This window comes from Peromyscus eremicus, chromosome 1 (assembly GCF_949786415.1).
Source record: "Peromyscus eremicus chromosome 1, PerEre_H2_v1, whole genome shotgun sequence".
Taxonomy (NCBI): Eukaryota; Metazoa; Chordata; class Mammalia; order Rodentia; family Cricetidae; genus Peromyscus; species Peromyscus eremicus.
Window position 1 is genome coordinate 194,181,608 of NC_081416.1, and position 60,948 is coordinate 194,242,555.

Sequence of the window (60,948 nt, forward strand, 5' to 3'; positions counted from 1 at the left end):
CTTCAAATTGTTCTGCACCATAGAAACAGAAAAGACATTTCCAAAATTTTTTTATGAGGCTATATTTAATCTGATTCCCGAACCACACAACGATGCAACAAAGAAAGAGAATTACATACCAATCTCCCTCATGAACATTGATGCAAAAATACTCAAGAAAATACTGGCTAACCAAATCCGGGAACACATCAAAAAAAATTATCCACCATGATCAAGTAAGCTTCATCCCAGGGATGCAAGGATGGTTCAGCATACAACAATCTGTCAATGTAATACACCATATAAACAAACTGAAAGAAAAAAACCACATGATCATCTCATTAGATGCTGAAAAAACCTTTGACAAAATCCAACACCCTTTCACGATAAAGGTCTTAGAGAGATCAGGAATACAAGGAACATACCTAAACAAGGCAATTTACAGCAAGCCAACAGCTAACATCAAAGTAAATGGAGAGAAACTCAAAGCAATTCCACTAAAATCAGGAACAAGACAAGGCTGTCCACTCTCCCCATACTTATTCAATATAGTACTTGAAGTTCTAGCTAGAGCAATAAGACAACATAAGGAGATCAAGGGGATACAAATTGGAAAGGAAGAAGTCAAACTTTCATTATTAGCAGACGATATGATAGCATACATAAGTGACCCAAAAAATTCTACAAGGGAACTCCTACAGCTGATAAACTCCTTCAGGAAGGTGGCAGGATACAAGATTAACTCAAAAAAATAAGTAGCCCTCCTATATACAAATTAAAAAAGAGCTGAGAAAGAAATCAGAGAAACATCACCATTAACAATAGCCACAAATAATATAAAATACCTTGGGGTAACTCTAACTAAGCAAGTAAAAGATCTGTATGATAAGAACTTTAAGTCTCTGAAGAAAGAAATTGATGAAGATATCAGAAAATGAAAAGATCTCCCATGCTCATAGATAGGTAGAATCAACATAGTAAAAATGGCAATCTTACCAAAAGCAATATACAGATTCAATGCAATCCCCATCAAAATCCAAACACAGTTCCTCACAGACTTGGAAAGAACAATACTTAACTTTATATAGAAAAACAAAAAACCTAGGATAGCTAAAAGAATCCTGTAGAATAAAACAACATCTGGAGGTATCATGATCCCTGACCTCAAGCTCTACTATAGAGCTATAGTAATAAAAACAGCTTGGTACTGGCATAAAAACCGACATGTGGACCAATGGAATTGAATTGATGACCCTGGCATTAATCTGCACACCTATGAACATATGATTTTCGACAAAGAAGGCAAAACTGTACCATGGAAAAAAGAAAGCATCTTCAACAAATGCTGGGGGCATAACTGGATATCAACATGCAGAAGACTGCAAATAGATCCATATCTGTTGCCATGCACAAAACTCAAGTTCAAATGGATCAAGGACCTCAACATAAATCAAGTTACACTGAACTTGATAGAAGAGAAAGTAGGAAGTAGTCTTGAATGCATTGGCAAAGGAGACCACTTCCTAAATATAACACCAGTAGCACAGACACTGAGAGCAACAATTAATAAATGGGACCTCCTGAAACTGAGAAGCTTCTCTAAGGCAAAGGACATGGTCAATAAGACGAAACGACAGCCTACAGAATGGGAAAAGATCTTCACCAACCCCACACATGACAAAATATATAAAGAACTCAAAAAGCTAGACATCAAAATACTGAACAATCCAATTAAAAAATGGGCTACAGAGCTTAACAAAGAATTCTCAACAGAAGAATCTCAAATGGCTGAAAGGCATTTAAGGAACTGCTCAACATCCTTAGTCATCAGGGAAATGCAAATCAAAACAACTCTGAGATACCACCTTACACCTGTCAGAATGGCTAAGATCAAAATCACTGAAGACAGCTTATGTTGGAGAGGATGTGGAGCAATGAGAACACTCCTCCACTGTTGGTGGGAATGCAAACTTGTACAGCCACTCTGGAAATCAGTATGACAGTTTCTAAGAAAATTGGGAATAAGTCTTCCTCAAGACCCCAGTTATACCGCTCTTGGGCATATACCAAAGGAATGCTCAATCTTACCACAAGGACACATGCTCAACTATGTTCATATCAGCATTATTCGTAACAGCAAGAACCTGGAAACAACCTAGATGCCCCTCAACTGAAGAATGAATAAAGAAAATATGGCACATATACACAATGGAGTACTAGTTAGCAGTAAAAAAAACAATGATCTCATGAAATTTGCAGGCAAATGGATGGAACTAGAAAATATCATCTTGAGTGAAGTAACCCAGACTCAGAAGGACAAACATAGTATGTACTCACTCATAAGTGGATACTAAATGTGAAGGAAGGGATGGCCAGACTGCAACCAACAACTCCAGAGAGGCTAGCTAACAGGGAAGGACCCTAGGAGGGACACATGAATGACCCTGTGAAGGAGAAGTGGATGAGATCTATATGATTGGATTGGGTGTTGGGGGTGTCAGAGAGCAAGCAGTGGGGGATGAGAACATAGAGAAATGAGAGGGTCAAGCTGGAACAGGGACAGAGTGGGAGGGCAGGGAGGAAGATACCATGATAGATGAGGACATCATGGGAATAGGAAGAGGCAGAGTGCCGGGGAGGCTCTCAGGAATCCATAAGGTTGACCCCACCTTGGTCTGTGCTGGCAGTGGTCCAGAGGGTGCCTGGATTGGACTCTGGTGACCAGCCTAACAAATAACCTAGCTGTTATCATAGAGCCATTGTCCAGTGACTGATGGAGGCAGATACAGTGATCCACGGCCAGGCACCAGACTGAGTTCCGGGAATCCAATTGATGAGAGAGAGGAGAGATACTGCAGGCAAGGGACATCGAGATCATGATGGGAGGACGTGCAGAGATGACTGGCCACACTAGTGGAAGCCTATGAACTGTGTGTGGACTGGTGGCTGTGGAGCCCCCATGGGACTGGACTAGGCCCTCTGGATATGGAAGATGGTTGTTTGGCTCGAACTGTTTGGGGGGCACCCAGGCAGGGGGATCGGGATCTGTCCCTGGTCTATGGGTAGGCTTCTGGAATCCGGTGCCTGTTGTGTGACACCTTGTACAGCTTTGGTGCAGTGGAAAGGGGCTTGGACCTGCCACACACTCAGTGTGCTGGGCTCTGGTGACTCCCCATGGGAGACCTCGATTTGTGGAATGTAAGTATGTGGGGTGGCTTGAGAAAAAGGGCTGAGGGTGGGAGAAAGGAGGAGGGGGGATCTATGGATAGTATGTAGAGTGAGTAGAAAATTTCTTAATAAAGAAAAATGAAAAAAAAGTTTCCATTTCCCCTACATGGTTAAACAGTTTACTTATTACAGGTGAAAAACAAGTTGTTCCAAGAACCTACATAAATTATCCAAGCAACTTGTTACAGATTAAGAGAGTGTAAGCAAAAGTATTTTTCAAGCCAGTTCTACTGGCAGGCTGCTTACTGTAGTTACAAAGAAAGGACCAACCATTTTATTATTTATCTCAAAAGATAATCTTAGAAGAATCACATATCTAAACTTTTATATATGAAAAAGAATCAGTCAGCTCTATTTTAAATCCTCAGGGTGCATAACTATTCATCAACAGTTCTTTATATCAGGAAGCAGAGGGCAGAAATGGGGACAAGGATTTAAACATTGCCTTTGTTCACCAAACCATCCAAGGCACATCAGCTAACAATAATCGGGCTGCTTTGTTCTTCTCTGACCTTAAAGAGTTCCTCACTCAACTATATGCCTTTCTAAAACTTCAGATTGTCTTCTTGGGTTTTTCACCTCAAAGCTATTAACAAAACATCTTAGTCTAACTTTAAATTATTTTCAAAGCTTTGTTTTTAGCTATGATGCACTCGAAAACCTGTGAACACATCTCCCAACATTAAGAGTAAAGGAATTTAAACTAGCTGGGCTACTGGGACTCAGTTGTTTTCCTTAATCATTAACCTAAGCCACAGTCTATATGGCTGCTCAAAAGAAACTCATATGGTCTAGCTGTGTGACACTTTCTTGTTCCATTTTTTATCCTCTGCATCCTACAGAGGCAATGTTTTATCCTATCTTTACCTATGTTAAATTTCTACCTAACTAACCTCTATCATAATGCCTTACTATATTTATTAAAAACCCTCAATCATCAAAATCCTATCTAAACTAACACTATTATTGTATAAAATCATTGCTTCAGTTAAACAGTACAGCTTAGGAGGAAGTCATCTTCATAATAATCCACAGGTAAAAATGCCCAGTAAAACAGGACATTTCCAAGAGATGATCATACTACATTAAGGGCAGTGGGGATCTCTCCACACCCATTCACACCATACCAGATACCAGAGAAAAATGGCAGTGACAGACATGTAAAGACACAGCAGTAGCAAGAAACATTCTGGGAGCCGAGGCTCTTGGAGCCTTGCCTATCCAAGATTCGTCCATCAGTGCCTTGCAAGCTGGTGGGCCGATCCCCTGAAGTCAATTGCCATCTGCTACTCCTCTGACATGGCCACCGATAGATACACCTTTAATCTGGGCCACACCTTCTGCCAGAAGCCTATATAAGGACAATGGAAAAAGGAAAGTTTGCTTCTTTGCCTGCCTGCCCTCACCTTGCCAGCACATCCATTCCTTCACTGGCATTGGAGTCTACTTCTTCAGGATTCCAGCATATACAGAAGACCAGCTGAGACAACCAGACTCATGGGACTGAGCAGCTACTAGATTCTTGGACTTTCCATTCACCACTAGTCATTGTTAGATTAGCAAGACTACAGCTTGGAAGTCATTCCAATAAATTCCCTTTATATATATGGGGAGAGATTCATTGCAAAAATTCTATGACTATAGAAAACCCTGACTAATATACCACGTAAATGCCAGGCAAGTGAGAAGCCTGCCTGTAATTCTGCTCTCAGAAGGTGGAGACAGGAGATCTCCAGAGCATGCTGGTTACCAAGATAAGTCATGCCAGTGAACTATGTTTGATTAAGAGACCCTGCCTCAAAAAGAATGAGGTGGGAACGGGTGAGGTTGTTCACTGGGTAGAGGCACTTGCCACCAAGCCTGATGAGCTGGGCTAAATTTCTGGGACCCACACAGTGGAAAATGATCCATGCACCCACTCCACCCTTCACACCCTCCCCCACAGAGAGAGAGAACAAAGATTTCAAAAGAATAAGGTAGAGGAGTGATTGAAAATGATTCTAGACATCAACCTTGGGCCTCCACACACACCCATCCACAAGTGCCTGTGCACCTCCATATTCCCGTGCCCAAACAGATGCACACCACTTATACACACATGGAAAAGGAAAAGGAAAAACTCGAAATTGAAAGCTAACTTCTGAGTTAACAAGTATTCGTAACATTAATCATTCATTAACCAGTTAATGAAGCACTGTGGGTTCAGCTGTTTCCAAACATTCGAGTATTAGGAAGACTGGCACACAGGCCATGACTTTGGACACACCCATGAGTGTGCCAGTTTATGAAAGAGAGTCCTCCTAAGATTTCATCACAGATAGAAGCAGATGCAGAGATCCATAGCCAAACACCAGGCCGAGCTCAAGGAATCCAGTCGAAGAGAGAGAAGAGGAATTCTATGAGCAAGTGCATCAAGATCATGATGGGGAGACCTACAGAGAAAACCAAACCAAACTAGTGGGACCTCATGAAATTTAGATCAACAGCTGTGGAGCCTCCATGGGACTGGGCTAGGCCCTCTGCATAGCAAGACAGTTGTGTAGCTTGATCCACTTAGGGGGCCCCCTGGCAGTAGGATCAGAATCCATCCCTGGTGCATGAGCAGGCTTTTTGGAGCCCACTACCTATGGTGGGACACCTTGCACAGCCTTGAGGCAAGGAGAGGGACTTGGACCTGCCTCAACTGAATGCACCCCCCAAAGGAGGCCTTACCTTCTTGTAGGAGGGAATGAGGTATGGGTTGGGAGGGGGAGACTGGAGGGGTGGGAGGAGGGAAGAGGGGGATCTGTGATTGGTATGTAAAATGAATTAATTTTTTTCTTAATAAAAAAAAATAATAATAAAATAACAAAATAATTTTATCACAGAGACCAGCATCCATTCACCTTAGCATTGGATGTGAAGTAAGACTTGGGAAACAGTTGTATGGGAAAATGTGTACTCATGAGACGTGGTCCATCCTGGTCCAGCAATAGTTTCTGCCAATCTTTAGACTCAATCCCTGGACATCTGGTGGAATTTTCAACAGTTTGGACCCAAGTAGGGTCACCTTTGGAGACAATCAGACTGACCATCTCAATCATCCAGTGTGTTCCTGGTTGTGGGAAAAATGAGAACAATCAAATTACATTACATTATCATAGTAAAGAAAACGTTTCATATGTTGAATGATAAAGGTATTTTTATTTGGTTTTATTCTTAGGTTTCACTTTTGTGTTTTCTGCTTGGATACAAGGCAGCTGACTTCCAAGTGGCTTCATTGTACTTTTTAATCCTGGTTAATCCTTCCTCCATTCCTGCACTCCCATCTCCCCTTATATCTCTAATTCTCACATCATCCCTATTTAAAACTTTTCACCCACAATATCACCCCTCTCTACTTTCCTTTTGCCTGTGTTCTATTATGCCCTCCACCTTTAACCCACCACCACCACTGATAGTTATTTGTTTGTTTGTTTGTTTGTGTCAATGTGACATAAACTAGAGTCATCTGGGAAAAGGGAACCTCTACTGAGAAAACGCCACCACCAAATTGGCCTGTAGGGAGCCTGTGGAGCACAGTCTTGATTAATGATTGATTTGGAGGAACCAGCCCACTGTGGGCAGTACCACCCTGGGCCAGTGGTCCTAGAATATAAGAAAGGAAGCAGGCTGAGTAGGAGAAAGCCAGTAAGCAGCACCCCCTCGATGGCCTCTGCTTCAGTTCCTGTCTCCAGGTTCCTACCCTGTTTGAGCCTTGGCTCCCAAAGTCAAGGACTTACATCAGAGTTACAAATGGTTGTGAGCCACCATATGTAGATGCTGAGCCCAGGTCTCTGCAAGAGCAGAAAGTGCTCTTAACAGTGTAGCCATCTCTCCAGCCCTGCCCCTCATTAGCTCGTATTTTCTCCACTCATATTAAATTTAACAGAAATATTAAAGGATGTATAAATACTGTGACAGAATGTAATATTGATATTGCACAATTTCATATCATTTTAAACATATCTACCTCTTCAAATGGATATCATATCTACATGTTGACATTTGTGAATATGACTTTTTCTAGTTTTGAAACAACAAATCATACCACATCATATCATTTATCTAATTATAGCTTTATATAGATTTGTCAAGCTTTCTTCTACTTAACTATTCTCCCCAGGTCTATGTATCTGTCTAATCAGATCTGAACAGTATAACAAAAATTCAAGAGATATGCTGGGCTTATTGGTAATGAGGGCACAAGCAGTCTGATTGCTCTCCTACCATCCCACCTCATACAGGGTTATATGGAGTACCATAGACTTTTCAGAGTTTTGTGAAGACATTAGCAGAATAAAAGGAGATGAGAAGTCTTGTATCTTAGATGACTGCATGAAAAAGGGGTCAGTCATCCCTCCTGACCCACCCTCTGCTTCTGCCCTGTGATAGCATAAACCACATTAATTTCACTTTAACCTCTATATTATTTTATGTGTCTATTTGCAACAGCTTGATTGGATATTGTGATCCTTAGAACTCTCAACTTGACACAGCCTAGACGTACTTGGGGAAAGTCTTTGGGTTTTTTTGTTTGTTTTTGTTTTTCAGTTGGAAAAATACTAGTTTCTTTTGAGGCATTCACCTCTACCGATTCTCACATCTGAATGTAAGTGCACCAGGAAAGAAAGAATGCATTTCATTTGAAAATGGTCCTTTGTGTTAGTAGTAAGGCATGCACTTCTGGCAAATGAAAAGATGCTCATAATACTGAATGTCAGAAATAAGCTATTGATGTTACATCTTACCTTATGGGGAAAAAAGAGTTAAGCTGTCTAGAATGCCTAGTTAAGGTATTTTAATCAATGGTTTTGAAACCAAAAATACCTGGTTTTACTCCAAGCCCTTTCGTTTATTGACTTCAAGAGGCTAAGCAAGATACTTATCTTCTCCAAGGCCCATTTTCTTCAAAATGGGTCATAATACTTGCCAAATTTTCATCCCTGTTTCTCTTACCCATCTTACAAACTCTTTTTTTTAAAGTGCTAGGATCCTTTCATGTAGATGAAAGTGAGATGAAAAAGGTGAAAATATCATTTTACAGGACAGGATTGACAAGGTCATGAGCTTTGCTTTAGATGTACTGACTATAAGATGGTCTGAAAGTTATCCCAGTTGGGAGAGAGGTTTAGAGCTTTGCTTAAAGCCCCAGCATTTACCTCAACACCCTGTCCTGTCAGCCTGTCTTCTTGATCCTGTTCTTGATGCTTTCTGGTTTCATGAACTCACTTCAAGTTTTCTGATCCCTCCAGGGAGAAAGTCTTAATGAGAAATCATCTAGATCAGGTTGGTCTGAGGGGGATTGTCTTGGTTGTTAATTAACATAGGAAGACCCAGCCCACTGTGGGCAGCATCATTCCCTAGACAGGAGTTCCTGAGCTATATGAGACCAGAGAAGGCAGGCAGAAAGTCGCAGTCATTTCTACGTGGCCCATGGATGTGGTGTGACTAGCTTCCTTGCTTTTTCAGCCTTGAATTACTCTCAGTGATGGATTCAAACCTGCAACTATAAATGTTAATAAATTCTTTTCTCCCCAAAGTTGTGTCTTTTCAGGGTATTTCTAGGGAAGACACTAACTATCAAATAATTATTGTCTGAAAATAAGGTGACATTAATGAGAAAGTGTGCTCACATTCACACACTTGGAAATGGCAGAGCCAACTGGAAATCAAGCAGTGCTCAAGTCTTGTCCATCTCAGTGTCTGACAATTAGTGAGAGTGAGCCCTGAGTCAACCTCATCTCCTGCCCATTCTCAACATTTCCCATCCCCAGGATGAGAGAGAAGCTCTGTGTTTCTTGAAAGCACCCCGAGATTTAGAAACTGATAAGAGCAAATGGAAACCTGCAAGAGGTCCCTGGGAGACACAGTCATAAAATACAATGGGCTGAGCTAATTAGTAATGACAGAATAGTGGTGTGCGGGTGCCTTTTCAGTTACACAGTTACTTGATGGAGGGATCTGTGCCTCAGGACCAGTCTAAGACCATGTTAGGTAAGTAAGAATATAGGGTGGTAGATGATAGATATACAGATAGATAGATAGATTGATGATAGATGATGGATAGATAGATAGATAGATAGATAGATAGATAGATAGATAGATAGATGGATGGATAGATGATAGAGTCTATCTCCAAGTTTCCTAGCATACAACTCCTAATATCATGTAATCTCTGAATTAGTAGAGGTTTTCTGTGCGTTAAAAAAAAGTGACCATGCCCCATAAATAGGCCAAGGATATAAGCTGGTCACCTGAATCCCTGCAACAGAATTAAAGGAATGAGATTTTTGAGACCCACTCCCTAACCTGTACACAGGGGAAGGCCATGATTTAAGTTGATCATAAATAGTATTTGTTTTAAGCTATATGTTTTTCTTTGTTTTATTCTTTTATAATTTCAAACATATAATTTACTTTGACCAATATTTTAATCAGTCATCCCTATTTATGCCTCCTAAGATCCCATAATGGACAGGGTTTAGGGAACTGATGTGTTGAAAATTTCATAAGCATTTTTGGTGGAAATATAAAAAGATACAACTGACATGGGAAAAAGTATACAGATTGTGGTAATTTGGATGGGAATGGTCCCCATGGACTCATATGTTTGAAGGCTTGATCTCTATTTAGTGGAGATGTTTGGGAAGAATTAGGAAGTGTGGTCTTGTTGGAGGAGATGTGGGCCTTGTCGGAGGAAGTGTCACTGGGGATAGGCTTTGAGATTTCAAAAGCCCACCCAACGCCTCTCTCTCTCTCTCTCTCTCTCTCTCTCTCTCTCTCTCTCTCTCTCTCTCTCTCTCTCTCTCTCTCTCTCTCTCTCTCTCTCTCTCTCTCTCTCTCTCCCTCTCTCTCTCTCCTTCTCTCTCTCTCTCTCTCTCTCTCTCTCTCTCTCTCTCTCTCTCTCTCTCTCTCTCTCTCTGCCTGCAATTGGTGAATCAGATGTGAGCTCTCAGCTACTGCTACAGTGCCATGTCTGCTGGTCTGCCACCATGCCCCCTACCATGATGATTATGTACTAACCCTCTGAAACTGTAAGTAAGCCCCCAAATAAATATCTTCCTTTATAGTTGCCTTAGTCATGGTGTCTATTCACAGCAATAGAACAGTAACTAAGGCATAAGTTAATCCCCCCAAGTTACACACACACACACACACACACACACACACACTCACACTTTTCTTACCTGATCTAGGGTAGCTCACTATGATGACATCATCATCTTTCACCAAAAAGTTCTGAGCAAAAGACAGAGACTCCTCACTAATGAAGTCAGACAGCATCTGGATCCCCTCAAACAAGAAGATATTGTCAGTCATCTTGACACAGTTGTGGGCTTCAGTGAGGCTCCCCAAGTGGCCTGGCTCACTCAAGTGTTGAATGGAAATGGTCCGTATATGCTCCCGAGGAGGCTTCTAAGAGCCCACCTGTCAAAGCAGAGCAATGCACAGTCCTCTAGAGTTACCAGAACAGAAGTTACCAGAAGAACAGAACTTATACAGGTGTGAGAATTAAGATGGGTGGGATTTTGCAGAGTGACATAATTAAATGTGACAAACCTTTCAGAGTTTTCAAGCACTGTTGCAGTGATCTTTCTGGAATAAGCAAGCACTCCAACAGCAATGAGAGTGGAACAGAGGAGTGTCACTGGTGGACTGAAGCACGGATAACTCCTGAAAGGTTTTGGTCCCAAGTCCAGTTTGCATTTTATACTCTAAAATGACAAGCTTGGGCAGTCAAGCAAGCAAGATTTTACAGCAGCTATGTGGCAGTCAGCAGGTCATTAAGGGCAATGACCCTTTTTTTTTCAGTTACATTTTGGGGTCATGTTGTTCCACTTGAAGTTATTCTTGGCAAATAGGCCATACAAGTAGAGCTTTAAGTAACTGAGAAAATAGGCCACTAGATCAGCATCTAATAATTGGTCTTTACTACCTCGTTCTACTTCACTCCCTCCTCTTTACCTTCATAGCTCCCTATGAATCTTTCTGAAGAAGTCGGCTGATACCACCTACTGTGTCACCTGCAGCCTGATGTTTTTACTCTAGTTCTGATGACCCTGGACAGGGGGTCTAAGATGCATGGTCCTAACAGAAGCCCTGGTGCTACGGTCATCCTAAGAGGCCCCATTAGCAGAGCCAGCCAGGGTCCCCATGAAGTCCCTATTGCTCTTCATGGCCTCTCAACTCTACCTCTGGCCTTCTCTTCTCTGTAACTGTTTTGTATTTTCTCATACTATTTCTGACTGAGCAGCAAAAACGTAATATTCTTCATTTTAAACCATGGATATGCCTCCCTATTCACAGTAATCAAGTCCTCTGTGGTTTGGGAGGAACATTGCTGCCAATGAATCAATCTGATTCTGAAGAGTGACTATGCTTTCTTGAACAACAGGTTCCCCCCAAATTGTTCTCTTGTCCTCTGGCCACTTGTCCATAGTCAGTCACTGCCTGTGGCCATCTCCAAAAGGAATTATAGTCTGTTTTATTGGTGCAGGCAGTTTTATCACAGAATGATGAGGTCTGAGGGATGATACGTGACTGGCATATTCCCAAGTAGCACTACCAGAAGGAGATACAACAGAGCCCCTCTAGGGGGCGCTAAGTTATACTGATGGCTGTCCAGGAATTGGAGCTACCTTGGGACAAGTCTTTTTTCCAGACTAATTTACGTGACAGGGTCAGAGACGCTGAGTGGGAACTGTATAGGTGCACATCCACAGAATCAGAAGGACATCAGGAGGCAGAGTGGGAGCTGAGCCGTTGCCCCCATTCTGGGGTCGTTTTGAGATGGCCAGTTTCACAGAGGCTGGCTTGGGTCGGCTCTCACGGTCCACTCCTGGTTGGGGTCTACAGCAACCTTGACTTGCTCGTGAGGTGTAGCCACAGCTTGATTCCTGCAGCTTTAAGAGCTAAGGGAGTGCTGAAGACTGGGCAATTTTTGTGTGCAGTGTCAGCCAAGTTTTCAAGAACTGCTAAAGGTGAGTGTGTCCATACTCTCAGAGGTCCCCTGAGGCGTTTGGGAGCAGTGGAGGTGGGTGGCCAGACTCGACCTCAAAAGGAGACTAACTACATTTGCAGAACATGTGATACACCCTAAACAGTAAAAGTGGCCAAATTTCTGCCCAAGGGAGGTCTCTTTCTTGGTAATGTTTGATCAGTGTCACTTCAAAGTTCTACTTACTCTCTCAACCCATTTTTAATGATTGGGGACGGTAGCGTGAGCACAAGTTCCAGGTTAATCCTCTGCACAGGTAGGAAAGGCTTCTACTCAGCCTGCAAAAGTGCACGCCACAATCAGCAAGTATCGGTCCCCTCTGCTGGGTGAAATGTCAGTGAAGACCACTTCTGGATGTTTAAATGGGTAGGAAGGACACGCGTTTTTGTATCAGCTTGTGGGCCTGCTTGGGATTGTTCCAAACACACTGCAGACAGGCTTTGCCAACTTGTTTGGTCAATGTTGGCAATCTCCAGGCCACCAAATATCTTTGCAACAATTCTCGTAGGGCAGATTTTCCAGATGGGTTGTTCCATGAGTTTGCCTGACTGAGCTAGGAGAAGTCGTCTCAGGAATTACAATTTTCGACTCTGAGGTAACCAGCCAGCCCTCTGGGTTTTCGGCAGGCCCTTTTTCGGTTGTTGTTTTTATTCCTTCTGGCTTCCATGAAGGGAGCTCTGGTAGCTCCAAGGGTGTGAACATACCCTCTGGGTTTAATGGAGGGGACCGTGGTGCTGTGTCTCCATGGACTCCACCTCGGCTCTTTGTGTGAGCCTAACAATGTACCAGTGCCAGACCAGGGGCTGGGGGGGGTGGGGGGTGGGGGCCGGCAGACAGCCTCAAGGAGCTATAGGATTTTGTCTCTGTTTTAAATGTCTTTGTCCTGAGGGAAGAAGTCCCTTTTCCCAATATATTGCAGCTTTAATTCTTTTGATGTGAAGGGCTATTCCTCCTCCTGTAGGCATTGGATCCTTTTAATAAAAATTGCCATTCTGAACTGGGGAGCAGTGTGTCCTTCATGTCCAACCACGGGCAGAAAATCTTTTCTGTACAGTCATGTACATCTACATAGTCATGAAGGAACTCTCATCCTCTCAGGCAAGCACATAGCTGGATAACATTGCTGTCATCTGACATTATGCAGACACTGAGAGACCATGAATGCCAACCCAGACTATTATACCCAACAAAACTCTCAATCAACATAGAGGGAGTAAACAAAATATTCCATGATAAAACCAGATTTAAACAATATCTCTCCACAAATCCAGCCCTACAGAAAGCCCTAGAAGGAAAATTTCAACCTAAGGAAGTTAGATACACCCATGAAAACACAGGCAAGAGATAGTCCCACACCAACAAATACCAAAGAAGGGAAACATACAACACTACTACCAAAAAATAACAGGAATTAACAATAACTGGTCATTAATATCCATTAATATCAATGGTCTCAATTCATTTATAAAAAGACACAGGCTAACAGAATGGATACGAAAACAAGATCTATCCTTCTGCTGCATACAAGAAACACACCACAACTTTAAAGACAGACACCACCTCAGAATAAAAGGCTAGGGAAAGACTTTCCAATCAAATGGATTTAAGAAGCAAGCTGGTGTAGCTATCCTAAATTCTAATAAAATAGACTTCAAACTAAGATCAATCGAAAGAGATCGGAAAGGACATTACATATTTAACATAGGGAAAATTCAAGAAGATGAAGTCTCAATTCTGAATATTTATGCCCCAAATACAAGGGCACACATATTTGTAAAAAAAAAAAAAAAATACTAAAGCTTAAATCACACATCAAACCCCATATACTAGTAGTGGGAGACTTCAACACCAAACTCTCACCAATGGACAGGCGTGCCAGACAGAAACTTAACAGAGAAATAAGGGAACTAATGGACATTATGACTCAAATAGACTTAATAGATATCTACAGAATATTCCACCCTAACACAAAAGAATATACCTTCTTTTCAGCACCCCATGGAACCTTCTCCATAATCGACCACATGCTTGGTCACAAAACAAATCTCAACAGATACAAAAAAAAATTGAAATAACCTCCTATGTCTTATCAGACCCCACCATGGTTTAAAGTTAGATTTCAACAACAACAAAAATTACAGAAAGCTTACAATCTCATGGACACTGAATAATGCCCAAATGAATCACCAATGGGTCAAGGAAGAAATAAAGAAAGAAATTAAAGATTTCCTAGAATTCAATGAAAACAAATGTACAACATACCCAAACTTATAGGACATCATGAAAGCAGTGCTAAGAAGAAAATTCATAACGCTAAATGCCCATAATAAAGAAGTTGGAGAAATCTCACACTAGTGACTTAACAGCACAACTGAAAGCTCTAGAACAAGAAGAAGCAAAGTCACCCATGAGAAACAGACACCAGGAAATCATCAAATTGAGGGCTAATATTAATAAAGTAGAAACAAAGAGAACAATACAAAGAATCAATGAAACAAAAAGTTGGTTCTTTGAGAAAATCAACAAGATAGATAAGCCCTTATGCAAATTAACCAAAAAGCAGAGAAAGAGCATCCAAATTAACAAAATCAGAAATGAAAAGGGGGATATAACAACTAACATTGAGGAAATCCAGAGAATCATCAGGTCATACTTCAAAAACCTGTACTCCACAAAATTGGAAAATCTGAAAGAAATGGACAATTTTCTAAATAGCTACCACATACCAAAGGTAAATCAAGGCCAGATAAACTATTTAAATAGACCAATAACCCCTAACGAAATAGAAAGTCATTAAAAGTCTCCCAACCAAAAAAAAAGCCCAGGACCAGATGGTTTCAACACAGATATCTACCAGATTTTCAAAGAAGAGCTAATACCAATACTCTTCAAATTGTTCCACACAATAGAAACAGAAGGAACGTTACCAAACTCCTTCTATGGGGCTACAATTACCTTGACACCCAAACCACACAAAGATGCACAAAGAAAGAGAATTACAGGCCAATCTCCCTCATGAACATTGATGCAAAAATACACAATAAAATACTGGCTAACTAAATCCAGGGACACATCAAAAAAATTATCCACCATGACCAAGTAGGCTTCATCCTAGGGATGGAAGAATGGTTCAACATATGAAAATCTGTCATTGTAATACACCATATAAACAAACTGAAAGAAAAAAAAACACATCATTTCATTAGATGCTTAAAAGGCCTTTGACAAAATCCAACACCCCTTCATGATAAAGATCTTAGAGAGATCAGGAATACAAGGAACATTTCTAAACATAATAAAGGCAATTTACAGCAAGCCAAAAGCCAACAACAAATTAAATGGAGAGAAACTCAAAGCGATTCCAATAAAATCAGGAACAAGACAAAGCTGTCCACTCTCCCCATACTTATTCAATATAGTACTTGAAGTTCTAGCTAGAGCAATAAGACAACAAAAGGAGATCAAGGGGATACAAATTGGAAAGGAAGAAGTCAAACTTGCCCTATTTGCTGATGATATGATAGCATACATAAGTGACCCAAAAACTTCGATCAGGGAACCAGCTGATAAACTCCTTCAATAAGGTGGCAAGATTCTGTTGTAATTATTGTTACATCTCCCCTATGCATACAAAACCTTCATTTACAATGTCATTTATTCATATTTTTAGCTTTAGTCTTTGATCATTTATTGAAGTTTGCCAAAATATTTGCTTTATGGTTTCTCCTGAAAGTTTATTTATTTATCCTCTAAGGCTGTTCCGTCATCCAGAACAGTACGATTTTTTACAATAGGCATTAGGTCCTTTAATTGCTCTGGGGAGGAGTTTCCCCCATGATTACAGGAAGTGACTGAACCACATTTGACATGGGGGTCTGCAAGAGGTCCCCCAAGTCGTTTCCCAATGGCAAAGTGTTGCCTTGTCTGTCCCTTGTTGATCTGCATTCATTGGTCCACTGCCAGGCTTTGTTGCACCTTCTGCATACTCCAGAAGTCAGTGGCCTTCTGTTTAGACTATTCATAGAAAAGACATTGTGTCCAGGAATGTCCTGTCTACAATCCCTTTTTAGGTGACCTTGTTTGTTACAATTGAAACATTTGACATTTTGATTTTTCTTCAAGCCTCTGGAAATCATCTCTCCTATCCAAGCATCATCATGATTATGCAATTTAATATTGAGTGTATCTCAGATCCATTCCTCTGTGGTGCTGATACTGCCTTTAAAGGCCTAATATTCCTTTTGAATTGTGAATTAGCATTTTCAAAAGCCAAAGATTCATTTATTATTTGCCTAGCTTCTGAATTTGGGATAATTCTATTTACAGTTGAATTCAATCTTTGTAAAAAATCAGTGAAGGTTTCTTTTTGGCCCTGTATAACTTTAGTAAATGACTCAATTCTCTATGACTTCTTCAGTTCTGTCCCAAGCATTCAAAGCTGCTTCACAGCATAGAGCCAGGGTGTGGTCATCATATAGAGACTGTCTTTGTACATCAGCATAATCTCTGTCTGCAAGAAGTTGGTCTTGAGGAATTTCAATAACTCTAGCCCTACTTCATTGTTCAATGATCCTAGCCTCATCTTTCCTCCAGGTCCTTCACTGTAATGGAGGACCAGGTTCCAATACTGTTGTAACCAAGTCTTACTAGTTTGGTGGGACAATTCTTCTACTAGTTGACCATGAATTTAACTTCTGCTTCACAAAAGGTGAATCTATATCATATGAGACTATTGCTTCCTTAAATCTCCTCAAATTTAACATTTCTACTGGAATCCACTCAGCTCTTACATAGCCTTGGGATATCTGTCATCTCATAGTTGTTTCTATAAGGAGATTGGATGAATTAAGGTTGGGGGTTGATAACCTTGGGATGTTCCTCTAATTTTATACTGTAATGGTGAGGTTGGTTCTCCTTTAAATTCCTCCATCTGTGTCTGAATATCTCTATTATCTGTTTTAATAAGTTTTTCTAAGGCTTGTAACTTATCACTTAAAACTGTGGTGATATTTTATTTGTGCTGAAATGTGGTGACATTTTATTTGTGCTTTAATAAATATAGGCTGTCTGGAGATCAGAGGAAGAAGTCAGCCATTATAAGTAAACGCACAAGTCATGCAATGTTAGCACATGCCTTTAATCCTATCACTTGGCAGGCAGAGATCTGTCTGGATCTCTGTGAGTTGAAGGCCACATTGGAAACAGAGCCAGGTGTGTTGAAACATGCCTTAAAATCAACACTAGTTAACAATGGAGGTCTGGAGGTCTGTATAGACAGACAGGAAGTGACAGAGCTGGGCAGGAAGAGGAAGTGATGTAGTTGGACACAGAGAGCAAATCAGATGGCAGAACAGCAAGGCATATAGGCATGGGTAGACAGGTTGTATCTTGAAATTGGAAGCTAAGAGTTGGTGAGGTAAGATTAGATATGGCTGTTCCTATTCCTCTGATCTCTCTCATGCTTTAATCCAATTTCAGGAACTGTATTTTTTATTTAATAGGATCATTTAGAATTTCATCTACAAAAAACTGAATTGTTCTCTTTAGTAATTAGTTGTAGGGCTTGCATATTATCAGTAGTAAACATTTCTAAGTCCTGTATCATGGCACTCATATCAACAAAGTTTTTAAGGAATAAAACAGGTATTATCAAACCAATAATGTTTATAATTGACATTACATATATCCCATCTAAGTTAATTATCCTCTCATTTAATTGCCCATTTTTAAACTATCCATTTTGTAATCTATACAGAGACCTAACTTCCTCCATCATAATAGTGTTTTCAATTTTTTAACTTAGGAAAAACTCTCTCTCTTTTTTTATTTAATTCCCCCCTAAGAATTCCCAATTGTCTCACCAAATCTGATGATGATGATTGTGAAGTGTGAGGCTGACTGCGGCTGTTCAGCACATCTGAGCAGAGAACACAGGCAATGTACAGCCTGCCTGAGGACAGCTGCCTCTGATCGCATGTCAGCAGCCTGAGGAGGGGGCCTAGGGAAAGCCCACAACCCATGGGGTGGGGAAAGGAGCCAAATTGCCAGTCATCTTCATGTGCAAAGGCAGCATTTGTGATTGGTGGGAAGTGAAAGCACAGAGCTCCCTGAAGGCAGAGGCAGCCAGTGGGAGGTTTTGGAACCCAAGTACCTGTGTCATTTTCTGTAGAAAGACTACAACAAAATAATCCAATACTTGCTCAGAGGGTTTGGGGAAGTAAAGGAAAAGCCAGTCAGTGGTGCGGTGATTCCACTGTGTGCTTTTCTGACGTGCAGGGAAAAGTCTTTCCAATCAAATGGTCTTAAGAAGCAAGCTGGTGTAGCCATCCTAATATACAGCAAAATAGACTTCAAACTAAAATCAATCAAAAGAGATCAAGGAGGATATTACACACTCATCACAGGAAAGATCCACCAAGATGAAGTTTCATTTCTGAACATTTATGTCCCAAACACAAGGGAACACACATATGTAAAAGAAATATTACTAAAGCTTAAATCACACATCAAGCCCCACACATTAATATTGGGAGACTTCAACACCCCACTCTCACCACTGGACAGATCTGTAAAATCAACACTTAACACAGAAATAAGGGATTTAACTGATGTTATGACTCAAATGGACTTAATCAATATCTACGGAACATTCCATCCATTACAAAAGGATATACCTTCTTCTCAGTATCTCACGGAACCTTCTCTAAAATTGACCACATACTCGGCCACAAAGCAAATCTCAACAGATACAAAAAAAATGGAATAACCACCTGTGTTCTATCAGACCACGAGGGTTTAAAGTTAGATTTCAACAACAACAAAAACTACAGAGCACCTACAATCTCATGGAAACTGAATAATGCTCAACTAAATCACCACTGGGACAAGGAAGAAATAAAGAAAGAAATTAAAGACTTCCTAGAGGTCAATGAAATAAATATACCACATACTCAAACTTATAGGATGCTATGAAAGCAGTGCTAAGAGGGAAATTCATAACACTAAATGCCCACATAAAGAAGTTAGAGAAATCTCACACTAGTGACTTAACAGCACAACTGAAAGCCCTAGAACAAGAAGAAGCAAAGTCACCCAGGAGGAATAGACACCAGGAAATAATCAAATTGAGAGCTGAAATCAATAAAAAAGAAACAAAGAAAACAATACAAAGAATCAATGAAACAAAGAGTTGGTTCTTTGAGAAAATCAACAAGATAGACAAACCCATATCCAAACTAACCAAAAGGCAGAGAGAGAGCATCCAAACTAGCAAAATCAGAAATGAAAGGGGAGACATCATAACTAACATTGAGAAAATCCAGAGAACCATCAGGTCATACTTTAAAAACCTGTACTCCACAAAACTGGAAAATCCAAAAGAAATGGACAATTTTCTGGATAGGTACCACATACCTAAGTTAAATCAAGGCCAGATAAACTATTTAAATAGACCAATAACCCCTAAGGAAATAGAAACAGTCATTAAAAGTCTCCCAACCAAAAAAAGCCCAGGACTAGATGGTTTCAGTGCAGAATTCTACCAGATTTTCAAAGAAGAGTTAATACCAATATTCTCTAAATTGTTCCAAACAATAGAAACAGAAGGAACATTACCAACCTCCTTCTATGATTCTATAATTACCCTGTTGTAACAAAAGATGCAACAAAGAAAAAGAACTAAAGACCAATCTCCCTTATGAACATTGATGAAAAATTACTCAAGAAAATATTGGCAAACAGACTCCAAGAACATATCAAAACAATTATCCACCATGATCAAGTAGGCTTCGTCCCAGGGATACAAGGGTGGTTCAACATACGAAAGTCTGTCAATGTAATACACCATGTAAACAAACTGAAAGAAAAAAATCACATGATTATCTAACTAGATGCTGAAAAGGCATTTGACAAAATCCAACACCCCTTCATGATAAAGGTCCTAGAGAGATCAGGAATACAGGGAATATACCTAAACATAATAAAGGCAATTTACAGCAAGCCAACAGCCAACATCAAAGTAAATGGAAACTCAAAGCGATTCCACTAAAATCAGGAACAAGACAAGGCTGTCTGCTCTCCCCATACTTATTCAGTATAGTACTTGAAGTTCTAGTCAGAGAAATAAGGCAACAAAAGGAGGTCAAGGGGATACAAATTGGAAAGGAAGAAATCAAACTTTTACTATTTGCAGATGACATGATAGTATATATAAGTGACCCCAAAAATTCGACCAAGGAATTCATACAGCTTATAAACACCTTCAGTAATGTAGCAGGATACAAGATTAACTCAAAAAAATCAGTAGCCCTCATATATATAAATGACAAACGGGCTTAGAAAGAAATCAGAGAAACATCATCATTTATGATATCCACAAATGATGTAAAATACCTTGGGTTAACTCTAACTAAACAAGTGAAGGACCTGTGTGACAAGAACTTTAAGTCCCTGAAGAAAGAAATTGAAGAAGAATTCAGAAAATGGAAAGATCTCCCATGCTCATGGATAGGTAGAATTAACATAGTAAAAATGGCAATCTTACCAAAAACAACCTACAGATTCAATGCAATCCCCATCAAAATCCCAACACAATTCTTCACAGACCTGGAAAGAATATTACTCAACTTCATATGGAAAAACAAAAAACCTAGGATAGCCAAAAGAATCCTGTACAATAAAACAACTTCTGGAGGCATCATGATCCCTGACTTCAAGCTCTACTATAAGGCTACTGTAATAAAAACAGCTTGGTACTGGAATAAAAACCTACATGTGGACCAATGGGACTGAACTGAAGACCCTGACATTAATCCGCACACCTATGAACATGTGATTTTCGACAAAGAAGCCAAAACTATACAATGGAAAAAAGAAAGCATCTTTAACAAATGGTGCTGGCGTAACTGGATGTCAAAATGTAGAAGACTGCAAATAGATCCATATCTGTCACCATGCACAAAACTTAAGTCCTAGTGGATTGAAGACCTCAACATAAACCCAGTTACTCTGAACCTGCTAGAAGAGAAAGTAGGAAGTAGTCTTGAACACATTGGCACTGGGGATCACTTCCTAAATATGACACCAGTAGCACAGACACTGAGAGCAACAACTAATAAATGGGACCTATTGAAATTGAAAAACTTTGGTAGGACAAAAAACACAGTAAACAAGACCAAACTACAGCCTACAGAATGGGAAAAGATCTTCACCAACCCCACATCTGACAGAGGGCTGATATCCAGAACATATAAAGAACTCAAGAAATTAGACATCAAATAAATAACAGTCCAATTTAGAAAATGGGCTATAGAGCTAAAGAGATTTCTCAACAGAAGAATCTCAAATGGCTGAAGGACATTTAAGGAATTGCTCAACATCCTTAGTCATCAGGGAAATGCAAATCAAAACAACTCTGAGATACCATCTTATACTTGTCAGAATGGCTAAGACCAAAACACTGAAGACAGCTTATGTTGGAGAGGATGTGGAGCAAGGGGAACACTCCTCCACTGTTGGTGGGAATGCAAACTTGTACAGCCACTCTGAAAATCAGTATGGCGGTTTCTCAAAAAATTGGGAATCAATCTTCCTCAAGACCCAGCTATACCACCCTTGGGCATATACCCAAGGAATGCTCAATCATATCACAAGGACACATACTCAACTATATTCATAGCAGCATTATTTGTAATATCCAGAACCTGGAAACAACCTAGATGCCCTTCAACTGAAGAATGGTTAAATAAAATGTGGTACATATACACAATGGAATACTACTCAGCAGAAAAAAACAATGACATCATGAGGTTTGCAGGCAAATGAATGGAACTAGAAAAAAACATCATCCTGAGTGAGGTAACCCAGACTCAGAAAGACAAACATGGTATGTACTCACTCATAAGTGGATACTAGATGTAAAGCAAAGGATAACCAGACTGCAACTCACAACTCCAGGGAGGCTACCTAATAAAGAGGACCCCAAGAAAGACACAGGGATCACCCAATGACAGAGAAATGGATGAGATCTACATGAGCAAACTGGGGGTGGGGTGGGGTAATGGAGGGGAAGGGTCAGGGGAAAGAGAGGTTAGGGGAAATGGAGGTCCCAGCTGGATCAGCAGCAGAGGGGGAGAATGGAGAGGGAGATACCATGATGAATGAATATCCCAGGGGAATAGGAAGAAGCAGAGTGCCAGAGAGGTACCCAGAAATCCACAAAGATACCTCCACTGTAAACTACTGGCAATGGTCACTAGAGTCCCTGAGCTGAACTGCTCTGGTGATCAGATGGCTGAACACCCTGGCTATCATGATAGAACTCTCATCCAGTGTCTGATGGAAGCAGATGCAGAGATCCATGGCCAAGCCCCAGGTGGAGGTCCAGGAGTCCAATAGGTGAAAGAGCAGAGGGATTGTTTGAGCAAGAGATATTGAGACCATGATCGGAAAAAGCACAGGGACAAATAGCCAAACCAGTGGAAATGTATGAACTGTGAACCAATGGCTGAGGAGCCCCCATGGAACTGGACCAGGCTCTCTGAATAAGTGAGACAGTTGATTAGCTTGATCTGTTTGGGAGGCCCCCAGGCAGTGGAGCTGGGATCTGTCCTTGGTGCATGGGCTGGCTTTTTGGAGCCTGGGGCCTATGCTGGGACACTTTGTTCAGCCTTGGTGTAGGAAGGAGGGGACTGGACCGGCCTTGGCTGAGTCTACCAGGCTAGGCAGACTCCCCAGGGGAGACTTTGCCTTGGAGGAGGTGGGAATGGGGGGTAGAATTGGGGGAAAGGCTGGGGGTGGGAGGAGGTAGGATGGGGGAATCCATGGCTGATATGTGAAATTAAGTAAATTATAAAATAAAAATATTTTTAAAAAAACACTCAAATTATGCTTCTAGTAAGGTAACTCATTCCTCCTCTCCTAACCCATCAAAAGAATTGCCACACACAACCATCGGGGCCCCTTAGTATCTTTATTCCTGAGGTCTGCTCTTCCCTTGTAATGTATTTTCATCTTTTTTTATTGCCTTGTTTTTAATAAAGCTTCCATGTTCCTTTTTACTTCTGGAAAATAAAAAACAGATTTAAACAATACCTATTCACAAATCCAGCCCTACAGAAAGCACTAGAAGGAAAAATCCAACCTAAGGAAGCTAGATATACCCATGAAAACATAGGCAATAGATAATCCCACACCAACAAATACCAAAGAAGGGAAACACACAATGCTATCAACCAAAAAATAATAGAAATTAACAATCACTGATCATTAATATCCATTAATATCAATGGTCTCAATTTGCCTCTAAAAGAGACAGGCTGACAGAATGGATATGAAAACAGGATCCATCCCTCTCCTGCATACAAGAAACACACCTCAACTTTAAAGACAGACACTACTTCTGAGTAAAAGGCTGGGAAAAGACTTCCAATCAAATTGACTTAAGAAGGAAGCTGGTGTAGCTATCCTAATATCTAATAAAAATAGACTTCAAACTAAAATCAATCAAAAGAGATCAGGAAGGACATTACATACTCATCACAGGGAAAATCCACCAAGATGAAGTCTCAATTCTGAACATTTATGCCCCAAATACAAGGGCATCCACATTTGTAAAAGTAACATTACTAAAGCTTAAATCTCACATCAAACCCCACACAGTAGTAGTGGGAGACTTCAACATCCCACTCTTACCACTGGATAGATCTGCCAGGCTGAAACTTAACAGAAAAATAAGGAAACTAACAGAAGTTATGACTCAAATGGACTTAATAGATACCTACAGAAGTTTCTACCTTAACACAAAAGAATATACCTTCTTCTCAGCATCCCATGGAACCTTCTCCAAAACTGACTACATGTTCAGTCACAAAGCAAATCTCAACAGATACACACAAAAAAAAATTGGAATAACCTCCTGTATTTTATCAGACCACCATGCATTAAAGTTAGATTTCAACAACAACAAAAATTACAGAAAGCCTACAATCTCATGGAAACTGAATAATGACCTACTGAATCACCAATGGGTCAAGGAAGAAATAAAGAAAGTAATTTCTTTCCTAGAATTCAATGAAAATGAAAGTACAACATATCCAAACTTATGGGACACTATGAAAGCAGTTCTAAGAGGAAAATTCATAGCACTAAATGCCCACATAAAGAAGACGGAGAAATTTCCCTCTAGTGACTTAACAGCACATCTGAAAGCTCTAGAACAAAAAGAAACAAAGTCACTGAGGAGATATAGATGCCAGGAAATAATCAAATTGAGAGCTGAAATCAATAAAAAAGAAACAAAGAGAACCACACAAAGAATCAATGAAACAAAGAGTTGGTTCTTTGAGAAAATCAACAAGATAGACAAACCTGTATCCAAACTAATGAAAGAGCATCCAAATTAACAAAATCAGAAATGAAAAGGGAGACATAACAACAAACAATGAGGAAATCCAGAGAATAATAAGGTCATGCTTCAAAAACCTGTACTCCACAAAATTGGAAAATCTGAAAGAAATGGACAATTTTCTGGATAGGTACCACATACCAAAGTTAAATCAAGACCAGATAAACTATTTGAATAGACCAATAACCCCTAAGGAAATAGAAATGGTCATTAAAAGTCTCCCAACCAAAGAAAGCCCAGGACCAGAGTGTTTCAGCACAGAATTCTACCAGATTTTCAAAGAAGAGATAATACAAATACTCAAGTTGTTCCACAGGTGGCACCCGCCTTTAATGCCAGCACTTGGCAGGCAAAGCTAGGTAGATCTCTGTGTGTTCAAGGATACAACCAACAGACAGTGACAAGGCAGTCATGTGGTTGGTTTTACAACCAATGAGAAGGCAGAACAGAAAGTCTATATAAAGACCAACAGACAGGAAATAGGTCTCTTTCGGAGAGGTCTCTTGGCTGAAGAGGCTAGCTACAGCAGGCAGGTAAGGCTCTTAGCTCTGATCTCTTGGCTTTCTTCTTTGCATTGGTTCTGTGTTTCTTATTTAATAAGACGGTTGGTTACATCTACACACTACCTATGATGCAGCCTTGAGGTAGGGGGAAAGGCTTTAGACTTGCTCTACTGGCTGTGCCTCCCCATAAGAGGCCTTGCCTTCTTGTGAGGGAGGTAGTGGGGGGGGGGGTTGTGAGTGAAAGGCTGAGAGGATGGGAGGAGGAAGAGGAGGATCTTTGATTGGTGTGCAAAATGAATGGAAAAAATGTAATAAAAAAATTTTTAGATTCATGAATCTTTTAAATTTTCCAATTTTTTGGAATTTGTTTGTAAGGTAAACTCTAATAATTTTCTTAATTTCACTGTTGCCTCTCATTATGACTCCTTTTTCATGCCTTGCTGTATTAGTTTTTACGTTCCCTCTTTCTTTTGGTTAGGTTAACTAAATTTTGTCAATATTGTTTATATTTTGAAGGAACCAACTCAGTGTCATTGACTCTCTATATTGATTTTGTTGTTGCTGCTGTTTCCATTTCACTGATTTCTACATTGATGTCAGTCATTTTACTGGTTTTGTTTGACTTGTTCTTTTTCCAAAGCCCAAAGTTGAATCATTAGCTAATTTAAAAGAAATCTCTTTGATGTAGGTACTTTGAACTTTAAATGCCCTTCTTATGACTGTTTTTATTATATCCCAAAGGCTAAAGGATGTTGTCTTTTCCTATTGATTTGATGGTAGGAGTTGTTCCACTTGCTAAAAGTGTAAATTTGGAAATTTGGAGCCCTTGGTTAAGGGAAAGTATCTCAGTCCTGCAAGAGGTTGATTCTCCGTGCAGCTGGAAAGGGTAAAGACATCCTTAAGGTGTGCTGTGTCTTCTTCCCACAGACCTGAGTGAACCCATACCTGTTCAACAACACTTGTGAGACTTGAAAAAGAACAGTGGATCCAAATACTTTGAAGGAGTAGAGGAAATTTTGCTCTCAGGGTAAGAGGATTGGCAGGGTCGTGGGCAACATTGCATCTTGTGAGCAATGGTATATGCACTTATTAAAATGCCTGTTAATGGAAATGGAGTGAAAGTAAAGGGAAAAAACAACTTACAAAGCTTTTGGTATTAATTGAATGGCATTACCTTTGGTTTCAGGCAATTCCTCATGTTCAATTAAAATTGACAGCATGGAAGCAAATGTTGAGAGCTTTGAGGAAAGCTCATCAGAAAAGAAAGCCCATACTGTTAAAAACTTGGTCTTTATGTAATTTAATTTCAAATGCTCTGGAGCCATTGCAGAGTGAGTAGTCACTTAAAGCTATATCTGAAGTAGAACAGCAAATTAAAAGGGGAGACATTCAGGCTAGAATTTGTCAGTCAGCAAAAGAGAATATTCCTCTACAGGATGACAGGAATGCTGTTTCAGAGGACAGTGAAAGTGAAAGTGAGGGAAGCCAGGACACTGGAGATGACTCTTCTCCTTCTTCATCAGATGAAACAGATTAAGAAATAAGAAGGGCTGAAAGTTAACTGCACACAAGAGCTCCCAAGACAGAAAAAAAGGAAACTTCCCAGAAGGAAAAAGGGAAAGAAAGGAGAAAAAAGGAAGAAGGGAAGGAGAAAGATTCAAAAGGAAAATTTTCCCTATAGAAAATGGGGAAAGAAAATGAATTTTCCCAGTAGAAAAATGGGAAATAATTATGGCCCAACAGCACCACCTTATGATGGAATTGAGGAATGGTTGCCTAAGATCATAAGAACACCTCAGCAGGTGTTCTCAGCTACTATGCAACATATGCCTGCAAATAATCAATATCCCCAAGGTTATGTTCAATTTAATTGGAGACCTATGGACATGGAAGATCTGAAAAGAGTAAAAGAAGCAGTGATGGCATACGGGATGCATTCACCTCATGTAAAATGGGTTTTAAATAATTGGGCTATTCAGAATAGTTATTCCACAAGATTGGAAGAGCCTCATGGCAGCCATACTAGAAGCTAATCCTCAATTACAATGGTTTACTTGGTGTAGAGAGGAAGCAGCAGCCATGGAACAGCATAATCAGACTAGAGGAGTAGATATAATAATGGACCAATTGTGAGGAGAGGGTGAGTATACTGATTTACAAAGACAAATACAATTTGATGATACTACTATAGTGCAGTGTCTTCTAGTGGCTTTAAGGTTCTGGGATAAGGTCACAGAGCCAGAGAAAAGATTTATCTCCTTCACAAAATCACACAAAGTGCAGAAGTCTACACTGAATTTTGCAGTTTAACTTCAGCAGTGCATAGAGCAGTGGCTGATCCAGATGTCAGAAAAGTTTTAATTGAGTCTTTAGTTTTTAAGAATGCTAATACTGATTGCCAAAAAGCCATAAGGCCCTTGAAGGCTCAGCGAGCCCCTTTAAAGGAATGGATTAAAGCTATTGCTGATATTGGATCCACAAAATATAATGCTAACATAACTGGACAAGCTTTAGCTAAAGGCCTTAAATCTCAGAATACCAGATGCTTTAACTGTGGGAAATTGGGACATTTAAGGAACCATTGTTATCGTTCTATTATTAAAAAAGGTAACTCTTTGGAGGATAATTAGAATAGAAAGCCTCAAACCTCAGGAATTTGTAAGACATTTGGTAAAGGTAAACATTGGACTAACAAATGCAGATCAAAGATAGAGATGCATGATAATCCTTTCCTGTCACGAAACTGGATGCAAGGCCTAGCTTGGGGCCCAAAACAAACAATAGGAGCTACCAATTACCTGTCAGCAAGGATCATCAGCAGAGCCATCAGGGAAACATAACTCAGTAATAGAGATGTAATGCGTGCTCCTTCAGGGATCACTGCTTTAGAACTAGCAGTGTGCAAACATCTTACATTATCTCACAAATTCCTTGTTATAAGATAGCCACAATACAAGAGTATTGTCCTATTCCCTCACGGATAGTAGGAATAATTATGGGAAGAAATAGCTTAACATCTCAAGGATTTATAGTATACCCAGGAATTATAGATGAAGATCACCAGGGAGAAATTAAAATGATGGCATTTGTAGAAAGGACTATGGAAATAAAACCTGGGAAGAGAATGGCTCAATTATTATTGCTTCTATATCTTAAAGACAAAGCAGCATGCATATGTAGAACTGGAAGCTTTTGAAGTACAGGGGAAAAATTGTTTTGGCAAACAGTTAACAGTGATGAATGGCCTAAATTAAAAGTCAAACTAAATGGGATTGAGATTGAAGGATTATTGGATTCTGGTGCTGATATATCTATAATTTCACAAGAATCCTGGGATCCTAACTGGCCTTTACAACAAGTCTCCACTCAATTTATAGCCATTGGTACCTTATCTCAATTAAAACAGAGTGTAGAGTGGGTTATATATATAGGGACTGAAGGACAGAAAGGGATAGTAAAGCCTATGTGGCTGATATAGTCATGAATTTATGGGAAAGAGGTTTTTTTTTTACAACAATGGGGAGCTCAAGTTAATATTCCTACGATTTCAGAGATAGGATAGCTCATAAATTGAGGTTAAAAGTGGGGCCATGTGCCTGGGAAAGGTATTGGAAATAATTATAGAGAAAGTCACAGGCTACACAGATTGTACAAAAGCTAGATCAGACAGGAATTGGCTATCCAAAAAACACAAAGAAGAGATTCTCTTAGTTGTTTAGGTTATAAATTAAGTAAACAGAGAATTCAGTGGCAAAATGTAAAGATTAGGAGAGACCAGTTGTTCTTAATGATTTTCAAAAATTATTGGTTGATATTAATTGGTTGCATCATACCATTGGAATGTCTACCCAAGAATTAAGTAATTTGTTTCAGATTTTGCAAGGTGACTCAGATTTAAGCAGTCCAAGACAATTAACAGCTGATGCTGGAAGGGATTTAGCTCGAGTAGAACTAAAATTGCAAAATGCCTATGTAGATTGACTAGATCTCACAAATAGGTGTATTGTGGTAATTTTGCCTTCTACCCATTCCTCTACTAGACTTATTATGCAAATAGAAGATAATATTTTAGAATCAATATTTTTAGCTCACAAACAGAATAAAAAGTTCAAGACCTATATAGAAAAGGTTTCTGAATTAGTCATAAAGGGAAGAATAAGACTGTCAATTGTCCGGAATGAATCCAGCTGAGACTGTAGCACCCTCTATTGTTACTGAAATTGTGCAGTTGTAGGTGATTAACGATGATTGGCAGAGAGCGTGTAGTAATTTCTTAGGAGAAATTAACAACAATTACCCAAAAAGTAAGTGGCTACAAGTTATAAAAAGAACTGAACGGATTCTTCCCCACGTGGTGAAGAGAAGCACCTGTTCCTGGGCTCTTGCATTCTATACTGATGCAAACAAATTAGGAATGGCTGCTTACAAACCAGAGAACCTCAGCAAGGTTGTTCAAAGCCTATATGATTCGATTAAAAAATCAGAGTTGTATGCCCTTTCTGATGGTTTTATTAGACTTTAACGAATCTCTTAATATACTTACTGATTCTCAATAAGCAGAAAGGATTGCATTGCATATAGAAACTGCTAAACATATTCCTGATAACTCAGAATTAACTTTACTATTTATACAACTACAACAGGCAATACAAGAAAGCAATTGCCCACTTTATATTACCCACATCCAATCTCATACTGGGTTGTCTGGACCTTTAGCAAAAGGAAATGAGGAGATTGATCAATTATCGATAGGAAATGTGTAGGGAGCTTCAGAATTTCATAAGAAACATCATGTTAAAGTAAAAGTTTCAAGAAAAAATTTTCCATTTCTTGGCAACTGGCTAAGAAATTATAAAAAATCAAGTTCCTTTACCTGCAGGAACTAATCCTAAAGGAACACAAAGGAATGAAATTTGGCAAATGGATGTGTTTCATTTAGCAAAATTTGGAAAATTAAAATATGTTCATCATAACATTGATACATATTCAAGGTTTTAATGGGTATCTGCCTTGAGGTCTGAAATGCTGATTCTGTAATTACACATTTATTAGAAACAATGGCTGTAATGCACCTACTAATAAAAATTAAAACTGATAATGCCCAGCTTGTGTTTCCAGTAAAATGAAACTTTTTTTTTTCACATTGCAACATAAAACGTGTTACAGGAATACCATTTAATCCTACAGGGCAAACAACTATTGAAAGATCTAATCGTACTCTAAAGGAGATGCTTGCTAAAGAGAAGGGGGATATGAGGACCCCAGTGATAGACTGCATAATGCCTTACTAACCTTAAATTTTCTAAATGTTAATGAAACAGAGACAACAACTACTGAAAGGCATTGGACCATAGGAAAAAATGCTGATTTAAATCAACCTGTGCAAGGATGATTTGCAAGGATGATTTACAAGGATGCCATGACATCTGTATGGAAAAAAAGGGAGATGTTATTATGTGGTCATAATATATATGCTTATGTTTCCACAGGAGATAATAAATTGTGGATCCCATCAAAATTGATACAAATCTGAGCAAGAGACATCTCCCAGATGCTGCAGCTGCAGAGATGCCTCTGTGACAGACAAGACACAGGAGGCCTCTGGAGCAAACAACTAAATCTCCCACCTGTGACAAAGGGGAGGCGATACTTCACATGACTCACAAACCTCTTAATGCTACAAACTTATTTCCTGCCCTGCTTTCAGTGGTGATAGTGTAGGTAAAAGGGATGGATCATAATTATTGGGCCTTTATTCCTAATCCCCCAATTAATTTAGCAGTAAGTTGGGGAGATACAAATATTCCTATAATGGTCAATGAATCTGCTTGGATACCTGAGTCCTGCTCAGCCAATGGAGGAAGGTAGAGTGATTAATAATTACACCATGGAAGTACACGGAATTCCTATTTGTATGGGAAATTAAATTCAATGTCTAAATATGACCTTGCAAGTATAGCTATCCATAGTCAACACTACCAAAGATTATCACAATAAATTTTATATGCTCCATGTGTATGGTTTCAAAGGACAGTAGATTAATGCTACTATTTCCATAAATCTACCATTCTGTGAGATGAGGGTTACCAACAAGGAATCTGACTGGGTGCATTGATAACAATGTAATAGTGAGAAACCTCAAGTGCTAATTAATATCTCCCAAGAAAAGACCATAGATTGGAGCCCTTATGGCTTCCCTTAAGGAAAATAGTCTCACTCGGAGTTAAGGTGGAAGTAGTATAGTTTGAATGGAACTGTAGAAATCAGTGCTTCTGTTAATGAACCTATCCAATTGCATGGAGGTGAAATGTCAAGTCCTTTCCTGCAATTTGTGCTGTGGTATGGTCTGTATGTCAAGTGTGTTGCTGATTGGTCAGTAAATAAATCACTGATTGGCCATTGGCTAGGCAGGAAGTATAGGCGGGACAAGGAAAAGAATTATGGGAAGTGGAAGGCTGAGGGAGAGACACTGCCAGCCGCCACCATGACAAGCCGCATGGGAAGTTCCTGGTGAGCCACGAGCCATGTGGCAAGGTATAGATTAATGGAAATGGATTAATTTAAGATATAAGAACAGTTAGCAAGAAGCCTGCCACGGCCATACAGTTTGTAACTAATATAAGTCTCTGTGTTTACTTGGTCGGGTCTGAGCGGCTGTGAGTCTGGCGGGTGAGAGAGATTTGTCCTGACTGTGGGCCAGGCAGGAAAACTCTAGCTACAAATTTGGCAATTCAATTCAGACTAACTTGTGGAAACTGGCAAGTTCCTTCCACCCTCTAAAGCATGGGAAGGAAAACTAAACATTAAGGATGATAAGTATACTTTGTCATTTAAACTAAATCAAAGCCGTCCTTTTATGGCATGCATACTATTACCTTACTTGTTACTAAATGGGCCTGTACAATGGCACCCTAATAATTACAGCATCACGTGTGAATGCTGTACCCATCATATCCGTGTTAATTCTAATATATCTTTAAACTTAACCTCTGAAAGTTTGTACATTCATAGAGCAAGGCTAGCAATCTGGATACCAGTGAGGTTACCGAAGCTATGGCAAGACTCTCCTGGGATGATCCTGGTACAGAAACTCACTGAACAAATATTAAAAAGGACACATCAAATGGTTGGACTGGTTGTTGCAGTTATTATCAGAATTATTGCATTAATGGCTGCTGCTGCAATAGATGGAGTGACGCATCATAAAGAAATTCAAACTGCTGAGTTTGTCAGAAACTGGCACAAACACTCTAATGAACTTTGGACTGAACAAAATAAATAGTGAGATAGTGAATTAGTTGATTTAACACAAACTGTTACTGTTCATTAATAACAAACTTATTTCATTGTTGGGAGATCAGTTAGAAATATTAAAGGAGCAGATAAAATTAAAATGTATTAGAACATGACGTCTTATTATATTACACCTTTAAAGTTTAATGAAAGCAAGTATGATTGGGAAAAGGTTAACATGCATTTGATGGGTCACCCTAATTGTTCTCAAATGATTTCTGATTTATAGCAAGAAATCAAGGAAACTTTTATAAAAAGTTACCTGATATGACAGGAATGGATATTATAGAAGGCCTTGCAAATACTATAGCCTCTTTTCCCCCTATGGATCACTTTAACACTTTAATAGATTTATTGTTTTAGCATGTCTTACTTTTGTGCTAGCAATAGTAACCTTAGTGGCTTTAAAATATGTTTTGGCTTACTTACATAAGACTGTAAAACAGAAAGATAGGGGAAAAGCTGTCTATGTTGTGAGGCTGCATAACCCCCAAAATAATTAATTATTGTATAAAAGAAAGGGGGATCTGATGGGAGAATTCCCACTGAATTATACCTGGTCTGGACCCAATCTTCATCTGGACTAGCCTTAATCCACCTTTTGTCTCTCAGTTACCTTTTGTTTCCCTTGTTGTTCTCCATGTGAATCTTGCCTGAGAGTTTCCCAAAGGTACAAAACATATGCAAAACTTGGTTGGGAAAAATCCAACACACTGTGATATACCTTAACTGAGAATTTGCATTTGGTACTGTCCCTTTGGAAGCTTCATAGGGATGCTTTGAGGAGATGGAAATCAACTTGCTAAAAGTGTAAGTTTGTAAAACAATAAAGATGCCCTTGGCTAAGGGAAAGTGTCTTAGTAGTGAGAGGCTGATTCCCCTTGCAGCTGGAAAGACTAAAGACATCCTTAAAGTGTGTTGTGTCTTCTTCCCATGGACCTGCGTGAACCCACACCCATTCAGCAACAACCCTCATCTAACTATTTCCTCTCTTATACATTTATGGACTCCCCTCTCCCCCCAAGATGGGAATGGTGCTGCCCACAATATGCTTTGTCCTTCTACATTATCAATTAACTGTCAGGAGACTTTCAATGGCATGCTCATGGGTCAATATTATCTGGATGATTCCTCATTAAGACTCTCTTCCAAGGCAGTTATAGGTTTTATCTAGTTAACAGTAAAAAATAAGCAACTGAAACATCTTTTTTCCTAACTATGAAAAATGATTTTCAAAATGTTTCCTATGCTTATGAACCTTATATTTATTCTTTTCATAGAGCCATGGATATCTTGGAATTACCATTCTTCTCTTTATATTATGTGTCTTTGTTCTTGATGGATTCTACTAAGTCTACTACCTTGACATCATGCTGTATTCTTTCTTTTTCCCTTTTAAAAATATATATGGTGTTTATGTGTGCATGTGTGTCAGTGCTGGTAAATATATGTCACAGAATATCTGTGAGAACCTGGGGGCAACTTTGTGGAGTCAATTGTCTCCAAATTAATGTGGATGACTGAGACTGAGATCTGATCATAAGGCTTATAGGATAAGCACTTCTACACATTGAGCCATAACATAACCCCACCATTCCTTCTATATCTCTATTTATTTTTTCCAATATTTTATAGATTATTTTTGCTAATTTCTACTTTTAATTGTGCAATAAAGTTGCTTTTATAACATTCTCTTTAAAATAATGTCATTAGGGGCTGGAGAGATGGCCCAGTGGTCAATAACACTTGTTGATTTTTCAAAGATGAAATTTGTTTCCCAGCACCCACACTGAGTGGTTTATAACGTTCTATTATTCCAGCTTCAGGGGAACTGACACTCTGTTCTCTCCTGTGTAAGTATACACCCAGGCACATATGCATTCTCACATAAAAACACACAAACATACAAAAAATAAAATATATCTTTGTAAATAATTTTATTAGCTACAACTTTCCAGGGCCTTGCATTTTATCTGGATCTCCAGGTATACAATGGCAAAACAAGGCATTCTCTTAATTGATCTTCAGTGCATCTTTCCTTTGTTTGAAGGGCTAATGTTCTTTAATGTTCACAATATCTCTATGATCTGTTTCTGCATAAAGTGTCTTTATATCTTTTAACTTTAATAATTTCATAAATTGTTTTTATCATAATTCATTCCCCTCTTCCATTTCCCCCATATCTCCTCTCATTCTATAAGCATCCAGTTTTGTTTATTCATTTTTAAAGATTTATTTTTATTTTATGCATAGATGCCTTTTACCTGCATTTATGTATATGAACCACAATACATGCATTATCCAGACTATGGCATCAGATCCTCTGGAGCTGAGATAATGAGTCATCATGTGGATACTGGGAATTTAACCCAAATCTTTTGCAAGAGCACCAAATCTCTTAACTGATCAGCCATCTTTCAATTTTTAAAGTCATCCAATCCAATTGATGATGCCTACATACTCTTGAGTGTGTAAATATCCATTAGAGTTTGGTCAGTCATTAGAGACCACATCCTTGAAGAAAACTGACTCTTTTCAGGAAGCTGTCAATAGTTTACCAAAGGTTGGACAGCATGGCTAAACTCCACCTCCATACAGGAATTTTGTCTGGCCTAAGTTTGTACAGATCTTGTACATCAGTCACAACTGTTGTACATTTGTGTGTGCAATTGCCATGAGGTGTACAGAAAACACTGTTTTGGTGTAGTCATCTACCACCTCTGCCTCTATAATACATTCCTTCTGCATCAAAAAGTGACTACTGAGCCTTGGGAGGAAAACCTGTTCTATAGAAGTCCCATTTAGTGCTGATCACTCCAAAGTCTCTTATCGTGTGCATCTTTTACAGTTGTCGGTCTCTGTGTTCATCACCCTTTTTTCCATGGATAAACTTTGCTGATGATGGTTGGGAGATGCAGTAAACTATAGGTATAATGAAAAGACATTACAAGTTGGTTTCTGAAGAATTTTTTTAAAAACTTATTCTTGGAATAAATAGGTCTTGGATATGAGAACTGGTGTCCTTCAGGTGTAATGGGAATTACTCAAATATAATGTCCTTAAATATTGGTTCATTATTCCTGAATTATCTGCTTTTAGAGCTTCAACTAGACAATCATTGGCTCTTCCTGTGTCATCTTCTGTCCTTGATTTACTTTTCATGCTTTTGCTTGTTTTACATGATATTTTTATTCTTTGGAAATTTCAAAAATATAATGTATCTTGATCTACTACACTTGCCAGTACCCCCTCCAACACACTATAGGTGCCCCAACACATCTACATCACAGCTTTAAGCCTTTTTAAAAAACAAAACCCACTGAGAATAATTTGTGGTACTCATTTCGGCATGAGTGTTATTCCATCCACAAAGGCATGGGAAACCTAACCATGGACATAAGCCAAATTAATAAAAACCCTTACTCATCCAGATGCCGTCAATTGCCAATAGCTCCTCAGCCAAGATGGGATCTCGGGACATGCCCCCATCCATGCCGAAATATTAATGGGCTTGATCTCATGTAGTTTTTCTATAGGCGATCACTGATGATACGAGCTCATTTGCACAACAGCCAAGTCAAACGCAGAGGGTAAGATTCACAGAGGACAATTTCACAGCACTCCTCCAGATCCTCTAGCTTTTACATTCTTTCTATTTCCTGTTCTGTTCTGTTTCCTGAACTTTGGGTAGTGGGGTGATATGGAAATTGCATCAATTATTGAACACTCATAGTCAATTATTTTCCATTTTGATCAGTTGAGTCTCAGCGTTAACTAATGCCCAATGAAAAAAGAGTCTTCTCCGAAGAAGGTGAAGAACAGCACAAATTCATGGGTCTAAATATGAACATTTAGAAAGCAATTTGACAACATGACCATTTAGTAAAACATTAGTAGGAGCCCCACTTAGGACCTATGACCACTCCAGCCATGGGGTCATGATTTGGTTTATAGTACCAGGCATGTATTGCCTCCTTGAGGATCAAGCTTCAAATTGAACCAGACATCACTTAGTTACCCCATAACAGTTGCATCATTATTGCATTGCTGGGCACATCTGGCTTGGCAGGTCTGTATTGTAGCATATAGAAACAATGCAGGATAAGAGTATCATATGCAAAATCAGACACTGAAAAATGAAAAGTATAGCTGTAAGAAATTGCAGACATAGGTGTACTGAGAAAAGAGGTAAAGTTCAGATTCCTCTGGTGGTTGTCTGCCCTGCCCCACTTGACAGGGCCCTTTATATTTTTCCCAAAGAGCAGATCTTCCTCAACACAAATACTCAGCTGATTCTGAAAGGTCACAAGCATTCTCTCCCTCTCTCAGTGTCTCTCTGCCTCTCTGCCTCTCTTTGTCTCTCTCTCTGTTTTTATCACTCTGTCCCTCTGTCTCTGTCTCTCTGTCTCTCTCTCTCTCTCTCTGTCTCTCTCTCTCTCTCTCTCTCTCTCTCTCTCTCTCTCTCTCTCTCTCTCTCTCTCTCTCTCTCTCTCACACACACACACACACACACACACACACACACACACACACACACACACAAACCAGGTACCTATGTCACTTACTTCATTGGTGTGATTATTAATGATGTCATACAACCTTGATTCATACCTTCAGTTGATTTCAGCCAATAAATTGTTGTATTGATGGGAATCTTTCTTTCCAACAACAAATAATATACCATTCCTCCCATGTGTCTCTGTCATCCTATCTTTCTGTTTTCCTAGTACACATCACCATGAAGAAGGTACTGACTTGTATGCTTGTTGAAAATGACTCCCCACTAACACACAGATTTTGTGGTTATTTGTTGTTGGATCCAGGCATTAGATCTTGTCACTTGAGTGTAACAATTAGAGTGTAACAAATAACAAATATCCAGGCTCAGTAGGAAGGTTCAAGCCTTTAATTCCAGAACTCTTGGAGTGGAGAGAAGTGGATCAATAATTCAAGGCCATCCTTATCTATGTAGCAAGAATGAGGCCAGGTTTGTTGACACACCCTTTGTAATCATTGCCCCAAAATAAATATCTTTTTACCAGTTCCATGACAAAACCACTGTTAATTATCATCTAGACATATGTCATAAGCTTATTATTTGTATCTTCACTGACATGCTTTTGCATCTGTTGTTTGTTTTGAGATAGAGTCTAGGTGAGTTCAGGCTAGGTACACATTCACTGAGAATCTGAAAAAGACATTGAACTCCAGAACTTCTCTTGTCTCTACCATCTGAGTGTTGGCATTACAGATCTGTGCCACCACATCTGGCTTGCATTTGGCTTTTCTTTTCCTTTTTTTTCTTTCTTTTTTTTAAATTTTATTTTATAATTTAATTTAATTTTACATATCAGCCACGGATTCCCTTGTTCTCCCCCATCCCGCGCCCCCCATCCCCCAGCCCACCCCCCATTCCCATCTCCTCCATGGCAAAGACTCCCCTAAGGATTGAGTTCAACTTGGTAGATTCAGTCCAGGCAGGTCCATTCCTCTCCTCCCAGGCTGAGCCAAGTGTCCCTGTATAGGCCCCAGGTTCCAAACAGCCAGCACATGCACTTAATGTATATATGTATATGGGTTTATGATGATATGAATACCTATGTGTGAATGTGGGCATGCTTGTGCTAAGGTTTGAGGTTTGAGTGTTGAAGTCAGAAGACAACATCAGGTGTTGCTATCTACCTTGTTTGAAACAAGGTCTCTTATTTCTTGTTCATCTTGTGTGTGCCAGATTAGCTGTTTCCAACCTTCAGGGAAATCTTCTGTCTCCACTCCCATCTCAGGGAAGGAACATCAGTGTGACAAACAGAAGCTGTACCACCATCTTTACATGGTTTCTGAGGATTAAAACTCAGTTCCTCACACGTGCTTGACAAATGCTTTCCACTGAGCCATCTCCTGAGTCCAACGTTCAGCCTCTTTAAGTGACTTAACTCTGTCATGTACTGCCTAATTCACATTCTCTGTACAAATTCTCTGTAGGTCATTGACCCTCAGCCTCCAGTCCAGTCTTAGACTCTGTGAATTCATGTTTCCTACTAGCCTGACCCTGTCTGAACTCTTGCCTTCTCTCCTGACTTGATTCAGTTAGCCCTCAGGTAACAGGGAGCAATGCAAGTGTGCAATGGAAACTGATATGTAAAGAGTGAGCACAACCAGAACAGGAACAGTAAAGACACTGGGACTATGGAAAACACATCAGACTAGCACTGTGAGTGGACATAAAACTTTGGCATAAAGTCAGAAGGCTATTCTTAGAATGTCTCCAATTATCCACGTTTTGGAGGCTTGGGTCTCAATGAGACACTCTTAAAAAAATATAGTAACCTCAGATATGGATGCCATTGGGTGGGGGCTCTCCCTCAGAAGGGGTTAAGATAGATCTCCAGACAAGATAGTAACTAAAAAGTCCAAGCCTGGCCATGCCCTAGACCCTCTGTCTTCCTGTATTAGTGTGACTGATTTTCCCAGCACATGTTCCTGTCCTTGCAACCTGCCAGTAGGATGTCTCCAGTGGTAAATGTTATAAGGTGATGAGTTTGTTAATGAACTTGATTTTATCAGTTCACTATTTGTGTGTGTGTGTGTGTGTGTGTGTGTGTGTGTGTGTGTGTATGCGTACATCAAACATCATGTTGAATGCTGTAAATGCAGACTGGTTTAATTTTTCTTAGTAAAGCAGAAAAGTGAAGAAAATCAAGCTGTCCCATTTTCATGTTTTCTAATGGACACTTTCTTCCTCTCTACGCAAGCATATATGGATCATGGTTTGAGTACACCCATGGCTGGCTGTCCGTGAAAGAATGAGACAACTTCCTGGTACTGAGTCATGAAGACATGAAAAAGGTAAGCATCATTCTTAAAGGCACCACACAGCTGAAGACTAAAGGAAGCAGTCCTTCAGCCACTGTTTACTTTATAAGTAAAAAGTCTGGTGATGAGGAAGTTACTGATAGTTGTGATTTCTTTTTTGTTTGTTTTTGTTTGGGAAATTTTCTTTTTATTATATTTTTATTATTAAAATTATTTTTATCATTTTATTATTTTTATTATTAAAAATGATTTTTAATTATGAATATATTTTGAACATATCATCCCCTCCCCAAGGCCTTCCAAATCCTCCACAGTCCTTACCCATCCATGTAGCTAGAGTTTTCCTGCCTGGCCCACAGTCAGGACAAATCTCTTTCACCTGCCAATCCCACAGCCATCAGACCCAACCAAGTAAACACAGAGACTTATATTGCTTACAAACTGTATGGCCGTGGCAGGCTTCTTGCTAACTGTTCTTACAGCTTAAATTAATCCATTTCTATTAATCTATACCTTGCCACGTGGCTCGTGGCTTACCGGCATCTTCACATGCTGTTTGTCATTGTGGCGGCTGGCAGTGTCTCTGACTCAGCCTTCCACTTCCCAGCTTTATTCTCCTCCTTTTCCTGCCTGTACTTCCTGCCTAGCCACTGGCCAATCAGTGATTTATTTATTGACCAATCAGCAACACACTTGACATACAGAACATCCCACAGCACATCCAACTTTAATTTTTTTCAAAAAGGAAAAACACAGTACAACAACAAACTTCTACAAATCAAGAAAAGAAAATATAACAAAATACAACATAAACTGATGTGCTAGAAGGCTTTCTGTCAGCTTGTCATGGACTAGAGTCATGTAAGTGGAGGGAACCTCAACTAAGAAAATGCCCCCATAAGATTGGGCTGTAGGCAAGCTTGTAAGGCACTTTTTTCTTTGCTTTGCTTTTCTTTTTTGTTTCTTTATTATTATTATTATTATTATTATTATTAAGAAATTTTCTATTCACTTTACATACCAACCACAGATTCCCCTCTCCTCCCTCCACCTGCCCCCCAGCCTTCCCCCAACTCACTCCCTATTCCCACCTCCTCCAAGGCAAGAACTCCCATGGGGAGTCAGCAGAGCCTGATACATTCAGTTGAGGCAGGTCCAAGAGCCTCCTCCCTGCACCAAGGCTACACAAAGTGTCTCACCATAGGCAGTAGATACCAAATACTAGCTCATGCACTAGGGACGGGTTCCGATCCCACTGCCTCGGGGGCCCCCTAAACAGGTTAAGCTAAACGACTGTTTTGCCTATCCAAAAGGCCTAGTCCAGTACAATGGGGGCTCCTCAGCTATTGGTCCACAGTACATGTATTTCCACTAGTTTGGCTAGTTGTCTCTGTACTTTTTCCCTTTATGATCTCTATGTCCCTTGCTCATAGAATCCTCCTTTCTCTCACTGATTGGACTCCTAGAACTCAGCCTGGCACCCAGCTGTGGATATCTGCATCTACTTCTCTGAGTCACTGGATGAGGGCTCTGTGATGACAGTTAGGGTATTTAACAATCTGATCACCAGAGGGGACAGTTCAGGCACCCTCTCCACTATTGCCAGTAGTCTGAGGTGGGGTCATCCTTGTGGATTCCGAGGAACTTCCCTAGCACTCTGTTTCTCCCTGTTCCCATTATGTCTTCATTTATCCTGTTATCTCTTTCCTTGCTCTCCCACTCTATCCCTGTTCCAGTTCTAAACTCCCATTCCACTATGTTCTCATTCCCCATTCCTTGCCCTCCATTACCCCCCAAACCCCCAGTTTGCTCGTGTAGATCTCACCTATTTCTCCTTCGCTAGGTGATGCATGTGTCCTTCCTAGGGTCCTCCTTACTAGCTAGTCTCCCTGGAGCTGTGGATTGCAGTCTGGTTATCTTTTGTTTTACATCTAGTATCCACTTATGAGTGAGTACATACCATGTTTGTCCTTCTGAGTCTGGGTTACCTCACTCAGGATGGTATTTTCTAGTTCCATCCATTTGCCTGCAAACCTCATGATGTCATTATTTTTCTCTGCTGAGTAGTACACCATTGTGTATGTATATATGTACCACATTTTCTTTATCCATTCTTCAGTTGAAGGGCATCTAGGTTGTTTCCAGGTTCTGGCTATTATGAATAATGAACATAGTTGAGCATGTGTCCTTGTGGTATGATTGAGCATTCCTTGGGTATATGCCCAAGAGTGGTATAGCTAGTAGGTCTTGGGAAAGATTGATTCCCAATTTTCTGAGAAACCACCAAACTGATTTCTAAAGTGGCTGTACAAGTTTGCATCCCCACCAACAGTGGAAGAATGTTCCCCTTACTCCACATCCTCTCCAACATAGGCTGTCTTCAATGTTTTTTTATCTTAGCCATTCTGACAGGAGTAAGACAGTATCTCAGAGTTGTTTTGATTTGCATTTCTTTGATGACTAAGGATGTTAAACAGTTCCTTTAATGTGTTTTGACAATTTGAGATTCTTCTGTTGAAAATTCTCTGTTAAGCTCTGTAGCACATTTTTAATTGGATTTTTAGGTGTTTTGATGTCTAGTTTCTTGAGTTCTTTATATATTCTGGAGATCAGCCCTCAGTCAGATATGGAGTTGGTGAAGATCTTTTCCCATTCTGTAGGCTGTCATTTTGTCTTATTGACCATGTCCTTTGCCCTACAAAATCTTCCCAGTTTCAAAAGGTCTCATTTATTAATTGTTGCTCTCAGTGTCTGTGCTACTAGTGTTATATTTAGGAAGTGATGTCCAGTGGCAATGCATTCAAGAATACTTCCTACTTTCTCTTCTATCAGGTTCAGTGTAACTGAATTTATGTTGAGGTCTTTGATCCACTTGGACATGAGTTTTGTGCACGGTGATAGATACAGATCTATTTGCAATCTTCTGCATATTGACATCTAGTTATGCCAGCACCATTTGTTGAAGATGCTTTCTTTTTTCCATGGTACACTTTTGGCTTCTTTGCCAAAAATCATATATTCATAGGTGTGAGGATTAATGTCAGGGTCTTCAGTTTGATTCCATTGGTACACATGTTGGTTTTTATGCCAGTACCAAGCTGTTTTTATTACTGTAACTCTATAGTAGAGCTTTAAGTCAGGCATCATGATGCCTCCAGAGGTTGTTTTATTCTACAGGATTCTTTTAGCTATCCTGGGATTTTTGTTTTTCCATATTAAGTTGAGTATTGTTCTTTCCAAGTCCGTGAAGAATTGTGTTGAGATTTTGATGGGGATTGCATTGAGTCTGTAGATTGCTTGTGGTAAGATTGCCATTTTTACTATGTTAATCCTACCTATGCATGAGCATGGGAGATCGTTCCATTTTCTGACGTCTTCTATTTCTTTCTTCAGAGACTTAAAGTTTTTATCATACAGGTCTTTCACTTGCTTAGTTAGTTACCCCAAGGTATTTTATATTATTTGTGGCTATTGTAAAGGGTGGTGTTTCTCTGACTTCTTTCTCAGCCCGTTTGTCATTTGTATATAGGAGGGCTACTGATTTTTTTTTAGTTAATCTTGTATCCTACCACCTTACTGAAGGAGTTTATCAGCTATAGGAATTCCCTGGCCGAATTTTTGGGGTCACTTATGTATACTATCATATCAGCTGCAAATAGTGAAAGTTTGACTTCTTCCTTTCCAATTTGTATCCCCTTGATCTCCTTTTGTTGTCTTATTGCTCTAGCTAGAACTTCAAGTACTATGTTGAATAAGTAGGAGGAGAGTGGATAGCCTTGTCTTGTTCCTGATGTTATTGGAATCGCTTTGAGTTTCCCTCCATTTAATTTGATGTTGGCTGTTGGCTCTCTGTAAATTGCCTTTATTATGTTTAGGAATGTTCCTTGTATTCCTGATCTCTCTAAGACCCTTATCATGAAGGGGTGTTGGATTTTGTCAAAGGCCTTTTAAGCTTCTAATGAAATGATCATGTGGGTTTTTTTTTCTTTCAGTTTGTTTATTTGGTATATTACATTAACAGATTTTCATATGTTGATCCATCCTTGCATCCCTGGGATGAAGCCTACTTGGTCATGTAAGATAATTTTTTGATGTGTTCCTGGAGTGTGTTTGCCAATATTTTATTGAGTATTTTTTCATCAATGTTCATGAGGGAGATTGGTCTGTAATTCTTTTTTGTTGTTGCGTCGTTTTGTGGCTTGTGTATCAGGGTAACTATAGCCTCATAAAAAGAGTTTGTTAATGTTCCTTCTGTTTCTATTGTGTGGAACAATTTGAAGAATATTGGTATTAGCTCTTCTTTGAAAATCTTGTAGAATTCTGCGCTGAAACCCTCTGGGTCTGGGCTTTTTTTGATTGGGAGACTTTTAATGGCCATTTCTATTTCCTTAGGTGTTATTGGTCTATTTAGATAGCTTATCTGATCTTGAGTTAACTTTGGTATGTGGTACCTCTCCAGAAAATTGTCCATTTCTTTCAGATTTTCCAATTTTGTGGAGTATAGATTTTGGAAGTATGACCTTATTATTCTCTGGATTTCTTTGTTGTCTGTTGTTATATCTCCCTTTTCATTTCTGATTTTGTTAATTTGGATGCTCTTTCTCTGCTTTTTGGTTAGTTTGGATATGGGTTTGTCTATCTTGTTGATTTTCTCAAAGAACCAACTCTTTGTTTCATTGATTCTTTGTATTGTTCTCTTTGTTTATATTTCATTGATTTTAGCCTTCAGTTTGATTATTTTCTGTCATCTGTTTCTCCTGGATGAGTTTTCTTCTTTTTGTTCTAGAGCTTTTCAGATGTGCTGTTAAGTCATTAGTGTGCAATTCCTCTATCTTCTTTATGTGGGCATTTAGTGCTATGAATTTTCCTCTTATTAACACTGCTTTCATAGTTTCCCATAAATTTGGGTATGTTGTACATTCATTTTTATTGAATTCTACTAAATATTTAATTTTTTTCTTATTTCTTCATTGACCTATTGGTGATTCAATTAGGCATTATTCAGTTTCCATGAGATTGTAGGCTTTCTGTAATTTTTGTTGTGGTTGAAATCTAACTTTAAACCATGGTGGTCTGATAAGATACAGGAGATTACTTCAATTTTTTTGTATCTGTTGAGACTTGCTTTGTGACCAAGCGTGTTGTCGATTTTAGAGAAGATTCCATGGGGTGCTGAGAGGAAGATATATTCTCTTGTGTTAGGATGGAATATTCTGTAGATATCTATAAAGTCCATTTGAGTCATAACTTCTGTTAGTTCCCTTATTTCTCTGTTAAGTTTCTGTCTGGCAGACCTGTCCATTGGTGAGAGTGGAGTGTTGAAGTCTCCCATTACTAGTACATGTGGTTTGATGTGTGATTTAAGCTTTAGTAATGTTTCTTTTACAAATGTGGGTGCCCTTGTATTTGGGGAATAAATATTCAAAATTGAGACTTCATCTTGTCGGATTTTCCCTGTGATGAATATGTAATGTCCTTCCCCATCTCTTTCAATTGTTTTTAGTTTGAAGTCTATTTTATTAGATATTAAGATAGCTACACTAGCTTGCTTCTTAAATCTATTTGATTGGAAAGTCTTTCCCTAGCCTTTTATTCTTAGGTAGTATCTGTCTTTGAAGTTGAGGTGTGTTTCTTGTATGCAGCAGAAGGATGGATCTTGTTTTCATATCCATTCTGTTAGCCTGTGTCTTTTTATAGGTGAATTGAGACCATTGATATTAATGGATATTAATGAACAGTGATTGTTAATTCCTGTTATTTTTTGGTGGTAGTTTTGTATGTTTCCCTTCTTTGGTATTTGTTGGTGTGTAACTATCTATTGCCTGTGTTTTCATGGGTATATCTAACTTCCTTAGGTTGGATTTTTTCTTCTAGTGCTTTCTGTAGGGCTGGATTTGTGGAAAGATATTGTTTGAATCTGGTTTTATCATGGAATATTTTGTTTACTCCATCTATGTTGATTGAGAATTTTGTTGGGTATAATAGTCTGTGTCTCTTAATAGTCATGGTCTCTTAGTGTCTGCATAACATCCATCCAGGACCTTCTGGCTTTTAGAGTCTCTTTTGAGAAGTCAGGTGTTATTCTTATGGATCTGCCTTTATATGATACTTGGCCTTTTTCCTATGCAGCTCTCAGTATTTTTTCTTTATTCTGTATGTTTAGTGGTTTGATTATTATGTGGCGAGGGGACTTTTTGTTTGGATCTAGTCTATTTTGTGTTCTGTAACCTTCTTGCAGCTTTATAGGCATTTCCTTCATTAGGTTGGGAAAGTTTTCTTCTATGATTTTGTTGAATATATTTTCTGTGCCTTTGAGTTGGTATTCTTCTCCTTCTTGTATCCCTATTATTCTTAAGTTTGGCCTTTTCAAGGTGTCCCAAATTTCTTGGACATTTTGGGTCCTGACTTTGTTGGCTGTAGTGTTTTCTTTGACTGATGAATCTATTTCCTCTATGGTATCTTCAACGCCAGGGATCCTCTCTTCCATTTCTTGCATTCTGTTGGTTATGCTTGCATCTGTGGTCCCTGTTCATTTACTCAGATTTTCTACTTCCAGCATTCCCTCAATTTGTGTCTTCTTTACTGTCTCGATTTCAGTTTTCAAATCTTGAACTGTTTCCCTCACATGTTTAATTGTTTTCTCTTGGCTTTTTTTAAGGGATTTACTGAATTCTGCCCATTTTTTGTTTGACTTTTCCTTGATTTCTTTAAAGGAATTTTTTATTTCCTCTTTTAAGATCTCTAACATCTTCGTAAGGTCATTTTTAAGGTCGATTTCTTCTGTTTCTTCTGTGTTGAGATGTTCAGATCTTGCTGATGTAGGTTCTGATGGAGTCATATTGGTTTTTATGTTGATGACTGTATTTTTGCACTGGCATCTACCCATCTCTTTCTCCACTTGGTGCAAGTGGTGTCTGTGTGTGAGGAAGCCTCTCTTGGTCTGATTGATACTCTTGGTCCAGTGGGAGCTCTTGGTCTAATTGGTATTGATGGACTCTGTCTCAGGGAGCAGTGCTAGCTTAGTCCAATTGGCACTCCCAGGCTCTGTCTCAGGGAATAGCTAGGCGCATGTTGGGAGGGGTGGGTTACAGGGTCTGGTGGGGGATGGTGGTAGTCTGACCTGTCTGCAGGAGGTCTGCCTCCTGACTGGCCTGTAACTGGGACTGCAATGGGTGGTGGTGTGGGGGTGCAGGGTTGTGTCCCTAGGCCCAAAGCCTAAGGGCTGGGGTGTTCGGGTATGAGGATAAAGACTCACCTCTTAGTCCAATTGGGTGTTGGTGGGCTCTGTCTCAGGGAACAGTTGCAGTGTGGGAGGGTATGTGGGATTTGGGGGAGGTGGGGCTTTGGGGTTGTAGGGTCTGGTGGGGGATGGTGGTAGTCCAAACTGTCTGCAGGAGGCCTGCCTATTGGCTTGAGACTGGGACTGCAATGGGTGGTGGTGTGGAGGTGCAGGGTTGTGCCCCCAAGCCCCACCTAGACAAAAACTCACCTCTTAGTCCAATTGCCACTGGCAGGCTCTGTCTCAGGGAACAGTTGCCATCTCAGAGGGTTGGGTTTAATTTTCTTATTCCGATAATTTAAATGCCTTAAACTTCAGCCCTCCTCCACCTCAGAGTATGAGGATTAGGTACTAAGAATGTGGGGACATCAGGAGTTTACATAGAGGTAATTAAGTTAACATAGTTACCAGATTACATGTAAACCAATACTCCTGGTCTCCTCACAAGAGAAAGTTGGGACTCAGATTTGAGGATAATGACATGTCACCATTCACCACAAGAATAGGGGTATTTATAAACTAAGGATGAAGGCCTCTGGGAGAATCTACTCCTGTTGACAGATTTTGACAGATATGTTGGAGTCTGACTCTTGGACTCTAGACTGGATGGAGATAGAATTGTCTGCCATGGAACTGAAGGTCTCACCTAGAGAAGTGGTACATTTGTGGTTTGCCGGGAATGAATCAGAATTTAGCTAGGTAAAACAGTATATAAACATAAAAGGCTGTTATTAGATACCTAAAGAAATGAAGTGCCTTTCTTATTAGAGAAGGACTATGGAAACTACAAGCAAAAGTTTTGGCAGAGACACACCAGAGCATATACAATAGAATTCAAGGCACAATTTCATGAAGACAACTGTCATTTCCTCTTTTCCAGGAAGATCAGTGGGAGTGCAAACTTGTACACCCACTTTGGAAATCAATATGGCAATTTCTCAGAAAACTAGAAATCAATCTACCTCAAGACCCAGTGATACCACTCTTAGGCATGTACTCACAGGATGCTAAATCATACCACAAGGACACTTGCTCAATTATGTTCATGGCAGCTATATATTTGTAATAGCCAGAAACTGGAAATAACCTAGATGCCCCTCAACCAAAAAATAAAAAAATAAAATGTGGTACAATTATACAATGGAGTATTATTCAGCTGTTAAAAACAATGACATCAGGAAATTCACAGGCAAATGGATAGAATTAAAAAAAATCATCCTGAGTGATATACCCAGACCCAGAAAGACAAACATGGAATGTACTCATTCATAAGTGGTTAATAACTTTAAAATAAAGGATAAGTATGCTACACTCCACAGACCCAGAGAGGCTAGGTAACAAGGAAGGCCCAAGGGGGGACACATGGATCTCCCTGGGCAGGGTAAATAAAGGAGAAGTCCTGATTGGACTAGGAGTGGGTGGGTAGGCATGGGAACTTGAGGGATCGGAATCAGGGGTGGCCAGAGGGAAGAGGTCTGGGGAAAAAACTGGAAAGGGAGGCTTTATGGCATGAGGTAGAAGCCTAATGCAAGGGAAACTTCCACAAATCTATAAGGATGGGCCCAACTAAGACTCCTGGTAGTGGTGGATGCACAGCCTGAACTGACCATCCCCTGTGATTAGATTGGTGACTACCCCAGTTCTCATGAGAGCCTTCATCCAGTGGCTGATGGAGGCAGATTCAGAGACCACAGCCAAACATTGGGCCGAGCTAACTCGGGGAGTCCTGTTGAGAAGAGGGGGGCAGATTTAGGAGCAATGGGTCAGGGGCATCGGGGAAAATCCACAGAGAAACTAACCTGGCTCATGGGAACTCACAGAGTCTGAACCAACACCTAAGCAGCCTGCATGGGACCAGCCTAGGCCCTCTGCATATATGTGACAGTTGTATAGCTTGGTCTATCGGGAGACTCCTGGCAACGGGAGCAGAGACTGTCCCTGGTGCTTTGGCTGGATCTTGGGAACCTACTTTTCATGCTGGATTGTCTTGCCCAGCCTCAGGGGGAGGTGCTTGGTCTTAAGGCAGCTTGATACACCATGCTTTGCTGGATATCCATGGGAGGCCTACCCCTTTCTGAGTGAATTTGGAGGAGGGGTGGATTGTGTGGGGAGCAGTGGGGAAGTAGGAGGAGGCCTTGGGAGGAGAGGAGGGAGAAGAGGCTGCATTTGAGATGTAAAATTAATTAATTAATTAATTTAATTTTAATTTTTTTTAATGAGTATAAACAATAACAGAAATGTGCATTATGAGATCATTTGACTAGATCTTGACCTCTGGCCACTTTCTTCCAAGAAGGAGAAAATAAGAAACTTTTTATTTCATATGAAAATCAACAGCTTTCTATTATATTCCTTTGTGTGTTTCTGTACAATCTTTTGTGTTCTTGTCATAAAATTCCATTTTTTCCAAGAAGCATTGTTACCTGAATACCTTGGGTACATGTGTACTATACTTTTTTATATACATTTACTTTCAAATCATTAAGTAGATTCTTGCTAGATATTATAACAGCTGTCTGTCTCCTTACTAGATAACTGAAACTTATACAATAAACTTTTTTTTATAAATAAAAGCATTTCCTATAAGGAACAGCCTCAGATTCAAAGCAAAATCCTCATCATACTACTAGTCTATTTTCTTCTTAAATTTTTTTTACAGTTTTATACATGGATACAATTTGTTGTGGTTATTGCCATTCTCTATCATCTCCTATTAATTTTTATATTTTTCTTTTATTTTTAAGAATACAATTATATCATTTCTCCCTTCCCTTTTCTCCTTCCAAAACCTTTCATATACCGCCCCTTGCCCTTTTTTTTCAAATCCAAGACCTCATTTTTCATTAATTACTATTACATGCATGTGTACACACGTGTACCCCTGAATATAACCTGCTCAGTTTGTATAATGTTACTCATATGCATGTTTTCAGGGACACGTCCACTATTGATGGGCTTCCTTCTCAGCTAGAGTCCTTCTAACATTCATGTAATTTTTGTGTATGAGCAACAAATACTCAAGGAAGGTGAGAACATGTTACTCCTCTTATGATGTGTGACCATGAAACACAGATATTTAGTGTCTTCTGCCACAGATGGAGTTTTTAGATACAATCCCCACTAATGAGTGGTAATTCCATGACGTTGTCATTCATCTATATGAAATCCAGTGAATATATTTTTAACAAGTTATAGACTCATCTTTGAAATGAAGAGTAAAATACAAATGCATTGTAGTACCTCTTTATTCTTGCCTTCCATACAAAACTCAACCTTTATACAATCTGTGTGTATCAGAATCGCTGGTAATTTTCATGGATCTAAAAATGCAGTATTTATATAGAAGCTTTGGGATTTAAGCTCAGCTCTGCCATTTTGTAGGGTTTTTTTTTTTAAACCTCAAGTAAAATTTTTCTTTCAAGCTTGCTTCAATCTACCTAGTACCATTGGTAAAGTACTAGCCTTGGTTCTGAGACAATGGGAAAACATTACCTTTAGTGCAAGTGACAAGAGCCTCAGGACATAATAGCTATCCAGTTGAGCAAGAAAGGAATAATGGGTTCTCTCTGATGTTTGTCACAGTCTTTCCAGAGGGTGAGATGTTCTGGCCTCTGATCAAAATGTCCTTTAGCATGTATTACAAAGCAAATCTTTAGACCACTTCTCACTTGCTATGTACACTTTTATCATAACTTCAGTAACTTCATGAATATTCAGGAACATATCTGCCTTGTCACTTGGAAAAGTTATGACCACAGTAAAGAGGATTATAAGAATGATCTTCAACAAAGCAGGAAAGAGGCATATAAATAATTCAAGGATGAGCTAACTCCCAGCCACAAATATCACTCTATGAATAAGAGGTATGGGAAAGGAACTTTCATTCTCAGAAATGTATACATGTATACATATTGGTGTGTGATAGTTCTGATTCAAGACTGTGTTATGATGGAAAATAATTAACTTCAAACAGTACCCATTTCTCTCACAAATTAGGCTCCAAATGCAAAAATAACTCTCCAGAGTCACTTGAATGGAAAAGATTAAACAAGAAAATAAATTTTGTCTCCTGGGTTGCTAGCTCCTGGTTTTCTATACACATGCAATGAATTGTTTTGTAATTGCACAAAGTCAATCATTTCCAATGAATATATGGCTATCACTTTACTATCCATGTCTCAAAGAGAAAAGGATAGAGATTAAAGATAACAAACTGAAAGCTTTTCAGATTGGCTGTCGTGTTAACAAAGCCAAATTCCCCCGGAAAGACAACACTTTTAGAACGACACCATGGATCACTCTATGCCATTTAGGACAAAGGGAATTCACTGTGGAGGAAGTGTGTGAGCAGACAGAGTAGGAGGAGCAGAAAGAGAGAGTATAAAGTCGGAGGCAAGGTTTGCTCCTGGGTGTGCCATCTGCAGGCAACTGGAGGTGATGAGACATCTTGTGGGCTGGGTGTTGCTAGCTGTCTGCAAGTTCGGACTGAATGCAGGTGAGGTGGAAAAGAGGGGGTGAGAATTGAAGGTAGAGAGTCCAAAGCAAGTGAGAAATGAGAAAGGTTGGAGACCAACTATCCATGATAGCTTTTCAGTCTAGCAAATGGAGAGCAAAGAGCCATGGATTCAACTGTTGTTCTTCCCTTCCTTAATTGGGTGAGCACAGAACAGGTGACTTTACCTGTTAAGGAGCCTTAGTCTCAGTGCTCACATAGCAATAAAAATTTTCATGAGAGAGGTAGATTATAATGGATGGATTTAGAAATTTCTGCAAAGTCTGTTGTTAAAGAAGCAAAGTCTTAAATAAATAGTATATGGTCTCAGCTGTTCTTTGCATTATAGTAATGTATTAATGCCTTCTTAGCTGGGTGTTCACTGAAAGTGTCTGTAAGTTTCAAACACACATGACATGGGTTGCCTGTGGGGCAGATATCAGGGTGACTGGAGTCAGGTTTGGTGGAGAGAAATTTCATGTTGATTCATTTTATAAGCCACTTGAAATTTGAAGCAAATTTGAAGTAAATGCAGTGTAGAACAAGGGGTCTCATCCTACAGTGAAGTTGTGAGGGTTAATCAGAAAGGATAGAGGAGTTCTTTAGAGTGGCCAGCATCCTGAAGCTATGTTCACAGAAATGCAGAGCCCTAGAGAAAGTTGGGCTTCTCACTCACGACAGCTTGAAATATACAGAGCACGAGGGTACTCTGCGCCTAATGAAGAGAGAGTTAGAGTGTTTTGTTGTGGTAGTAGTGTGTTTTAAAGAAGTCTTATGCAGTCCAAATAGATCTCATATTCATATATTCTATAAATGAATGAAGATAGTCTTGAACTCCTGATTTTTCAGCTTCTACCTCCTGAGTGATGAGATTACAGACAATTGCCATCATACCTACTCAGTTTATGTGTTGTTGGAATGAAACCAAGGGCTTTGTGCATGCTATACAAGCACTCAACCAACTGAGACATATTCAGCTCTTAGATAAGATTTAGAATCTTATTGGTACCAAAGGTTTAAAGGAAGTAAGAATAATCCAGGTTAGAATGCTGTCAATAAAGAAGCCGATCATATGACTACATATCAATAAATTTTGTATAGGGAAAAAGAAAGTAGTGCAAAATAAATTACACTCAGTTGAGAAGTAACATTCCCTCATTTTAATGAAAATGGTCACATGATTTTATTGTCTTTCCGTGCTTGCTTGCCCAACATTCTCAAGTGCTCTTTAAAATGTCTTGCTGTATCATAGTCTGAGTAAGTTCTCTGAGGTTATTATTCACATTCACACTGTTCACATCCAGTGGGGAAATAGGCTGGTTACCTGTATTCTTTTTATTAGTTTTATAATTAGCTTACAAAGTAATGGTTTTAATTCACTATAAAGTTTCTCTAATATGATTTTGTATAAAATATGAGTTATAAGGCATTTAAACATATTGTATGCTTTTAATGTATAAGTACTGTGAAGTATAAAGTTAGTTATATAATATGACAAATGTCTATGCACTCTCTATAGAGTTTTATTTTCCCTGTATTCTCACTATGGAGTTTCATGCATCCTTTGCTTTTATTGATCCCTTTTTCATCACTAGCCTCCAATGTCCCTCTGCCCTCTTCTGTAGATCCTCCCCTCAATAGACTCCTTTCCAATTTCATGTCATATATAATCTGAATGATGATTAATTATACTGATCAACTTGACAGGATCTACAGTCACATAAGAGACAAGACTATGGGTGTATCTGTGAGGAATTATCTAGATTATATTAGTCTCTAGTGATGCTTATGAGAAATTTTCTTGATAAGATTATTTGAAATAGGACACCTCCTTAAAGTAGATGGCACCAATTTATTGACTTGGGTTATGGACTGCATAAAATGAGAAAGACAGTTAAGCACAAACATCCATCTTCATCTGTTTCACAATTGTAGATCCAATGTGACCGATATACTATATAGATGTGAATATATATATATATATATATATATATATATATATATATATATATATAGAGAGAGAGAGAGAGAGAGAGAGAGAGAGAGAGAGAGTGATCCACATATGAAAGAAAAATCTGTATTTGTTTTTGGAGTATGGGATTACGTGATTTATTTTCCTGCAAGTGAAATAATTTCAGTACCAGATCTGTACCCACAAGATTTATACATACTTATACAGAAATGCTCTGTCAATCACATTTTCCCACAGGTGTCTTTTGAATTTTGAGTTGGCACCACCCTAATCATGAATGATTGAGGACAATTCCAATCCAAATTTACCTGAAACTCCTCCTTACTTTTGCCTTCACTTTTTCCCCTTGCCCCCGGTCCCTTACATGTGGCTAACGTTTACTATGACACCAATAATCTCACTGCAATGTTCTGCTAATCCCCAATAAATGTCATTGTCCTTCAGAGAATATTTTCTGAGTTGAAAGCTGTTGAACAACAATAAGTGGTTAGAATCTGAACTGCACTTAATATTGTGGATGACTCTAACCTACACCAAGGAAGACATTTGGGAGAATAAGAGCTCAATCTGATGAGTGGGAGGTTCCTGGCTTTTCATAGATTGATGTGACATTTCCTGGGTAGATATGCAGCTCCAACTTGATGTGATATTGAAGAATGTTGATGTGCATTTCATAGTTATTCTGGGCATGCAGTGTTTTAGAAAATGGCTTATACTTTGCCCATTCCTTCTGTCTTTCAGATTTGATCTCTCATTTACATCCTCCAAAACAAGGTAAAGCAACCAACTCTATTGGGCAGACTCTCAAATGCCAGCCTCCACCTCTTAGAAAGCATTAGGTATTTTAAAAGTTCTTGCACTTTTCTGTCATGTAGCCTTTACTTGTATTATAGTTCTGACATGAGTGGCTCCCCTGGGTCATAGCAGACAGATTAGATACTGAAGATCCAGTTAAATACCCAGCTCCTTGTCACTCCAGAAAAATATTCCCTTCTCCATTGCGACTAAAGTAAGACAATGTAAGGTTCTGTACTTCGTTCTTTCCTTTTTCATTGACAAACAATAATAATATATAGGGAGCTGAACATAATATTTAGGTGTAGATTCACACCATGGGTGATTAAATTGAGGTAATTAACATAATCATCTTATTACAAACATGAATTTTTAGTGGTCAGAACGTAACCCACCTGAAGCTATTTCTTATTCTAAGAACAAGAGAAGGCAAGTAGTTAATCAGTGGTGTTGGGTTAGTGGTTAAAAGTGAGCCCTTCATCATGGAGCAATACATTGGGAGATGTCACAGCTATACTATTGCTACAGACAGGGCAAAGAAAATGCTCAGGAAGAGAAGGAGGAAGAGGGAGAAGAAGAAAAAGAAAGAGAAGGAGAAGGAGGAGGAGAAGAAAAAGAAGAAAATGAAGAAGGAGAAGGAGGAGAAGGAGAAGAAGGAAAAGGAAAAAAGAAGGAGAAGAAATATGTAGATGGCAGTGAGATCTTGTAGAGATGTTAAGAGATCACTTTGGCAAAACAGGAAATATATTTTTTTCAGAACAGAAGAAAACAGATATGTCCTAGTTACTGTCTGATGCTGTGATAAAACACTGACCTAAACCAGCTTGGAAAAGAAAGGGTCTATTTGGCTTACACTTAACAATCACAGTCCATCATTGAAGGAAGTCACAGGGAAGGAACTCAAACAGGAACAGAGGCAGTAATGATGGAAGAATGCTGCTTCCAGTCCAAGGCTCCACAGCTCCTTCACAGTCTTCCCAAAGAACAACACAGTCAGGGAGGGGAAGCTGTGGTGGGCATACAGTGTATGAGAGAAGAATAAGTTTTTTTAAAAAGAATACCACATGGAGCATTCCCACACCTGTGTGGAAGTTAAACTCTCTGCAGAAAGTTTGCCTTACGTTAATTCCTAGAAATGAAACTAGAAAGGTCATTAGTTATTTCTATACTTGTTTCTAACAGAGATTTCTAAATTACCTCTCAGTATCTTTCTTGAGGTGACCTGAGGTCTAACTTCCTGTTTTGTTTCATGCTAAGCATTTATGTCATTGAATCCATGTTTTTGATGTGATAATTATGTATTTTCTAATATATGTTAAAAGGTGTTGACTAAACAGGAAAAAGAATAACACAGTCAAGTCCGTTTTAAGCAATACCTCACTCCTGTGCCAATTTCTGTTTTAATTACTTTTGGTTGCTGTGATAAAATACAAAAATCAGCTTGAGAAGAGAGGGATTATTTAGCTAACACTTAGCAGTCCTAATCCATCATTGAGGAAAACTGGAGCAAGAACACAAGCAAGGGCAGAGGACAGTAACACCGAGGAATTCTGCCAACTCACTTGTTCTCCATTACTTGTTCATCTTGCTTTCTTGTACAAAACAGGATCACTTTCCGAGGGATGACATTGTCCACAAAGGCATAGGCCCTTCTACATCAATCATTAGTAAAGAAAATGCCCTACAGATATGCACACAGGCCAATCTGACAGAGGAAAATCCTTGATTGAGATTCCTTCTTCCCAGGTGACTCTAGTTTTGTCAAGCTGACAAAAACTGGTCAACACAGATGGTGAGAACTCTCACCAGAGTGTGACAAAGAGTCTGACAAATAAGATCCCTCATTGTTAAAGGACTGTTATTGAGGAAGCCATCATCTCCAATCAGAACCCAGCTCTGGACCAAAATGAGGCTTCCTTGGAGATATTGCAGATATTTTGTGTCACAGGCATGAAAGGCAGGAAGAGACATCAGCTTTGGGTGTATGTGGGGTGATGAGAGAGCAACTGTTATCCTGTCTCCAAAATAGACATTCCAAAGTCAAGTCTGAGTCATGCATGGTAGCTCAAGCTTGCAATCCTAACACTTGGAAAGCTGAGACAGAGGCTAACATGAGCTATAACCAGCGTTGGCTATAGAGTGAGTTTGAAATCTAGCTGGGTTACAGAGTGAGACCAACCTCAAGAACAAAACAATTTGAAAGTCAGTTTCCAATGTGAGCTTATTTTGTACCCTGAAATCATTCTCTTTTCCAGAAATTTCTGTTGCTAACTGTGTCTTTCCATTCATCTACGGTGATGAATTACACTTCAATTGTATCTCCACCCACAGTGACTTTGATTGGTGTTCCCTTGACTTTCGCTTCAAAGGAAGATGGCGCTACTGCACAGCACTGGGTGAGAGTCCTACAGGGGTATATATCAGATGACAGAACCCAAGAGGAGAAAGGTTTTGGATTTCAGAAAGAATTGAGTTCAGATATTGTCTTCTCTGCATAATTTTCAGAATGTGAAAACAATCAGATAGAAAAAATAGTTGACTATTTTCTCCACAGGGATTAATTTGAGGACAGTGTTCTTAGTGCATCCTTTATCCATCTTTCTCTGCAGATCCTCCAATATGTATCTTCCCTTTCCAATTCAGAAAAAAGGCTGTTTATGAATGCACCAAGGAAGGCTACATTTTGAATCGGAGTTGGTGTTCATTGACTGACAATTACAACAAAGATAAAAAATGGAAGCAATGTTCTCCTCACAAGTAAGATGATGGGAGAGGTGGGTCAATGTCCTATTAGCCGTGAAAGGAGCAAAGCATTAGGCTGGTGGGTGAGAAGTCTGAGATCTAGATCTGCTGGCTATGACTTAGTCAGGGGACAGCAGACATTTCCTGTAAATTTGTGTCCTGTTCAGTACAGTGGGCTTATGTGGTGCTAGTCAAAAATACTCAGCTTGGCTTGGTAGCACAAACACAGTCACAAAAGGACAAGTGTACTGGGTCATTGGATAATCTGACATGCTGGTGTTCATTTACATGTTTTCTAATGATTAAAATCACATGTCGCTTTTGTTGTTGCTGTGACAAAACACCGAAGGAAAGAAAACTCAACAAAGGAGGGAAGGGTTTACTTTGGTTTACATTTTGCTGTGGGGATACAGTCCACCATGGTGTGGAGTCATGGTAGTGAGAGCATAAGACAGCTGATTACATTGTGTCTGCAGTCAGATAAAAACAACAAAAAAAAATGCTGATACTCAGCTGGCTTCCTCCTTTTTCCCTGTTACATTGTCTGAGGCCTCAGAAAGAGCTGTTGTTGCCCACATTTCGGTGAATTTTAAACCTTTTCTCACAGGCCTGAAAGTGTATCTCCTAGGTGATTCCAAATCCGAGTCACATTAACAATGATTACTAATTAGCCACTTCATTGTTTTTCAGTTTTAAAACTTGCTTTGAGTCACAAAATAAATATGAGACAGATACTGAAACAATGAAACAGCACATGACAAGAGAAACATCAGCATTCTTTATGTTCTCCTCCCCTGGAACTCCCTTCCACAGCTGCTTGTGTCTCCCCACACATCTACACAGATACACAGTTTTAAAGTTTCTAAAATACAACCGAGTGTGCTTTCCCCTCTGTCACCATGGCTTGATCATCATTTAAAACACGTTGTGGGGGGTCTCCCTGTGAATGCATCAATATCCCCGACTTTCTTGTGTGCATGGAGTATCAAATTTTAAGTGGTTGGAGATTATCCATCATCCGCATATGAGATTTCTGATTAAAACAAACTTCCTGAACATTGACAGTGATCAATGAAAATTAAATGTCTTTCAAACAGTGGACAGCACAACTTTGTGTCATCATACAAAGCATGATGTATATTCAGTTTTTATTTATTTAATATTTAAAATTTTTATTTACATTTTTATGCAATATATTTTAATCATACTTTCCCCTCCTGAACTTTTCCCAGGACCTCCCTACCTCCTTATCAATATTCTCCTACCTCCTTACCTCCTTACCTCCCTTCCCAAACACATACACACACACACACACACACACACACACACACACACACACACACCCCGAAAAAAACATTACAGTGAAGAATGTGTGACTCCTTCTGAAGCTATCGGTATTATGCCACATGGACTCATGCTATTCTAATCCTCCATCAAAGAGGCGAAAAGACTTTTTAATAGCAGGGGAGGCAAATGAGACATTGACATTGGGAGGGTGGAGAACCAAGACATACATTCTAACATGTTACTCTTTCTTCAGTTTTTAGATAAGCTGTGTGGTTTTGAAGAGACAGAAGTTACAGATCCATTAACTGCTTCTCCAAATCAATTTTTCTGTCATTAAGGAGTATCATGATAATAAATGTCTATGGTTTTATCTATCTGCATATATTGTTTTCTGGAAAAGAAAGTCAAAGCACACATTTGTGGTGTGAGAGACTTTTTCTGAGATCACACACACATACTCGCACACACAAAATGATAGCACCAAAGCCCAATTTAGTGAACCCAAGTTACTTTTTATTGTGATTATGAAGAGGAGTATGGGTAAGGGGTTACTTCCAAGAGCAGGGATTCACCCCTGCCCCCAAATCAGCTGCATCACAGAAAAGCATACCTTAATAGTGATGACAGCTCATGGAAGCTGCAACCCTGGACTCTCCCTGCCCAACTGATAACTAGAGTTATGGATCCAAGAATGTCCTCTCAGTAGTTTTCCTGGACGTATTCTTCTCCTTAGCAGTTATTTAATCCTTGATAAAGCTGTTAAAGGACATTAGAAAACCTTGCAAGTTTCCACTTTCCTGGGCATGTGACATTTTGTTTACCTTCAGAGTCTTCTGAGCCTTTCCTTCCTCCTGGAGGGACTGCCTGAGGAAAGCACTGAACAACAAAACGGGTGATTTATAAAGTCACAGCAGTCAATGGCACCCCTCAGTAACAGTGGGACCTACAAATACAAATTGATACAAGTCATCAAGAAGACTAATGCAAAATGAAACAAACCAACCAAAAATGGGGAAAAGGGAAAATAGAAATAGGAAGAAACAGGGTGTTTAGATGGCTCAGTGGGTAAAATGTATGTTGGGCAGGCATGAGAACCTAAGTTTGGATACCAGCACCCACATAAAAAAAAAAAAAAACAGGCTTGAAGGACATGCCCGCAACCTCAGTACTGCTTGGGTGTGGAAATGGAAGCAACAGATCCCAGTGGCTTACTGTCCAGCCAGCCTAGCTATAATGGTGAGTTTCAAGTTCAGTGAGAGACCCTGCCTCAAAAAACAAAGTGGAGAGCAATAGCAAGAAATATTCAAAGTTGACATCTGGCATTCACACATGCATGCATACTCAAGTGCACTCCCTCCCCATGAACATGCATGTGTATAGCACACACACACACACACACACACACACACACACACACACACACATACATACACAAACACAGAGGGGGAGAAATTGAGGCACATCTATCTCAATACATGCATAAAACATAATGGATACAAAGCAATAAGTCGTTATAATACCTCCAAAAGTTCACAGCTCCTTACTCAGCTCTGGAAACCAAAGATAATAAAGACTAAAATACAAGATAAAGATAGCAACTACTCCAGGGCAGGCCTCATGTTCCAGAGTAGTTAACCAACATATAATAGACTCCACAGGTTTTTTTTTTTGTGTGTGTGTGTGTGCATGCTTTTATTTGGTTAAAGTTTATTGTTTGTTTTTCCTTTCCTTTTTGGGTGTTGTTTTATTTTGTTTTCTTGATTTTAGTCATTTTATATATATATATATATAAATATATATATATATTTATATATATATATATATATTTTATTTTGAGAAGGAACTTAACTTAAAGTTGAGTGGATAGGGAGGAGGAGAGGATCTGGAAGGAGTTGGGGGAGGGGCAGAGGATCTGGAAGGAGTTGAGAGAGGGGCAGAATATAATCAAATATATTTAAATTAAAAATTATTTAAATAATAAGAAACATAATAAGAAAGTTGTAGAATAAAATATTATATGTGTGAGTCATGGGAGAAATTTTAAAGCACAGAAACCCAGTTGGCTGAAAGAAAGTGGAAGTGAGACTAGGAAGAAGTGGGGATAGGGAAAGTGGATCCTAACAATTTGTTAAGAGGAAGATTCTCTGGTGAACTACTGCACAGAGGGGGATAGCGGTGTACTGTGTATCCAAAAAAGCAACAAGAAAACCTGTAGAATTGTTCATCATAGAGAAACACCACATATCTGAAGAAATGGATATGTTTCAATTGGTTTAAACGGTATGAGATGTATGCATGTATGGACTCATTAGATGGTATACCATAAGTGTGTATAATCATGTTTATGTGTCATTTAAAAACAAATTAACAAAACAAGATCAAAATAAAAAAAATAAAAGGATCAGTAATCATACAGAGGACTCAAATGGATAGATGAAATAAGAAGTCAATTTTGGGTTTAGATGAGAAAGTTAACAATGTGGATGAAATGGTCAAATCTTTAGAGGAAACATCCAGTAATATGAAGTTATGACTAAACAAAGAAATTGAGCCCAGAATAGAAACAAATAGAGATACTGCAAATAAAAGAGTCAATCAGTTCAATAAAAAGCATAGTGGTAAGCATCAGAAGTAGACAAGGGCAAGTAAATGAAGGAATTTGGAGTATAAAAGAGAGGACAAGTTGCGAACATATTGAATTCATACATTCTGGCATATCTATACTATTCTATATCTGTATCTGTAACCTCTGAACTGGTTGAGGGTGTTAATAGAAGCAACAGATCCTGGTGGCTTGCTGGGTATCCAGCCTAGCTATAATGATGAGCTTCATGTTCAGTGAGAGACCTGCCTCCATCCCCACAAATAAAGTGGAGAGTAATAGTTGAAAACTTTCAAAAATGATATCTGGCATTCAAGATTGCATGCACAGCCAAGTGCACCCCCCCATGAACACAAATGCACATAAACACACACACACGTCTCTCTGTGTGTGCATGTGTGTGTGCATATATACATACATACATGCATACATACATACATACAAACAGAGGAGAAGGGAGAGAATAATGAGATAAGCATGACCCAAGTTCAAGAACTTAAATATATCCAAGAGACAAAACCCCAGGAACCCACGGTGCAGA

General features: G+C 39.3%; 1 protein-coding gene across 1 annotated transcript; it reads left to right on the forward strand.

Annotated features, from left to right (window-relative positions):
• Positions 1 to 10,672: 10,672 nt before the first annotated feature.
• Positions 10,673 to 58,179, forward strand: LOC131904175 (binder of sperm protein homolog 2-like). Its single transcript, XM_059255174.1, has 6 exons — positions 10,673 to 10,733; positions 50,869 to 51,012; positions 53,723 to 53,755; positions 56,032 to 56,172; positions 56,386 to 56,533; positions 58,059 to 58,179. The coding sequence occupies exons 1-6, from the start codon at positions 10,673 to 10,675 to the stop codon at positions 58,063 to 58,065; spliced, it is 534 nt and encodes a 177-aa protein (XP_059111157.1). The 3' UTR covers positions 58,066 to 58,179.
• Positions 58,180 to 60,948: the final 2,769 nt, after the last annotated feature.

Bases quoted from the DNA above. Each gene is read 5' to 3' on its own strand.
- LOC131904175 (XM_059255174.1), top strand. From the start codon at position 10,673: ATGCACAGTCCTCTAGAGTTACCAGAACAGAAGTTACCAGAAGAACAG. The intron at 51,013-53,722 runs GTGAGGTGGAAA...TCTGTCTTTCAG, and splicing joins CAAGTTCGGACTGAATGCAG to ATTTGATCTCTCATTTACAT. The intron at 56,173-56,385 runs GTGAGAGTCCTA...CTTTCTCTGCAG, and splicing joins GCGCTACTGCACAGCACTGG to ATCCTCCAATATGTATCTTC.